The sequence below is a fragment of the Salmo salar genome, chromosome 05, assembly GCF_965601325.2.
Source record: "Salmo salar chromosome 05, fSalSal1, whole genome shotgun sequence".
Classification (NCBI taxonomy): domain Eukaryota; kingdom Metazoa; phylum Chordata; class Actinopteri; order Salmoniformes; family Salmonidae; genus Salmo; species Salmo salar.
The window spans coordinates 80,721,037-80,792,690 of NC_138295.1; the positions used below are offsets into that span (position 1 = coordinate 80,721,037).

General features: G+C 43.1%; 4 protein-coding genes and 1 pseudogene across 10 annotated transcripts in view; 2 read left to right on the plus strand and 3 right to left on the minus strand.

Moving 5' to 3' along the window:
* The first annotated feature begins 14,724 nt into the window (after window positions 1–14,724).
* Window positions 14,725–24,516, plus strand: LOC106606103 (CKLF-like MARVEL transmembrane domain-containing protein 6). Of its 3 annotated transcripts, none has more exons than XR_014392430.1 (6): window positions 14,725–14,914; window positions 15,334–15,463; window positions 22,979–23,155; window positions 23,334–23,432; window positions 23,648–24,083; window positions 24,299–24,516. XR_014392430.1 is itself a non-coding variant. In XM_045719037.2 (5 exons), exons 2-5 carry the CDS (start codon window positions 15,341–15,343, stop codon window positions 23,810–23,812), a joined length of 564 nt encoding a protein of 187 aa, XP_045574993.1. In that variant the 5' UTR covers window positions 14,725–14,914; window positions 15,334–15,340; the 3' UTR covers window positions 23,813–24,380. The 3 variants fall into 3 exon arrangements, 1 of the variants encoding a protein (XP_045574993.1); XR_014392429.1 differs by having other exon boundaries at window positions 24,256–24,482; XM_045719037.2 differs by having other exon boundaries at window positions 23,648–24,380.
* A 6,530-nt stretch (window positions 24,517–31,046) lies between these two features.
* On the minus strand, window positions 31,047–42,940 carry LOC106605965 (CKLF-like MARVEL transmembrane domain-containing protein 7). Of its 2 annotated transcripts, none has more exons than XM_082975638.1 (5): window positions 42,677–42,940; window positions 36,450–36,626; window positions 36,167–36,265; window positions 32,048–32,129; window positions 31,047–31,688 (listed from the first exon to the last, which is right to left on the minus strand). In XM_082975638.1, the coding sequence occupies exons 1-5, from the start codon at window positions 42,806–42,808 to the stop codon at window positions 31,675–31,677; spliced, it is 504 nt and encodes a 167-aa protein (XP_082831764.1). In that variant the 5' UTR covers window positions 42,809–42,940; the 3' UTR covers window positions 31,047–31,674. The 2 variants fall into 2 exon arrangements, with proteins under 2 accessions (XP_082831764.1, XP_082831765.1); XM_082975639.1 differs by lacking the exon at window positions 42,677–42,940 and adding an exon at window positions 41,615–41,987.
* Window positions 42,941–43,318: 378 nt separating this feature from the next.
* Window positions 43,319–46,799, minus strand: LOC145879464 (sialic acid-binding Ig-like lectin 15; annotated as a pseudogene). Its single transcript, XR_014392262.1, has 8 exons — window positions 46,408–46,799; window positions 45,937–46,212; window positions 45,773–45,841; window positions 45,159–45,203; window positions 44,970–45,068; window positions 44,824–44,862; window positions 44,583–44,651; window positions 43,319–43,455 (listed from the first exon to the last, which is right to left on the minus strand). The product of XR_014392262.1 is annotated as a sialic acid-binding Ig-like lectin 15 (transcript).
* Window positions 46,800–51,052: 4,253 nt separating this feature from the next.
* On the plus strand, window positions 51,053–52,719 carry LOC106594689 (sialic acid-binding Ig-like lectin 15). The gene has a single exon (XM_082975640.1). The coding sequence runs from the start codon at window positions 51,087–51,089 to the stop codon at window positions 51,528–51,530; it is 444 nt and encodes a 147-aa protein (XP_082831766.1). The 5' UTR covers window positions 51,053–51,086; the 3' UTR covers window positions 51,531–52,719.
* An 11,204-nt stretch (window positions 52,720–63,923) lies between these two features.
* LOC145879579 (sodium bicarbonate cotransporter 3) overlaps window positions 63,924–71,654 on the minus strand; it is an 85,564-nt gene continuing 77,833 nt past the window's right edge. The window contains exons 19-26 of one of the 3 annotated variants that reach the window (XR_014392431.1): window positions 71,255–71,506; window positions 70,928–70,996; window positions 70,423–70,596; window positions 70,096–70,227; window positions 69,929–70,011; window positions 68,415–68,522; window positions 65,492–67,561; window positions 63,924–65,342 (exon numbers count right to left, since the gene is read on the minus strand). Coding sequence is in view for 2 of the 3 variants with exons in the window: in XM_082975641.1 (XP_082831767.1) it covers window positions 67,480–67,561; window positions 68,415–68,522; window positions 69,929–70,011; window positions 70,096–70,227; window positions 70,423–70,596; window positions 70,928–70,996; window positions 71,255–71,506 (900 nt within the window). In the remaining variant the exon portion in view is untranslated. Of the gene's footprint in view, window positions 65,343–65,422; window positions 67,562–68,414; window positions 68,523–69,928; window positions 70,012–70,095; window positions 70,228–70,422; window positions 70,597–70,927; window positions 70,997–71,254; window positions 71,507–71,654 lie in introns of those variants that run through there. The other 2 variants (XM_082975641.1, XM_082975642.1) reach the window with 2 other exon arrangements.

Sequence of the window (71,654 nt, forward strand, 5' to 3'; positions counted from 1 at the left end):
ATAGTACACTCTGGGGAGGGTTACAGACTGATAGGAGACAGGTAATGTGGTGGGGGATTTTAATGCTCATAGTACACTCTGGGGAGGGTTACAGACTGATAGGAGACAGGTAATGTGGTGGGGGATTTTAATGTTCATAGTACGCTCTGGGGAGGGTTACAGACTGATAGGAGACAGGTAATGTGGTGGGGGATTTTAATGTTCATAGTACACTCTGGGGAGGGTTACAGACTGATAGGAGACAGGTAATGTGGTGGGGGATTTTAATGCTCAGTATGCTCTGGGGAGGGTTACAGACTGATAGGAGACAGGTAATGTGGTGGGGGATTTTAATGCTCAGTACGCTCTGGGGAGGGTTACAGACTGATAGGAGACAGGTAATGTGGTGGGGGGATTTTAATGCTCATAGTACACTCTGGGGAGGGTTACAGACTGATAGGAGACAGGTAATGTGGTGGGGGATTTTAATGTTCATAGTACACTCTGGGGAGGGTTACAGACTGATAGGAGACAGGTAATGTGGTGGGGGATTTTAATGCTCATAGTACACTCTGGGGAGGGTTACAGACTGATAGGAGACAGGTAATGTGGTGGGGGATTTTAATGCTCAGTATGCTCTGGGGAGGGTTACAGACTGATAGGAGACAGGTAATGTGGTGAGGGATTTTAATGCTCATAGTACGCTCTGGGGAGGGTTACAGACTGATAGGAGACAGGTAATGTGGTGGGGGATTTTAATGCTCAGTACACTCTGGGGAGGGTTACAGACTGATAGGAGACAGGTAATGTGGTGGGGGATTTTAATGCTCAGTATGCTCTGGGGAGGGTTACAGACTGATAGGAGACAGGTAATGTGGTGGGGGATTTTAATGCTCAGTACGCTCTGGGGAGGGTTACAGACTGATAGGAGACAGGTAATGTGGTGGGGGGATTTTAATGCTCATAGTACACTCTGGGGAGGGTTACAGACTGATAGGAGACAGGTAATGTGGTGGGGGGATTTTACTGCTCAGTATGCTCTGGGGAGGGTTACAGACTGATAGGAGACAGGTAATGTGGTGGGGGATTTTAATGCTCAGTACGCTCTGGGGAGGGTTACAGACTGATAGGAGACAGGTAATGTGGTGGGGGATTTTAATGTTCATAGTACGCTCTGGGGAGGGTTACAGACTGATAGGAGACAGGTAATGTGGTGGGGGATTTTAATGTTCATAGTACACTCTGGGGAGGGTTACAGACTGATAGGAGACAGGTAATGTGGTGGGGGATTTTAATGCTCAGTACGCTCTGGGGAGGGTTACAGACTGATAGGAGACAGGTAATGTGGTGGGGGATTTTAATGTTCATAGTACACTCTGGGGAGGGTTACAGACTGATAGGAGACAGGTAATGTGGTGGGGGATTTTAATGTTCATAGTACACTCTGGGGAGGGTTACAGACTGATAGGAGACAGGTAATGTGGTGGGGGATTTTAATGCTCATAGTACGCTCTGGGGAGGGTTACAGACTGATAGGAGACAGGTAATGTGGTGGGGGATTTTAATGTTCATAGTACACTCTGGGGAGGGTTACAGACTGATAGGAGACAGGTAATGTGGTGGGGGATTTTAATGCTCAGTATGCTCTGGGGAGGGTTACAGACTGATAGGAGACAGGTAATGTGGTGGGGGATTTTAATGCTCATAGTACACTCTGGGGAGGGTTACAGACTGATAGGAGACACGTAATGTGGTGGGGGATTTTAATGTTCATAGTACACTCTGGGGAGGGTTACAGACTGATAGGAGACAGGTAATGTGGTGGGGGATTTTAATGCTCAGTACGCTCTGGGGAGGGTTACAGACTGATAGGAGACAGGTAATGTGGTGGGGGGATTTTAATGCTCATAGTACACTCTGGGGAGGGTTACAGACTGATAGGAGACAGGTAATGTGGTGGGGGATTTTAATGCTCAGTATGCTCTGGGGAGGGTTACAGACTGATAGGAGACAGGTAATGTGGTGGGGGATTTTAATGCTCATAGTACACTCTGGGGAGGGTTACAGACTGATAGGAGACAGGTAATGTGGTGGGGGGATTTTACTGCTCATAGTACGCTCTGGGGAGGGTTACAGACTGATACGAGACAGGTAATGTGGTGGGGGATTTTAATGCTCAGTATGCTCTGGGGAGGGTTACAGACTGATAGGAGACAGGTAATGTGGTGGGGGATTTTAATGCTCATAGTACACTCTGGGGAGGGTTACAGACTGATAGGAGACAGGTAATGTGGTGGGGGGATTTTAATGCTCAGTACGCTCTGGGGAGGGTTACAGACTGATAGGAGACAGGTAATGTGGTGGGGGATTTGAATGCTCATAGTACACTCTGGGGTGGGTTACAGACTGATAGGAGACAGGTAATGTGGTGGGGGATTTTAATGCTCAGTATGCTCTGGGGAGGGTTACAGACTGATAGGAGACAGGTAATGTGGTGGGGGGATTTTAATGCAGACTGATAGGAGACAGGTAATGTGGTGGGGGATTTTAATGCTCAGTACGCTTTGGGGAGGGTTACAGACTGATAGGAGACAGGTAATGTGGTGGGGGATTTTAATGCTCAGTACGCTTTGGGGAGGGTTACAGACTGATAGGAGACAGGTAATGTGGTGGGGGATTTTAATGCTCAGTACGCTTTGGGGAGGGTTACAGACTGATAGGAGACAGACAAGTGTTGGAGGAACTACTGGATGAGAAAGGCCTTGTGAGTCTTATTGACGGCCGGGGAACCAGGATTGACCCAGTAACTGGAATTGAATCTGCTCTGGATCTTACTTTATTCTCCCGTTGAATGGCAGGTAGATGTAGTTGGGAGGTTTAGGAGGAATCTACAGAGGGTAGTGATCACTGTCCTGTGGACTGTAGGATTGAGGGAGGAAGAATCAGCTATAAACAAGCACAAGCAGTAGTAAGGAGGATCATTAGGACAGCTAAGAGGGAGTATTGGCGCCAGTTGTGTGGAAACAAAGACAGGACGACTCCTGTGGGAGAGGTATGGGGGATGATTAAGAGGATGACTGGGGTCAGAAGAGATTGGGATCTCCCTGTGCTGAAAAGGGGGAGATGTTAGCCCAAGCATTTGTGAAGGTGCACAACTCAAATAATCTGACAGAAGAGGGGCAGGGTGGGAGAGAGGGGGTTAGAGGAGAACATCCGGGGGTCCTGGATCAGAGAGAGATGGTGGGGGATACATTGAATGGCCCTTTTACGTTGGCTGAGATGAAGAGAGCATTAGCTAAAGCTGGGGTAACATCTCCTGGGAAGGATGAGATGTGTTACATCATGATGGCTCATCTCAGTGACACTGCAATGGGGAAAGTATTGGGCCTTTACGATAAGGTGGGGCAGGAAGGGAAACTGCCTGGAAGTTGGAAGCAGGTGGTAGTGGTGCCACTACAGAAACCAGGGAAAGACCCTAGTAGTCCTTCAAGCTATAGGCAGATACCGTTGACATCTCACATATGTAAACTATAGAAAGGCTGACGTACTTTCTGTTGAGGACTAATGTCACCAGATCAAAGTGGGTTCAGGAAGGCAGGGGAACGATGGATCCTGCACTGTGCCTAGAGTCAGTCATATGGAAGGCACAGGGAAATAAGGTGGTGGTAGCTGTTTTCTTTGATGTACAGAAGGCTTATGATGTGGAAGGAAGGCCTACTTATCAAGCTGGATAACATGGGGGTTGGAGGAAGAGTTTTTAACTGGATAAAGGATTTTCTTTTTGGGGCAATAAATACAAGTGAAGGTGGGGAACTCTGTCAGAAAGCTATGAGTTAGATAATGGTACCCCCTCAGGGAAGTGTCATTAGTCCTTTGTTGTTCTCTGTTATGATTGATGATGTATTCTCCCAGGTGAGATCTGATAATGGGAGGTCATTGTTTGCGGATGATGGGGCACTGTGGAAGACAGGGAGAAATATTACCCATACAGCCAGGAGAGTTCAAGAAGTGATTCGTAAAGTAGAGCAGTGGTCCCTCAGGTGGGGCTTCATGTTTTCAGTTGAGAAAACAGACTGTTTTTTTCTAGAAGGAAGGTTGGGGAGGAAATATACTTGAAGCTGTATGGAAGGAATCTGGAGAGGGTGGGAGGGGTTTAGGTTCCTGGGAGTCTGGTTTGACACTCAAATGATATGGGCGGAGCATATTAACTGAGTAGTTGTCAAAGGAAAGAAAATATTGAGTGATGCGTTGCTTGTCAGGAATAGAATGGTGTTGAATGATATATATATAGCGCTGTTAAGGTCATCAGTGGATTATGGAAGTGTAGCATATGGATCAGCAGCTCAGACATCTTTAAAAAAGCTAGATGTTATCCAGGCTCAAGCCCTAAGAATATGTCGTGGAGCCCTTAGGACCTCCCCGGGGGCAGCGATGCAGGTAGATTTGGGAGAGATGCTGTTAAAGTTATGAAAACAACAGTTAGCCATGACATATTGGGTAAATCTACAAGGACATACGGTTACACATCCTACAAAAAAGGTGCTCCTAGAGTGCTGGGAACATGAACAGAAATCTGAATACAACTTTGGTTGGATAGGCAATTGCATGGCAAGAGAGATGGGGTTGTTTGGGAGGGAGTTTACATTTAAATGTTTTTACATTTTAGTCATTTTTTTTGTACTGGCCCCCCGTAGGAATCGAACCCACTATCCTGGCTTTGCAAACACCATGCTCTACCAACTGAGCCACAGGGAAGGCCCCTCTGTTTCTTCCTGCTATCCCACCTTGGTTTCTCCCTCAGTCAGTGATAGATCTAGGGTTGCTTGGGAGGGTAAGAGATGTTGAGGAAGGAGTAGATTCAGTTTTAAGTGAACATTTAAGAACACAATGCTATGCTTTCTTGAATATATTCACAGATGGATCAAAGGACCCTAAAACAGGAAGGAGAGGAGCAGCTTTTAGTGTTCCTGAGTTTAAGGTGGCTGTGACGAAAAGAGCAACGGATGATTTATCTGTTTACACATGGAGTTGTTGGCCATATTATTGCTGCAGAGTGGGTGGAGGAGGTGACATCTGCTCTGACTCCTGTGCAGCACGGGTGAGGTTTTGCAGTGCTTGTATAGGGTGAAACAGATGGGGTATTTGTGATCTTCCTCTGGGTAGCAGCTCACTTGGGATAGAGGGGAATGAGGTGGTGGATGTTATAACAAAGCAGGCTCTTAAACATCCTAATGTTGAGATAAAATTGTCAGTCGGTAAAGCATAAGCCAAGGGGTTAATCAATCAATCAAATGTATTTATAAAGCCCTTTTTTACATCAGCCGATGCCACAAAGTGCTGTACAGAAACCCAGCCTAAAACCCCAAACAATGCAGATGTAGAAGCACAGAAGCACAAAAACTCCCTAGAAAGGCCTGAACCTAGGAATAAACCTAGAGAGAAACCAGGCACTGAGGGGTGGCTGGGTGGAGATTATAACAGAACATGGCCAAGATGTTCAAACGTTCATAGATGACCAGCAAGGTCAAATAATAATAATCACAGTGGTTGTAGAGGGTGCAACAGGTCAGCACCTCAGGAGTAAATGTCAGTTGGCTTTTCACAGCCGATCATTCAGAGTTAGAGACAGTAGGTGCGGTAGGGAGAGAGAGTCGAAAACAGCAGGTCCAGGACAAGGCAGAACAGACGAAACCGGAACAGCAGCACAACCAGGTGGACTGGGGACAGCAAGGAGTCATCAGGCCAGGTCGTCCTGAGGCATGGTCCTAGGGCTCAGGTCCTCCGAGAGAAGGAGAAAGAAAAAGAGAGAGAATTATGGGGAGCATACTTAAATTCACTGAGAGAGAAGGGAGGAAAGTGTAGTCACAAGGCTGAGACTGGGACACACAAGGCTCAATAGTACATTGAAATTGGTGGGGAAGCATCTGACTGGGAGGTGTGATCATTGTCAGGAGGCGATGGAGACAGTGGAACATGTTCTATTTCAGTGAGAGAAAGGGAGCGATTGTTATTAGATTTGAGGAGTAATGGGGCTGAAGAGCCAGGATTACGTGAACTGCTGGGGAAATCTTCAGGGGATGTAGTATTTAATTATGTATTTTGTTTCCTTAGGGAGATGAGATTATTGGGTAGGATTTAGACCTTCACTGTCTCTGGTCCACACTCCAGTCCAGTTGGTGGCAGTAATGCACCTTAAAGTTGGTTGCCAACCACCATATAAAATCCAGACGATGAAGAAGAGTTGTATCCTGAATGCTTTATTTCTGTTCAAGGGATGCAAGGGGGAGCCTTGATACGGAAGGGGAATGAGCTCGTGAGTCTGATGTAGGACAGCAGGAGGAAATGGTGACTGTGCTTGAATTTGAAAGTACGGCAAGTAAAGTGTGTAATAATGAATGGAAAATAGTGACATCAAAGAATCGAACAAAACAAGCAAAAGTTGTAGTAGAAGACTAGGACCGGTCCAATAAGGCATTTCTTATTAGACTGTGTTTTTTGGACAAGGAGATTCATTCTGGAAATACATTTGTAATATCGAGTACTGTGAAGAAAGCAGTGGGAAAGGTGGTTTCAATAAAGGTGACTAGAAGCGGCCTTGTTTTGGTTAATTGTGTTGATGAAGAACAGAAGAAGCGTGCACTGGATCTGGCTAGATGTATTGATCTTGGGAGCAGGGCGCCTGCCAAAGGAGTTATAGCTGGAGTCTCGTTGGATGTAGATAATGAGTACCATAATTTCCGGACTATTAAGCTCACCTGAATATAAGCCGCACCCACTGAATTGAAAAAAATATATTATTTTGAACATAAATAAGCCGCACATGTCTATAAGCCGCAGGTGCCTACCGGTACATTGAAACAAATGAACTTTACACAGGCTTTAACGAAACACGGCTTGTAACAAAAAATAAAAAATGAGCTGTAAGCTTTAGTTGTCTTTTTGTACTGAGTCAATTCCTCACGCTGCTGTTTCCAATGTCTTATCATCGACTCATTAAGACCAAGCTCCCGAGCAGCAGCTCTATTTCCTTTTCCAACAGCCAGATCAATCGCCTTGAACTTGAAAGCTGCATCATATGCATTTCTCCGTGTCTTTGCCATGATGAGGGTGACAAAATGACTACTGTAATCAGAATGATGGGAAGTTTGAGAGCGCTCGATTTAATCTAAACAGTAAACAAAAAAGTTGTTTGACCGTAACCCGTTTGGCAATTTCATTGGTCTAATGAAAGCTTCATGCCGCCAAAAAACTGAGGACGTCACAGAATGTGGGTTTTTTGGCGAAAAAAAAAAGTAAAGCGGGAAAAATCCATATATTAGCCGCGTCATTGTTTAAGCCACGAGGTTCAAAGCCTGGGAAAAAAGTTGTGGGTTATAGTCTGGAATTTACGGTACCTTAGTCAGAAAATCCAAGGAGTGGTCTGTGCACGTCGCCTGACCCGTATGGTAAATGGAAGGAAGGAGAAAAGCCTGTCGATATTACTGTTGTTTGAGGAGACTCTACCTGAATATGTGAAGGTTGGATATGTGAGGTATGCGGTGAGAACATTTGTGTTCAAACCATTACAGTGTGGAAATTGTAAAGGATATGGGCACGTGTCAAATTTTTGCAGACAGAAGAAGTATGATATTGAAGAATCTGTCAATGGAAAATGTTGCAACTGTGGTGGGGATCATACTCTGGACTTCCTTGAGTGCCCTGTTAGGGTGAAGGAGGTCGAGGTGTCAAGGATCAGGGCTGCCAGCGGATCTCCGAGAAGTTTTTGGGGCTCCAAGACTTCACAGCAGAAGCATTACAAGGACTTTTGTCGCTAGGAAATGTCCCGCCCTCACCGGAGGCTTCTGAGGCTGTGTTGGGACCTGATTAGAATTCGTTTTTTACAGAAAAGCATGTTGATTTTGTTTAGTTAATTTCTTTTTTGATAGTTTGTATGATATTTTATTTATTTTTACCCAAATGTTTTCCTTTTTGGGATCCTTATTATCCACCTTCACAGTAGGTGGCGGAATGCACATCTAATTGTTGCGAACATCATTATAGCATAGAAGAAGAAGAAGCCTTTTGACTTGTTTCACAATATTGTTGCGTCACAGTATCCTGTATGAAGACTAGACTGTAGTCTATCTAGGCTAGACTACTCTACTATGGGGGGTGATAAGTGCCAGAATTAAGCCTTGTGAAGCTGCTGATACCTCTCATGAAGTCACTTAACGTCTTCCTAGCACCATAAAATACCGCCATGATTTAACATGGACTGTCAATGGAGACAGTTTTTTTCTAAGATGTCAAATTGCCGACGTGTTCACTTCACGTTCATGTCACGTAGACGTGTCCACCCCTAACACATAAAGTCTTAGAGAGAAGATTACTTCATTCTTACCCGTATCTGTCGTTCAGTATGCAGATTTTCATATTTGTAAGGGTATGACACACAATCTATAATATTGAACTCTGCTTTGGTCAAATAAAGCAACCATTACAAAACAACTTATCAGGGCAAAATTTGTACTGTGACACTTACCGATCATGTGCCATGGTGAAACAACTGATGGGCTTCAACTCTTATGCCAGGCTTCACCCTCTCAAACTTCTGTCAGGCTAGACCTTTAAGCACAAGGTGACAAATTGAAACATTGTGTTCTCTCTGATATGACATTTATTGAAATCATAATAATTTCAGATATAATAGAATTTGATCGATAAACAAAAGGTTATTTTACTTGCCCAGCTGTCCACATCCTTGACAATCCCATGCCAAAAGAAGCATATGTTGATTTTGGCAATCAGGCGCTTCACTCTGAAATGGCCAACATGCATCTCGGTCAGCATAGCCTCCTTCTCCTCAGTGAAAATCCCCCTCCTGTGTGGCTGGCCATCCTTCCCCCATAGGTACATGTGATTGCCTAACAAGTTTAAAGACAAGAGTTGTTGAAATACTCAAGTCCAAGTAATTTTGCACGACTGTCTTTCTTTGTTTCTCTCTCTCCCCCATCTCTCTCTGTCTTTCACTCTCTTCCCACCTCTCACTTTCACTTTCATCCTTTCTTTATCCCCCCCCCCACCAAATCTCTGTCTGTGTGTCTGTCTAGCAAAGACACCTAGTTAAGGGCAGTTGGAATGCCATAATTGGTAAGACCTATCCATTTGATTGATCAGGGTTAACTTGTATGTCTGTCATATTGAGGTATCTAGCTATAACTAAATGTATAACTAGCAACTTCTAGATGAACTACCTAGATGGAAAATGGTTGTTGAAAAATGGTTGTTCATAGCTAAATCCTTCCAGTTATGTAATAGAAGTTAACCGCTTTACGTTACCCTGAATAGTGAATTTCTGCCCCCTACGAATGTTGCGCCTCTTGTCGAGATCAGTGGTGCCTTCATAGTACTTCACCTGGTTGGAAAGATCAAATAACATCTCCTTGAGGGATGCCATTGAAGTGCAAGCTACATGTAAACAGAAAGCTACAAAAACAGTTAGCTAGCTAGTTAACGTTAGCTAAACAAAACTGTCTGGCTAGCTAGCTAGCTGACTAGGGAGGCTGATGTAAGTAAATAAGTAACGTTACAGTAGCTAGCAATTTCAATCCAAAAGCAGCTTAATTTTTTTCTCCCTATTTAACAATATTTTGTTATATAAAGACAAATATATGGTAAAGAAAACATTTGTTAGACTACAGACGGAGTCTTCTTCTTTGATACTATAGCGGTTTACAAACAAATGTCACAGGCGCATGCCGCCATCCACTGCCCTGGCTGTATATCAGCCCAAATACAAGTAAACAAAAACAAAACCCAACATAATCCTTTATTCAGATTCAACTGCCAACACCCATTCCTACAGGCTCTGGGGCCTGAGAAAGAAAAGCATCTTCAGCCAGTATTCTTTGCAATGTTTCGGCAGTGAAGTCCTTGAAACCCAAATACTTTTTTTGCAGGGGAACACTATTTGGCATGACAGGCCCTTTAATTTTTCATTTGTTTTCCATAAATGACTACTGTAGTGGAAGGATGAGATGGTGATAATACTCCTGACTGGCTGGCGTTCCCGTGGAAGTCCTGGGGTCACTGACGCCAGGAGAGGTGTGAAGACATGAAAAGGTGAATCAACAAAATGAATGTAACTGTGTGAATTAAATTGTCATGTTTGGATTGTTCAAGAGTTCAATAAGAGCTATGAATTTTTTTCTATTTTATTGTACTGCAAGTGCTATGGATTTATAGTTACAGGGAAACTGCGGATAGTTCAGAGGGTGCGACACAAGGGTGCGCTCCTATCATTTAAATATAGTTGATTAGATGAGAATCTGGTTGTGTTTTCCTTTCTTTGACTTTTCCCCACGCCATATGTGTACCCAATTAGGCTAAATGTAATCCTATTAATAAGCTTGAAATGTTTTCCTATTAATTTGCATAGGTTAACCATTGTGATTAATGATATTTACTATCTTCTACTTTTTATGAATAAACAGGCATCTGTAAAAACAACAAAAAGTTGACGCTCCGCATAGGCCCTTTGATTTTTAATTTGTTTCCCATGAATGACGACTGTAGTAGAAGAATGAGAGAAGATGATATACTCGCGACTGATTACGAGCTGGCGTGCGAGGCCCAGCATAATGACTCAATCACCATTTATTACATGGCAGATGGCAGACCATCTGTGGGCTATCACAAGTTTCAAACATACCTTATCTGTGGCGATCTCTAAGAAGAGACATTCTCATGGAAGTCCTGGGGTCACTGATGCCAGGAGAGGTGTGAAGACAGATGAAAACGTGAATCAATTAAATTAATGTTACTATTAAATTGTCATGTTTGAATTTTTCAAGAGATCACAAAGAGCTACACATGTGTATATATTTTATTGTACTGTAAGTGCTATGGGATGTATTGTTACAGGGAGTGTTATTTTGTTTGTCGGGCAGCGGATGTTTCAAAGAGGGAGTGACACAAGGATGCACTCCTATCATTTACATTGAGTTGATTAGATTTGAATCGGGCCGTTTTCCTGTCTTTTGTTTTAAGCAGTCAAAAGTGCAAAGAAATGTTAATTCAGCTTTGGTATCCGTTTCTTCTTGAATTTGGTTAAAAGGACAGTGAATTTGTTCATACTTTGAGAACTTGCTACAAAGCTCTTGTGTGTATCAGACACACATTGTGTTGTTTTCTCTTAGAGCCTATTCTGAACTGAAGACGTGCTACCACGTTGTTTTAGCCTATTGGTGATAGTCATATACTTTGTTATTATGTAGCATGTATTTCATGTACACTAATTTTGTGTCAATTATTTCATGCTATTAGTTAAATAGAGTAACTTCATTCCTCGTTTACAGAGTAATTATTTGATTGACTAAATGCTTCTAATTTAGAAGGTCTATTGGTAGTAAATATTATCACTAAACACATATGGTAGCATATTAATGGGTACCACCTTGACATCTCTGATCTGCTTGCCTCAATTCATTAATGCTAGAACATTGGTCGCCAGGATTAGGTTTTTGTATCTAGTCTCTTAATAATTGCATAATGGTGCAAATTAGGCATGTTCATTATAGTCATACTGAGTAGGTGATGCATTCATTCGCTATCTTGCTAGATCCTCCAGAGACGCACAGGGCCTGTTGCATTTATTTTTACAAAAAAACAGAACCACCACTGCAATATAGGTCTACACTCAAAACGGGTTCTCTTGGTGACTGCGAAAGATCCCTGTTGGAACCTCTAAAAGAGTGTACTCAACAAGTTTAGCCTAAGTTTACACAATTTAATTCTGTACTCAAACATCTGCCTGGTATTCGATAACATGCATCATAGCACCACCACCTTTGAAGGTTTTCAGTCGACCTCTGCTCAGACTTAAATTGCAGTGTTCCAAGAACCTCCACCAGGGGTGACTGTAGTATCCTCAAACGGACAAAAAGGAGACACAAGAGGCACCCCACACTCATTTTAGATCTCAAGGGGTCTTTTTTTCCATACTGTATGCTCTCACTCTCATCACTATCTCCTTTGCCATCTTCTCATGTCTTTTCTTGGAACTCCATCCACACACACACACACACACACACACACACACACACACAACTGTAGCATCTTGTTTACAATTTTCACATTTTAGGCATCCAGCTGAGGCCTTGGATGGATCATGTTGCAATGAGATGGCCACAGGGGTATGTACAGTACCAGTCCAAAGTTTGGACACACCTACTCATTCAAGGGTTTTAATTTTTTTTACAATTTTCTACATTGTAGATTAATAGTGAAGTCATCAAAACTATAAAATAACACAGAATCATGTAGTACCAAAAAAAGTGTTAAACAAATCAAAATATGTTTTATATTTTAGATTCTTCAAAGTAGCCACCCTTTGCCTTGATGACAGCTTTGCACACTCTTGGCACACTCAGATCATCCGTTCACCTACTCTGCCTCTCTCACAGAGGGACTCATCAGACCAAAGGACAGATTTCCACCAGTCTAATGTCCATTGCTCGTGTTTCTTGGCCCAATGAAGAATCCTCTTCTTATTGGTGTCCTTTAGGCCAGATTCCCGCAGTCTCCTCTGAACAGTTGATGTGTCTGTTACTTGAACTCCGTGAAGCATTTATTTGGGCTGCATTTTCTGAGGCTGGTAACGCTAATAACCTTATCCTCTGCAGCAGAGCTAAAACTCTGGGACTTCCTTTTCTGTGGTGGTCCTCATGAGAGTCAATTTCATCATAGCGCTTGATGGTTTTTGCGACTGCACTTGAAAAAACTTGAAAAATTCTTAATTTTCCGTATTGACTGACCTTCATGTCTTAAAGTAGTGATGGGCTGCCATTTCTCTTTGCTTATTTGAGCTGTTCTTGCCATAAAAAACACAACTAAGTGACTCAAACACATTAAGAAGGAAAGAAATTCAAAAAATTACTTTTAACAAGGCACACCAGTTAATTGAATTGCATTCATTATGAAGCTGGTTGAGAAAATGCCAAGAGTGTGCAAAGCTTTCATCAAGGCAAAGGGTGGCTACTTTGATGAATCTCAAATATAAAATATATTTTGATTTGTTTAACACTTTTTTTGGTTACTACATGATTCCATGTGTGTTATTTCATAGTTGATGTCTTCACTATTATTCTACAATGTAGAAAATAGTAAAATAAAGAAAAACCCTTGAATTAGTAGGTGTGTCCAAACCTTTGACTGGTACTGTATGTACAGTCCTTTCCAGTGTGGTGGCAAATTAGTTGAACAGGAGAAGAGGATGTGGTTGCTTGTGGAGAGAGAACAGTGTGGCTGGTGGGTAAAACAGCTGCAGTGACGCTGATTGAAGTAGCGTACCCACCCACCCACATTTACAATTTCATTGATCAATTTGATAAATAATACTAGTATATACAGTTACATTATTGTAGAATAGGCTACTCCTGTATCCAGACATTTACATATTACATTTAAGTCATTTAGCAGACGCTCTTATCCAGAGCGACTTACAAATTGGTGCATTCACCTTATGATATCCAGTGGAACAACCACTTTACAATAGTGCATCTAAATCTTTTAAGGGGGGGGGGGGGTTAGAAGGATTACTTTATCCTATCCTAGGTATTCCTTAAAGAGGTGGGGTTTCAGGTGTCTCCGGAAGGTGGTGATTGACTCCGCTGTCCTGGCGTCGTGAGGGAGCTTGTTCCACCATTGGGGTGCCAGAGCAGTGAACAGTTTTGACTGGGCTGAGCGGGAACTGTGCTTCCTCAGAGGTAGGGAGGCGAGCAGGCCAGAGGTGGATGAACGCAGTGCCCTTGTTTGGGTGTAGGGCCTGATCAGAGCCTGAAGGTACGGAGGTGCCGTTCCCCTCACAGCTCCGTAGGCAAGCACCATGGTCTTGTAGCGGATGCGAGCTTCAACTGGAAGCCAGTGGAGAGAGCGGAGGAGCGGGGTGACGTGAGAGAACTTGGTAAGGTTGAACACCGGACGGGCTGCGGCGTTCTGGATGAGTTGTAGGGGTTTAATGGCACAGGCAGGGAGCCCAGCCAACAGCGAGTTGCAGTAATCCAGACGGGAGATGACAAGTGCCTGGATTAGGACCTGCGCCGCTTCCTGTGTGAGGCAGGGTCGTACTCTGCGAATGTTGTAGAGCATGAACCTACAGGATCAGGTCACCGCCTTGATATTAGTGGAGAACGACAGGGTGTTGTCCAGGGTCACGCCGAGGCTCTTAGCACTCTGGGAGGAGGACACAATGGAGTTGTCAACCGTGATGGCGAGATCATGGAACGGGCAGTCCTTCCCCGGGAGGAAGAGCAGCTCCGTCTTGCCGAGGTTCAGCTTGAGGTGGTGATCCGTCATCCACACTGATATGTCTGCCAGACTATATCAGGATACCGTTATGATTTCATTGGTCTTGTCAGGCATGATTTTAGGTCTTTGATCGAAGTTGTATTTTGTACCTCGTTTTTCTTCTTTAGTGAAAAGTACTTATGCATCCCCCATTCAATTCAGTTCGAGTGTGAATGTGTAGGCCTAGTGTCAGTGGAAAAATAAACCCATAGCTCCAGCACAGAATGGCATGTAGGAGTAGTTTATTACAATGTAAAATATGTATATATCCTATAATACAATGGCATGTAGGGGTAGTGTATTACAATGTGAAATACTATATATCCTGACGACATGTTAGTTACATGTAGGCGTCACGTAGACGTTAGACGTTCAATGGTAGGCAACAGCCACACGGTGGTACAGTTGCCTAAGCTTAATTCTGGCACTTATCACCCCCCATACTCTTCTGTTAACGACAGGGGTGTAGACAAGCCGTTCATTTGCGGAAGTGTGGGTCCAGGTTTTAAACAAGAACGCAACAACAAAGGGCATCGCATTGGAAAGTCGTGGAAATACGGCATCTATCGCCAAGCCATACCAATTCAGTTGGTTGCTCCAAACTTGACGCGTGAGTCCATCGTTTATACTTTTTTTGTTGCTTACGCTATAGCCTTTATTAGTTTTTCCTTTCAATTTGATTTCATCTTTATTAGCTGTATGTTCTCACATATGTGAGTGTTTGATGCAGTCTACCCTAGCCAAGATACCCGATGGAGTTGAGTGCGGAGGCGACGAATTTTCGACTACATAGAGTCAGTATCAGTCGATACTTGTAAAATGCCCAGTGACAGGCTACCCTAAATTTAACACAAAGTTATTTCTTCCATCGTGTCTTTTGAAGTTAACAAAATGCCACGCTTTCGCTTTCGCTCTGTAGTTTGTCGCTGGTCTGATAGTGTTAATAAATGATAGGCCTACACTAACATGAAGTACATAGTTGCAGTCTTATTGAAGTTGTACTTTTTTCTTCAAATCTATTCCTTTCAGTCACGCCATGGCAGCTGCGGAACCCGTCTACAGTCCAACAACAGTTTCAGAGACTAAATCCAAAAAGTGGTTAATTGTACCAACAGATAATTTGGATAAAGTCAGATGTTTGATAAAGGTGGTTGAAGTGGTAAGTAATATTCTTATCATAGTTCTTATGATACTGTTAATGTTCCACTGTGCTGGGCAAGTCTTAATCCAAGCATAACATGAAAGTACACTGAACAAAAATATAAACGCAACATGTAAAGTGTTGGTCCCATGTTTCATGAGCTGAAATAAAAGATCAGACATTTTCCTTATGCACAAAAAGCTTATTTCTCTAACATTTTTGGCACAAATTTGTTTACATCCCTGTTAGTGAGCATTTCTCCTTTGCCAAGATAATCGATCCACCTGACAGGTGTGGCATATCAAGAAGCTGGTTAACCTTTCTGGGAAGAGGGTTCCACTAGGGGAACACCTGGCCTACAGCCAGTGAAATTGCAGGGCGCCAAATTCAAACAGAAATCTCATAATTAAAATTCCTCAAACATACAAGTATTATACACCATTTTAAAGATAAACGTCTTGTTAATCCAACCACAGTGTCCGATTTCAAAAAGGCTTTACAGTGAAAGCACACCATGCGATTATGTTAGGTCAGCGCCGAGCCACAAAAAACCATACAGCCATTTTCCAAAGAAGGAGAGGTGTCACAAAAGTCAGAAATAGCATTAAAATTAATCACATACCTTTGATGATTTATCTGATGGCACTCCCAGATCTCCATGTTAGACAATAAATGTTCGATAAAGTTCATCTTTATGTCCAAATACCTCCTTTTTGTTCGCGCATTTAGTCCAGTAATCCAAATGCACAAATTCTAGACGAAAAATCAAAAAAGTTCCATTTGAGTTTGTAGAAACATGTCAAACGATGTTTCTAATCAATCCTTAGGGTGTTTTTATCATAAATATTCAATAATGTTTCAACCGGACAATACTGTTTTCATTAGAAAGGGAACGGAGCGCATGACTAAACTAAAGGCTTTCACCTGGGCCATCTGCTAAGAGTGCTCTTATTCGCCCCCCTTTCACAATAGAAGCCTGAAACAACTTCTAAGGACTGTTGACATCTAGTGGAAGCCTTAGGAAGTGCAATCTGACCCCACAGACACTGGATATTTGATAGGCATTCACTTAAACTACAAACCTCAGAATTCCCACTTCCTGGTTGGATTTTTCTCAGGTTTTCGCCTGCCATATGAGTTCTGTTATACTCAGACATTATTTTAACAGTTTTGAAAACTTTAGAGTGTTTTGTATCCAAATCTACTAATTATATGCGTATTCTAGCTTCTGGGCCTGAGTAGCAGGCAGTTTACTCTGGGCACACTTTTCATTCAAACTTTCCAATGCTGCCCCCTATCCCTAAAGAGTTAAATGACATGGTCATTACACAGGTGCACATTGTGCTGGGGACAATAAAAGGCCACTCTAAAATGTGCAGTTTTGTAACACAACACAATCGCACAGATGTCTCAAGTTCTGAGGGAGTGTGCAATTGGCATGCTGACTGACTGGTGGACATTCCTGACTGCAGGAATGTCCACCAGAGCTGTTGCTAGAGAATTGAATGTTCAACATGGTTTTAGAGAATTTGGCAGTACGTCCAACCGGCCTCACAACCACAGACCATGTATATGGCGTTGTCTGGGCGAGCGGTTTGTCAACGTTGTGAACAGAGTCACAACGTGGTGGGGGGGTTATGGTATGGGCAGGCATAAGCTGCGGACCATGAACACAATTGCACTTTATCTAAGGCAATTTGAATGCACAGAGACACCGTGACGAGATCTGGAGGCCCATTGTCGTGCCATTCATCCGTCGCCATCACCTCATGTTTTAGTATGATAACGCACGGCCCCATGTCGCAAGGATCTGTACATCATTCCTGCAAGCTGAAAATGTCCCAGTTATTCCATCGCCAGACGTCACCCATTGAGCACGTTTGGGATGCTCTGGATCGACATGTACGACACCGTGTTCATGTTACTGCCAATATCCAGCAACTTCGCACAGCTATTGAAGAGCAGTGGGACAATATTCCGCCGGCCACAATCAACAGCCTGGCCAACTCGATGTGAAGGAGATGTCACACTGCATGAGGCAAATGGTGGTCACACCAGATACAGACTGGTTTTCTGATCCACACCCCTACCTTTAAAAGTATCTGTGACCAACAGCTGCATATCTGTATTCCCAGTCAAGTGAAATCCATAGATTAGACCCTAATGCATTTATTTCAATTGACTGATTCCCTTGTATGAACTGTAACTCAGTAACATCTTTGAAATGGTTGCATGTTGCTTTTTATATTTTTGCTCAGTGTATTTCAGAGGGGAGACCAGAAGGTTGTCTTCCTATCTGTTCTGATGGCACCAAGTAGTAAAACAGGGTTAGATCAACTCTGGTGACAATATGACTTTTATCTAGTGGTGTCATCACATGTTTACTTTGTGCTCCAGATATAAGACCAGATGAACAAGTTTGTATGTAAAATGTCTAAGTATAAACACCTATCTCCTTGCCAGTTATGATACCATGTTCCTTGTAAGTGGATAGTCTGCGTGTAATAAATAGAATATGCAGATTTTCAAATGCTACCATTTCATTGTTTTGTATGTAACTGGCTGCCAGAAACTGTGGGCTGTTTATCCCACAATTAACAGGCAAGTTTATAAATCTTTGTAGCTTTCTTAGGGTGTGACCATTGTCAGCTGTTTTTCTTGACTATTCCTTGAAATGTGAAAGTCAGACCAATCTACAGAACAGTTGCAACAGTGATGATGCACCCATCAGACCACTCCCAGTCCTCCCACATCCCCTTCATGATGGCCTGGGGTATTTGTCAGCAGAGAGATGAACCTCAGGAACCTTTAACTGATCGTCAGGCCTAAGACGGCAAAGTGGTTTTTCAGATTTCAGAGTCCAAATCTGTCACTATGGAGCTGCTGAAATCAGATCCTGTATCTTTAGCTCTATATAGCCTGTCTAGAACAGCACTCATTTTTTACATTTACATTTTAGTCATTTAGCAGACGCTCTTATCCAGAGCGACCTACAGTAGTGAATGCATACATTTCATTTCATACATTTATTTTCTTTTTTTCTGTGCTGGCCCCCCGTGGGAATCGAACCCACAACCCTGGCGTTGCAAACACCATGCTCTGCCAACTGAGCTACAGGGGGCTACAGGGAGCCCTGTCCACTCCAATTGGACAGTTGGACATATCACCTAGCTCACATATTAAAGAGGAGACTGGGTCGGAAACCATTTTAGACTATTTAAATGCCTCGTTTGCCTATATGAAAGAGCAGCTGTGCTTAAGTCAGCGTGTGTGTGGCGCGCATATGTTCTGGCTGGGGGCGTCTTTAAATATCAATTCTGTTGAATTGGATGAGGATACTACAGCTTGGAATTCTGTTGAATTGGATGAGGATACTACAGCTTGGAATTCTGTTGAATTGGATGAGGATACTACAGCTTGGAATTCTGTTGAATTGGATGAGGATACTACAGCTTGGAATTCTGTTGAATTGGATGAGGATACTACAGCTTGGAATTCTGTTGAATTGGATGAGGATACTACAGCTTGGAATTCTGTTGACTCATGTTTGACCCCTTTCTGTGTCCCGCTGGTCATCACAAGTGGCAGAGCTGTGAAATGTCTACATTTGAACTGGATATCATCAATGGCTTACTCTTATTTCTAGACCCCCAATGTCAAGGCTTCAACTATTTCACTGCCTTCCTAACTGCAGTGAAATGTCATCTTCAATTGAATTCAAATCACATGCTTTATGGCTGCTATCTTGTATTTCTCCCCAGTTAACAAGATCTTGAAACAAACTCTTTCCGGGCAGAGGGAGGGCTTATTTGGGTGAGGGCACGTCTTGTAGTTTTAGGTTGGCCTGTGAGTAAGCAGGTTAGAGGTGGAGGTTTACTAGTTGCCATAGTTTGTGATTGAGCTCTTAGTCCAGGCAATTTTTTTGGTGTTTTGCATCTCCTTCTGAAGCAGTCAGAGTTGATTCAGAGTTTGTCACTTGTGGAAGCGCAGTCTGGAGACAGACAGTGATGACACAGCTCTGTCTTCCTCAGATCACTGGGTCCTTAGTCAAGCTAATCAGAGTCAGGTGTTAGCAATACCATCTAGCGATGCACTGCAAATGAAATTAGCAGCCAGATGCAAAATGTCATTACCAGGGTTATTTTAAGCCTTGCTGTTTGACCTTAGGTGTGTGTGTGTGGTGTGTGAGAAACAATGGATTCCTCCAAATATGATCAAAATTGCAAGAATGCGTGGCAAGCTCATTGCACATAAATATCTGTGGATTTAAATGTAATTTAAAGCATTTCCTGCTTAAAGCCACAAAGAACCCTGGATTCTAATGCTTTTTAACTCTGCTCTTTCTCTTGCAACACAACACTTTGCTAGAGTTGTGTGTTCATAGAACATTGTGGAGAACACACACGCACACACAGTCTTGCACAGCTAACCTTGTGGGAACACAATTCAGTGCTATTCAAAATCCCATTTTCCCTAACCCGTACTCATACCCTAACCTTATCCCAAAAACCTAACCCGTACTCATACCCTAACCTTATCCCAAAAACCTAACCCGTACTCATACTACTCATACCCTAACCTTATCCCAAAAACCTAACCCGTACTCATACCCTAACCTTATCCCAAAAACCTAACCCGTACTCATACCCTAACCTTATCCCAAAAACCTAACCCGTACTCATACCCTAACCTTATCCCAAAAACCTAACCCGTACTCATACCCTAACCTTATCCCAAAAACCTAACCCGTACTCATACCCTAACCTTATCCCAAAAACCTAACCCGTACTCATACCCTAACCGTATCCCAAAAACCTAACCCTAGCTCCTAACCCTTAACGTAATTCTAACCCTAACACTTATTCTAACCTTAACCCTAAACCCCCTAGAAATAGCATTTGACCTTGTGGGGACAAACAAAATGTCCCCAGTTGGTCAAAATGGTTGTTTATTTACTCTTCTTGTGGGTACTTAAAAAAAATACTAAATTGGTTTAATCTTTATTTAACTGGTCCCCACAAGAATAGTTAAACACACACAACAGACCGTAAAGAAAGTGTTAAAGGTGCTGCAGAAGATGTTGTCTTGAGTAGGAGGCCCAGTCAATTATTACAGTGTTGCCGTCAGACTGTCTGTCTGGTCATGTAATGAAGCTGCAGATATAGAGCTGTGGCTTCAGTAACACCAGGGCTGGGGAGACAGACCATGGTGCATTTTACCTTGTAATATGGAACAAAGGCCTACATACTGTACAGTTTAAGCTACTGTTTTTATAGATACACATATGGCACATTATGCTCAGCACCGTATTACAGAGAACATGTTTGCTGTCTATCGTTTAGTTTTAGGTACCCATTTAGCACTGTCTAGCTGAATAGTGTGAGGACAGATCCTCAGCGCAGTATGCTATCTGGCGTGGGGACAGATCCTCAGCGCAGTATGCCATCTGGCGTGGGGACAGATCCTCAGCGCAGTATGCCATCTGGCGTGGGGACAGATCCTCAGCGCAGTATGCCATCTGGCGTGGGGACAGATCCTCAGCGCAGTATGCCATCTGGCGTGGGGACAGATCCTCAGCGCAGTATGCCATCTGGCGTGGGGACAGATCCTCAGCGCAGTATGCCATCTGGCGTGGGGACAGATCCTCAGCGCAGTATGCCATCTGGCGTGGGGACAGATCCTCAGCGCAGTATGCCATCTGGCGTGGGGACAGATCCTCAGCGCAGTATGCCATCTGGCGTGGGGACAGATCCTCAGCGCAGTATGCCATCTGGCGTGGGGACAGATCCTCAGCGCAGTATGCCATCTGGCGTGGGGACAGATCCTCAGCGCAGTATGCCATCTGGCGTGGGGACAGATCCTCAGCGCAGTATGCCATCTGGCGTGGGGACAGATCCTCAGCGCAGTATGCCATCTGGCGTGGGGACAGATCCTCAGCGCAGTATGCCATCTGGCGTGGGGACAGATCCTCAGCGCAGTATGCCATCTGGCGTGGGGACAGATCCTCAGCGCAGTATGCCATCTGGCGTGGGGACAGATCCTCAGCGCAGTATGCCATCTGGCGTGGGGACAGATCCTCAGCGCAGTATGCCATCTGGCGTGGGGACAGATCCTCAGCGCAGTATGCCATCTGGCGTGGGGACAGATCCTCAGCGCAGTATGCCATCTGGCGTGGGGACAGATCCTCAGCGCAGTATGCCATCTGGCGTGGGGACAGATCCTCAGCGCAGTATGCCATCTGGCGTGGGGACAGATCCTCAGCGCAGTATGCCATCTGGCGTGGGGACAGATCCTCAGCGCAGTATGCCATCTGGCGTGGGGACAGATCCTCAGCGCAGTATGCCATCTGGCGTGGGGACAGATCCTCAGCGCAGTATGCCATCTGGCGTGGGGACAGATCCTCAGCGCAGTATGCCATCTGGCGTGGGGACAGATCCTCAGCGCAGTATGCCATCTGGCGTGGGGACAGATCCTCAGCGCAGTATGCCATCTGGCGTGGGGACAGATCCTCAGCGCAGTATGCCATCTGGCGTGGGGACAGATCCTCAGCGCAGTATGCCATCTGGCGTGGGGACAGATCCTCAGCGCAGTATGCCATCTGGCGTGGGGACAGATCCTCAGCGCAGTATGCCATCTGGCGTGGGGACAGATCCTCAGCGCAGTATGCCATCTGGCGTGGGGACAGATCCTCAGCGCAGTATGCCATCTGGCGTGGGGACAGATCCTCAGCGCAGTATGCCATCTGGCGTGGGGACAGATCCTCAGCGCAGTATGCCATCTGGCGTGGGGACAGATCCTCAGCGCAGTATGCCATCTGGCGTGGGGACAGATCCTCAGCGCAGTATGCCATCTGGCCTGTTCCTTCCAAACAATCGATAAGGAAACGAAAACAAAGTCAGGAACCGTGTGAGTCAGTTAAAGTGTGGTTTTGCTGGCCTTGTGGCCTTTCTTAGGAATCTTTATTAATAGTGACTATTGAGAAATCAAAATGGGGTCTGTGGCTGTTGTAAAGGGGTGGATCCTTTAGCTGGTCACCGTTATAATGGCAACATGAAAAAGCTATTTTGTGTGGTGCGATTATGAATAGAGCCAGTATGTGGTGCTTCCATCACGCTGTGATGAGCTTTAAGAGTACTGTGATGATCACACCAGAAGAATCCTCTCATTGTGAAGATTACATTAAAGAGTTGTCCCTTCCTCCAAGCCCAACTCTGAACTTCGCATGAAATATTTAGACATTTTCATATACCCTCATTTACATAGGGCTATGATAGTCACTCAATTCTTGAGTCAACTCTACTGATGTCACTATATTGGCACAACATATAAATATAGCGTCAGAAGACGTAATACTGAGTTCATCAGTACTCAAGCAATACATAAGCATGTTTGACGACACTAAATGACCTCTAACCTGTTCTATATCTGAGACAAAAAACACAACTTCCCATTTAGCTCTGGTAGTACTACAGTGCCATCTGTTGTTGAGACTGGGGTAGTACATGATCAGTTAGTTTTGACTTGTGTCCTCAGCTCCTGTCGTTTGTGGCCTTCATTCTTGAAGAGGTAGTGACGAACTGTATGAGCTGCTCTCCGCTGTACTTCTTTGAGTTTGTCAGCTGCACAGCCTTCCTCTTCACAACTCTCCTCCTCATCCTCCTCGCTACCACCCTGCACAAGAGAGTGGGCATCAGCTGCTGGCCCTCCCTGGTGAGTACTCAGTGTGTATGAATATACACATTTTGTGCACATATGTTAATAAATGAGGCCCACTGACCTGCCTAACGTGTATGTTTATCATTCATAAGAGTGTGTGTGTGTGTGTGTGTGTGTGTGTGTGTGTGTGTGAGAGGATACGTGTATAACCATGCTGACTTGTCTCTTGCAGGACTTTGTGTACACAGCTTTGATGGCTGCATTCTTCCTCATCGCCTCCATTGTGTTTGCCTCAGATAATAGTGGAACTGACCTGGAGAATGCTGCTGTGGTAAATGAACATCTTTACTCAGACTGTCCTCATACCTCAGGATCCTGGTTACTGTTTTTTTCAAATGAAGACAAAATGTCAGCCCAAACCAAGCTGGGTTTAGATTGAAAGGAGAACTATTTTGTCAAACTGTTTAGTGTCGTTTTTTTCTGTTTGTTACAAGATGTTTTACTAATGTTAACACTTGGTAATAACTTATTACTATTTATATTCAGGCATTTGGCTTCCTGGCCACTGTGGCATTCCTGGTGGATGCTGGCTGGTTTGTGAAGACCAGGGGTTTTCCTTTTAAAAAGACCAACCAGCAAGCAGCAAGCAACGGCGGGGCCCCCGTGGCAGAGGCCGAGAAACTCAACAGGGAACAGAACGAAGCAGACTAGGCCCAAGGATACCTAAACGAGTAACACTGGTATCTCTTTGTCCCACATTTACACACGCAAACAAGCAACACACTAAGACTATCAGAGGGCCACCTTATATCTGCTTAAAGGAAGGAAAGAAATCTCCAGTAGTTTTAACATCTTATTCAGAGGCCTGTGCTGTATACATTCTGTTTCCTTGGACCATGGACCTGCTTGGAATGGGACCACTCATTGATAAAAATAGACCAAGGCTCTCCAACCCTGTTCCTGGAGATCTATCCTCCTGTAGGTTATCACTCCAACCCTGTTCCTGGAGATCTATCCTCCTGTAGGTTATCACTCCAACCCTGTTCCTGGAGATCTATCCTCCTGTAGGTTATCACTCCAACCCTGTTCCTGGAGATCTATCCTCCTGTAGGTTTTCACTCCAACCCTGTTCCTGGAGATCTATCCTCCTGTAGGTTATCACTCCAACCCTGTTCCTGGAGATCTATCCTCCTGTAGGTTTTCACTCCAACCCCAGTTGTAACTAACCTGATTCAGCTTATAACCAAGTAATTATTAGAATGAGGTGTGTTAGATTAGGGTTGGAGTGAAAACCTACAGGACTGTATCTCTCCAGGAACAGGGCTGGAGTTTAAACCTACAGGACTGTATCTCTCTAGGAACAGGGCTGGAGTTTAAACCTACAGGAGGGTATCTCTCCAGGAACAGGGCTGGAGAGTCCTGGAATAGATTTATGAGATTTTAAGATCACTGTATTGCCTTACCACTGACTGTCATTACTGCATTTCTCAGTGTTACTGGGATGACCACCTATCTGTACTTGCAATTGAGTCTAATATTTTTCTTAATCTTATCAAGATGCCTCCAGCTATGGAAAATGCTGTATCTAATCTCTCTCTAAAAAATGGGTTAGGAGTTAAAAAAATAATATTTATCCAGTTATTTACAGTCAAACCCAACACATTCATATCCATTTTGGAAAGTACAGTTACATTATTTAACTGGAAGAAATCGTTTTAAGTCGACATCATTTATTAGCCAGTTTTAAGGAATGACAATATGATTAAATTCAAACTCTTTAGTAAGGAAAGGGAACAGTAATGCCAGAAACATTTTTACAGAAATACATATTTTTTAATTAATGGGCCCCTGTCATTTTATTTTAGACCTATTTCTCACAAGTATCGCCAAGTCATTGATTTCTATGGTTTTAAAATTTCAGTCCATGCAAGCAAGTATTTCTATGAGTCCAACTCCACGTTCCTTATTGGTGTTCATACCATATAGATACAGTTTCAATGATAGCAATCAATGAAACTGTAACTGACCATATCTAATGTTTTTAAATGCCTTTTCAACCACAGTTTGTATTTTAATTGTATGTGTTTTTCTTTATTTCAGAAGTAAACTTGGAGGGAGGGAGGGAAGGAGGGAGGGAGGGAGGGAGGGGTCAGGGAGGGAGGGAGGGGTCAGGGATGATTGAACTATTTATTGTCCTGGATGGATTTTCTTCTTTCAGTTATTCTTCTGTTCAGTCATGTGACCTTGTGTGTAATGAATTAAGTTACTTTCAGGTTAGAATGAGACCTCAATGTTCATATTTTAGTCAACAGCTAAGGTAACGTTAGCGATATGACGTAGATGCACAAAGTGAACAGCATAGTGGGTTGGCGTGAGTCTAAACTTCTCAGCTGTTTTGTTCCCGTGGCTACCACATTGTAAGAGGTTTAAGTGAACCTGGGCAGATACTGTGTGTGACTATGTGAGAGTGAAGTCTTGCATCGTTCTCGTTGAAATATCTGTAGTGTTGCTTGTGCAACGTAATTTCGCTGACTCTACCTTAAACTCCCAGGTTGTAGATGAATAGTTTTGAAACGTTCGTTTCAGAGAATATCCTGGGATTGTACTGATGGACACCTCTTTTCCCCCAAAAAGTTCATACACATTTGATTGGCCAATGAATTACTTACTTGATAAGTAGCATGTGATTTTGGATAGGGTCAGAAATCCAGATTTCTTTCAAAAAAATGCAATCAGTCAATCAACAGATATGCTGGATTCATCCAGCAGCTGATCTGAAATGTCTTAGGTAATAGTAGAAAGTAATAGGGTAGACATCTATAATACGCCTTTTTTCTAGTATTGGAATAAGACATTAGTATTGAAGCTGTTATAATCAGTGACTCCTGACTGACAATTCCCTTACAGGCAAGACATTCCCATCCAAGTACAGTACAATAAGATTTCTCAGGACAAATACTGTAAAAGGTTAATGTTGTTCATGTGGTGTTGTCGATGAAAGAAATGTGATACTAGTGCCCTATTCCTAAACCTATCAGATACACAGTACATTAAATAACTAGGTGTAAGGGTTGAATGTTTGACTTGGAATTGGGCATATACATAGCCCTTATCTAAACCTGTGCCTTAACACTGACTAGTAATATTCATAGATAGCCATATATACTCAATGTTTTGCGCCAATGTTTTATGCCTTCATTTTTGTAATTTAAAAACAGTGTCAATAATTCATCATGCAATAAATGCCATCACTTTTCTGAAGTATTTAGTTTCATGTGATTACTGGTTAAGAGCTTATATCTGTACATATCCTCTGTGCAATATGTCTATAGATGTATCTGTTGTTATTTAGCCCTTGTAATAATTCTAGTGTATCAGAGATCGTAGTGTTGTACAGGTCCAACCCCTCAACCTGCATGTGAATTCAGTTAGTCCACAAGGGGGCACATGTTACTCACGAGACAACCATCAGTAGCTCAACAGGAATTGCTTTTAGGGAATGCGAACCGTAATATAAACCGTTTTTAAGGAGTGGTCCACCACAAAGATATTCATAATATGATCATCCCTGAGGTCATTTTTGCTATTCTAAATCCAAAGCCTATCATCTTAATGCAGTTTTCATTTTTGTATAAAAAAAAGTCAATATCTCCTTTTTACTTAATTTTTTCATTTTAGTAATTTAGCAGACGCTCTTACCCAGAACGACTTACAGGAGAAATTAGGGTTAAGTGCCTTGCTCAAGGGCACATTGACAGATGTTTCACTACAGAGATTCTGTATTATATGGGTGGGTTGAAACCAGTCGTGCCATGGATTTTATCCCCAGCTCATGCTTATGTAAATTACCTCCACTAATGAAACTTTGAATAAGATGAATTTATTTCCTCAGCTTATATTGTGAGGCGGGAGCATAGAGCTCATAGAACAGCATGTCAGAATAAATGCAGTTGGTGAACATGAAGCTGCTACTTTGGGCTGCTGAAAGTAAACAAATGGGGCCCCAGGGAGAGCAGGGCTGCTGGAGCCAGCACAGTGTGAGTCATGTTCTCCCTACTAGCCTCCCATCTCAAACCCAAACAACGTTTCCACAGACATCTCACTTCCACTGCTCCCTCCCTCCCATCCGCCTTTCCTTCTCCCTTCTTAGACTGGACTAGGCTGCCTTCTCCTGACGTGTATGTAGCTGAAACCAAACAGAGCTTTCATGGAGGGTTTGATCAACAGGCCAACAATGGACACCATATTGCATGGGGGTAGTGGTACTGATGTCTCTGATTCTCACACATAATGTCTCTGCTGGCATATTCCTGGCAGGTTTCTCTGCACCAGGCCTCTCTGTGCCAATAGAGTAGGTTGATATCAGACCAGAAAAGTTTGGGCAGCAGCAGTTTAAAATATCAAGAATATCTCCACCATTTACATGAACACATAAGCCTGAAACTCAGGAAGACATGATTTTGTCAACAACATAACTGTAATAATACCATCCATCCTCTTTTAAAAAAAGAGTGTACAACCCTTTCCACAGAGGGTTCTACATGTAACCCAAAAGAGTTCTACCTGGAACCAAAAGGGGTTCTCCTATGGGGACAGCTGCATAACCTTTTTTCTAAGAGTGTGTACTTTAAAGTGAATTCCCTTGCCTCCACCGGGAACAGTGAGGAGGTGGTACTAATCAGTATTTCCCTGTGTTTAGGCCATGTCCCACCCGGCAACACAGGAATGTCTTGGACCTTTCCCAGGTCATTAATGGAAGTGTATGGACATTTTCAGCTGGGAATTTTGTACACTTGAATAGGGGAAGGGGGCTGTTCAACATTTGGGGTCACTTAGAAATGTCCTTGTTTTTTTAAAGAAAAACCCTTTTTTTGTCCATTAAAATCACATCACATTGATCAGAAATACAGTGCAGACATTGTTAATGTTGTAAATGACTATTGTAGCTGGAAACAACAGATTTTTTATGGAATATAGGCGTACACAGGCCCATTATCAGCAACCATCACTTTGTGTTCCAATGGCACATTGTGTTAGCTAATCCAAGGTTATCATTTTAAAAGGCTAATTGATCATTAGAAAACCCTTTTGAAATTATGTTAGTAGAGCTGAAAACTGTTGTTCTCAATAAAGAAGCAATAAAACTGGCCTTTACATCAGTTGAGTATCTGGAGAATCAGCATTTGTGGGTTCGATTATAGGCTCAAAATGTCCAGAAACAAAGACCTTTCTTCTGAAACTCGTCAGTCTATTCTTGTTCTGGGAAATGAAGGCTATTCCATGGGAGAAATTGCCAAGAAACTAAAGATCTTGTACAACGTTGTCTACTACTCCTTCACAGAACAGCGCAAACTGGCTCTAACCAGAATAGAAGGAGTGGGAGGCCCCGATGCATAACTGAGCAAGAGGACAAGTACATTAGATTGTCTAGTTTGAGAAACAGACGCCTCACAAGTCCTCAACTGGCAGCTTCATTAAATAGTACCTGCAAAACACCAGTCTCAACATCAACAGTGAAGAGGCGACTCCGGGATGCTGGCCTTCTAGGCAGAGTTGCAAAGAAAAAGCCATAACTCTGTCCAGTGTCCGTGTTCTTTTTCCCATCTTAATCTTTTATTGGCCAGTCTGAGATATGGCTTTTTCTTTGCAAACTTTTGAACGCTAGTGTATATACACACACAGTATACTATAAGAAACAGTAATGCGCATGTAGGTCAAGGATCCGGTTCTACTATTTGTATCTACCACTCTGAGAGAAAACGCTTTATGTTCAACAACTTCTCAACCAGTGGCGGTCGGTGCCGTTTAAGATGAAGGAGGATGCAATTGTTTTTTATGAGCATGGCCTTTTTTCTATTACAGCATATTGGATGACTGTCATTCATTTTCCATTCACCCTGCTCAATGTAACATCGATAGGTTTAGGCTACTACGTGATACTCTAATGTTCCCTATACCAATCATGAGGCTGCTACATCCTAGCCTAAGAATGGAAGTTTACAAAGTACTGTAGGTGCACAGGTCGAGAGAAATTTGAGTAATCAAGGTGACAGACATTGTGCAAGGCGGTATTGAATGTGACAATCTTGCCTGCATCTAGCTGATCTGAGGTGTAATCATTAGTCCAACAGTTGCAAACAAGAGTTTATATTGGACAACAAAAATTCACAGAATAAATACACCCCTGTTAACACACAAACACAGTTCACTTTCATAGCAGCCACATATAAACCCCATGAGCCCTGTGATCGTTGGATAATTCCTTCTCGCATCTACGCTCTCACCTTTTTTCTTCGCTTTTTAAAAAAACTTCTGTGCACAACATAACAGCTTTCTATGACCAGGCGAAAAAACCTTTCCAAGCCAAACCTTCATATCATAACCACTACACACAGCCTACATCGTTGTCACCATATTAGCCAACGTCAAGTCAACATAGCTACTAGAACTCAGTGGTGGAGAAAGTACCCAATTCTCATACTTGAGTAAAAGTAAAGATACTAATTAAGTAAAAGTCAAAGTATTTGGTTTTAAATATACTTAGTTATCAAAAGTAAATGAAATTGCAAAAATATACTTAAGTATCAAAAGTAAAAGTATACATTTTTTCAAATTCCTTATAAAGCAAACCAGACTGCATAATTTTTCATGTTTTTTAAATTTACTGATAACCAGGGGCATGCTCTAACACTCAGACATCATTTATAAACGAGGCATGTGTTGAGTCAAGTCTGCCAGATCAGAGGCAGTAGGGATGACCAGGGATGTTCTCTTGCTAAGTGTGTGAATTGGACAGTTTTCCTGTCCTGCTAAGCATTCAAAATGTAATGAGTACTTTTGGGTGTCAGGGAAAATGTATGGAGTAAAAAGTACATAATTGTCTTTAGTTATGTAGTGAAGTAAAAGTTGTCAAAAAATAGAAATATTAAAGCACAGATACCCCCAAAAAACACTTATTAGTATTTTTACTTAAGTACTTTACACAACTGCTAGAACTAACACATTAGTAAACCTGCTACAATCATGCAGAACAGTGTACAGTTAGCAAACAGTTTAGCAGTTACACCTGCGGGCCCCAGTGGCAATAAATTAATAAAACCAAAAGCTTACCTTGACTTGGAAGAGTTCCAGTGTTGGATAGCCAGCTAGGTAACGTAGCACCTCTCTCTGTTTGAGCCGGGTGTTTGAGTAGGCTAAACTAGCTAGCTGCATTCGCTAGCTAAGTAAGTAAAAAAAAAAGAAATATAGCTAGCTCACTCTTGCGTCTCCTTTATTTAAGAATTGAATTTTTCAAAACTGCTCAACTATTGTCTTTCTCTTTGAGTCAACTACTCACAGCAGTGCTAGCTAGCTGTAGTTTATGCTTGCAGTACTAGATTCATACTCTTATCCTTTGATTGGGTGGACAACATGTCAGTTCATGCTGCAAGAGCTCTGATAGGTTGGAGGTCTTTCTCCAGAAGTTGAAATAATTACTAATGTAAGTCTATGGAAGGGGGTGAGAACCACAAGCCTGCTATGTTTTGTATTAAAGTCAATGTACCCAGAGGAGGATGGAAACTAGCTGTCCTCCAGCTATACCATGGTGCTACCCTACAGAGTGCTGTTGACGCTACTGTTGACCTTCATTGCAAAACAGTGTGTTTTAATCAATTTTTGGGGTGACATGAAGATATTTATAGTTTTTATCTAAAAAGGATAACTTAATGTTTCACTATTTTTATGAAATTCACTGAGGATGGTCCTCCCCTTCCTCCTCTAAGGAGCCTCCACTGGTCTCAATGTCTTATTTTCAACAAACAAGGATTCAGAGACATGGATGCTGTTGAGTTTCCCTTTTGCTTCAGTCAAACAAAAGCATGTTTGAAATCTAAACCCATATACAAACTCAAACACATCAGATAAAGAAGAGATGTTTAAATACACGTGATAGTGTGAGGCTGTATAAAGGTTGACATTTTTATTGTTATATTCTTCTCATAAGCAGCCTATAATACTGTGACAGACATACAATAGTAAGCGTGAACATAAAAGCACAACATTTTATCATCATAAAAATTTGCTCTCAAATAAATAATGTAAACAGGGGTGGCATTGACATATCTAACTCTAAAAAGCTTCTGGGTAACACTGAAAAACAGCTTATGTCCTCTTGATTTCAAAGCATTCAAATAGCGACCATTCAAGATGGAGGGGTGGTTTGGTCTGGCTCTCAGCCTAGCCCTTAGTTTAAACACTATGGAGGCACTTATATGAAACAACAGCTGCCTGCTCTTCAAAGCACACACAGGTGACTTCTTATGCCTAACAACTGACCAGTCATCAGGATGGTGTATCTCAAAGAAAGAGAAATTACTTTAAGCTTTCTTTGTAAATTGTACAAAATAGAGTGTTTAACAAAGTTAACTGGCTAACTTGTAACTATCCTGAAGTGAAACCAGTCTCGGGCTAAACTGAAGTTCTGATTGTTTAATGGGCCCCGGGCCAGTTGTTGGGGTAAGAAGTTACTGTCGCACAGCACACTGACAATGAAGTCATCTTGGTACTTCAGGGGAAGAAATGATAGATCCGTTTTACACAGAAGCACCTACAGTTAGAGTTAGAGGAAGAGTGATGGGGAAAGAGGAAACACTAGTTAACCAAAGTTGAGGCAACTAACAACAAAAAGCCCTTCCTAGCCCTTGTAACAGCACTACGTAATAGCCGGCAGCACAGGAAATGGAACGGAATTAACTCCTGATCTGCGTTGCAAAAGAAAGCTCCACTGTAGCAAATATGCAAAGTGATATCATTCACCAGTGTAAAAAGAGGAACTATTTAATGATATGATTACAGGTTAAAATTGAATTCCTTTTCAGTTGAGCGTCTGTCTTTCAAAGGCTCGGTACATGTTGCTAGGCAACTGAGGGAAAACCCAATAAGGATTTAAAAGAATTTCAGACTTACTGGTTGGCTGGGAACCACATGTGACCTTATAGGATGTCCATATGCTGACAGCCAGTAGGAATGTGGCGATGAAGCCAAATGCCTGTAAAGGTCAACAAGAAAGATGCCTCATTATCCTCCTATAAAAACCCTACACGTTGGTCATCTGTCAAGCATTGAGGGGACAGCTGTAAGTCCCCAAGCTGGTTACTGGGTACAAGTGTAAGAGGAAAAAAACATTTTAGGAGAATGATTAACTGACTTTTTAGATCTCAAAACTGTACTTGACAGGATGGGGTGAACTCCTTAAAGGTGAATGGAAACACTTTAGGAAGTAAAGTTAAGAGATGTATTCCATCCACTAATACTAAACATGTGCATTTAACATAGAAACAGCTCAATTGGGATTTTGATATTGAACAACGTTTATTCGAGTAGCGCCATCTTGAATTGCTATAGTAACGACTGACGCCAATGCTGACACCAGGAGACGCCTTGTCTCCACTGGACCTGAAAAGTTTCTCACAACTTTGATAGCTTTGTCATTGATACCAGGACAAAAATATTAACCTGTTTGGGATAGGGGGCAGTATTTTCACGGCCGGATAAAAAAACGTACCCAATTTAATCTGGTTACTACTCCTGCCCAGAAACTAGAATATGCATATAATTAGTAGATTTGGATAGAAAACACTCTAAAGTTTCTACAACTGTTTGAATGCTGTCTGTGAGTATAACAGAACTCATATGGCAGGCCAAAACCTGAGAAGATTCCATACAAGAAGTGCCCTGTCTGACAATTTGTTGTCCTTCTGTTGCATCTCTATCGACATTACAGCATCTGTGCTGTAACGTGACACTTTCTAAGGCTTCCATTGGCTCTCAGAAGGCGCCAGAAAGTGGAATGACGTCTCTGCAGTCTCTGGGCGAAAAACAGCAGGAGTTTTTGTGAGTGGTCAGGCAGGGAACAATGACCTGGAGTGCGCGTCCACGAGATGACTCCATGTTTTTCTTTCAGTCTTTGAATGAATATAACGTCGCCCGGTTGGAATATTATCGCTATTTTACGAGAATATAGCATAAAAATTTATTTTAAACAGCGTTTGACATACTTCGAAGTACGGTAATGGAATATTTTGAATTTTTTTGTCACGAAATGCGCCCGCGTGTCACCCTTCGGATAGTGACCTCAACGCACGAATAAAACGGAGCTATTTCAATATAACTATGGATTATTTCGAACCAAAACAACATTTGTTGTTGAAGTAGAAGTCCTGGGAGTGCATTCTGACGAAGAACAGCAAAGGTAATCCAATTTTTCTTATAGTAATTCTGAGTTTAGTGAGCACCAAACTTGGTGGGTGTCAAATTAGCTAGCCTGTGATGGCCGAGCTATCTACTCAGAATATTGCAAAATGTGCTTTCGCCGAAAAGCTATTTAAATATCTGACACCGCGATTGCATAAAGGAGTTCTGTATCTAAAATTCTTAAAATAATTGTTATGTTTTTTTTGTAAATGTTTATCATGAGTAATTTAGTAAATTCACCGGAAGTTTGCGGTGGGTATGCTAGTTCTGAACATCACATGCTAATGTAAAAAGCTGTTTTTTTTATATAAATATGAACTTGATTGAACAAAACATGCATGTATTGTATAACATAATGTCCTAGGAGTGTCATCTGATGAAGATCATCAAAGGTTAGTGCTGCATTTAGCTGTGGTTTTGGTTTTTGTGACATATATGCTTGCTTTGAAAATGGCTGTGTGATTATTTTTGGCAGGGTACTCTCCTGACATAATCTAATGTTTTGCTTTCGCTGTAAAGCCTTTTTGAAATCGGACAATGTGGTTAGATTAATGAGAGTCTTGTCTTTAAAATGGTGTAAAATAGTCATATGTTTGAGAAATTGAAGTTATAGCATTTTTAAGGTATTTGTATTTCGCGCCACGCTCTACCATTGGATATTGGTGAGGCGTTCCGCTAGCGGAACGTCTGTCCCTAACAGGTTTTTAAGGCAAGAAACTGTATAGAATGCATTTTTATGTTGGTAATTATAAAATTTACATTTTAGAGTATTTTTTTTGATTGATAAGATGAGTCTGTGAAATTAAATTAATTTGATAAGAAGCCGAGTAGACAGTCAGCCAAGCTGAGGTAACTAGCTAGCTATTTTGAGGATTTAGCTAGCTCTTCTCTTGTCCTTTTCCATGTTAATGTTGTGTTCACTAACTGTAAAAAATGAAATGCTCATACTGGCAATTTGAAGAGCATTTGTCATTGGCATTAGCTAAGAGCTAAAATCAACTGGCTAGTGTCTGATTCAATTTGCAGCTAGCTAGCTAGACAGAGTCAAGGAAGATAGGGGCTGTAGAGACTGGACAACATGCTGCTTAGGCTGCAGACAGGGCCAAGGAAGATAGGGGCTGTAGAGACTGGACAACATGCTGCTTAGGCTGCAGACAGGGCCAAGGAAGACAGGGGCTGTAGAGACTGGACAACATGCTGCTTAGGCTGCAGACAGGGCCAAGGAAGACAGGGGCTGTAGAGACTGGACAACATGCTGCTTAGGCTGCAGACAGGGCCAAGGAAGACAGGGGCTGTAGAGACTGGACAACATGCTGCTTAGGCTGCAGACAGGGCCAAGGAAGACAGGGGCTGTAGAGACTGGACAACATGCTGCTTAGGCTGCAGACAGGGCCAAGGAAGACAGGGCTGTAGAGACTGGACAACATGCTGCTTAGGCTGCAGACAGGGCCAAGGAAGACAGGGGCTGTAGAGACTGGACAACATGCTGCTTAGGCTGCAGACAGGGCCAAGGAAGACAGCGGCTGTAGAGACTGGACAACATGCTGCTTAGGCTGCAGACAGGGCCAAGGGACAACCACACCCTCACAGCCTAGATGAACTTCATTGTACTGGAGGACAACTCTAGAAATTGTTGGATTTGTTACAGGAAAGATAGAAAGGAGATTATGACGTGGTTTGTTTGTGTTGCACCAGAATGCAAGGGCAAGTAGTTATGCATTGTAGGGGGATCAATTATTTTAGGTTGTGGTACTCCAGTGAGTGTGACTCATTGCAGACATAGGCACTAACTAGTAAAGGGACTCCTAGTCTTCAGTGACAATCTGAACTACTGGCTGGTCAGTTCTCTTGCATGCTTTTAATTTGTTCCCATTCTGACTCTTCCTGTATAAGGCTATAAGCCTAGTGGAATGTATGTGCAGAAGAAATTGAAGTTGTCAAAGCCAATTATTGTTATAATGTTCCTTATTCTTATCATATTTTGTAATTCCAATTTTCGATGTGACTTGCACTTTGTTTTCAGGATTGAGTGAGACGATGTATTCCCCTCAGTTTTTTCAATAAGGTTCTTGATTTATTCATATTATATTACTTGTGTATGTCTTTCCTTATCATATGTAAGACTAAATGCCATTTGTAATATGTTTTGGTTCACATTTATGTTTAATATACAATCCATATAAGAAAGTGTTTGATAACAGAACATTCCATAGAATTCTAGTAAAATACCACCGTTCACTAAAACGTCTGGAACTCATTCATAGTAGAACATATTACTATTCTGATTGGCAGTTGTTTGGGGGAAAAAACATAGATTTTCCTATCAGATTTTTCTTAACTGATTACCATTTGATTGATGTGGTGCTATTGTATGTAATATAATTTGTAAGGGCTGTTTCTCAGCTTTCAAAATATGTATAACATTTTCGGATGTGGTTTGAAACCAGCAGATTTTGCTCATTAATGCACGCAGAGTTCATGGTCTTTCAGACAGTTTTCAGATTCAGTCTTTTTTGGGAAATCCTGCCAGTGATGCAGCAATGCCAATATGGTGATTTACAGTTCCAGTTTACTGGTGTTCTAAAGCCTAGTGTTTCCACTCCCCTTTAATAACCATTTGGCCTGCTTTAAAGTGAATTCCCACACACTCACCACACAACAAACAGAAATAAACTATGGAGAGCTTAGATATAAGGTTCCATTTTTGCAAACAGGGCCTCTAAATTATCTTCAGCTAAATACTGAGATACTAGGATAGATAAAATGAATGAACATTCTTCAGCTCTGGAATGGAGCACCAGAAAACAGGAAAGCATCTGCTATGTTACTCACCGAACCAGCTTCTAGTTCAGACACACCTCCACTCTTAACAGCTGCAACAATAGAGGCAATGAAGACCAGGATGGTCCCAACGCCATAATGCAGTAACTCCTGAAACAATGAATGGTATAGATAAGTGTTGGAACGCGTGTCTGTGGAAAAAGTACAAAAAAAGTTTTAAAAGATTATGCACACTACTGTAAGTCTCTCTGGATAAGAGTCTGCTAAATAACTCAAATGTAAAAAATGTAAATGTGTGTGTGTGTATAGGCGTGTCATTTGCCGGGACACTCACCGTCATTGTCCAGTTGATACAGGGGATCTTACTCTGCAGTCTGAACACGTACATGAGGTAGAAGATGAGGAAGGCTATGAGGAACCATAGCGTCACCACCTCAAAGTACCGAAAGGCTGAGAAATCAGTCGAACCTCGTGCACAGTGTACACACAGGAACGCAATGAGGAGGGCTACCTGCAAACACACAGACAAATAGCAATTTGTTTCCATGTCCCAGTATGTTTCCAACCGTGGAGCATTTTGGCACCATATCAACACTGCAACTCCTGTGTTAAAAATTTATCTTAGTCTGCAATAGCGAACTGCAATAGCATCGAATAGTCCCCGCGATATGCAACTGTTCAGGGAAGTCAGGAACCAATACACGCAGTCAGTCAGGAAAGCAAAGGCTAGCTTTTTCAAACATAAATTTGCATCCTGTAGCTCTAACTCCAAAAACTTTTGGGACACTGTAAAGTCCATGGAGAACAAGAGCACCTCCTCCCAGCTGCCCACTGCACTGAGGCCAGGTAAATCCATGGTAATCGAAAATTTCAATAAGCAGTTCTCTACAGCTGGCCATGCTTTCCTCCTGGCTACCCCGGCCAACAGCTCCCCCCCCCCCCCCCGACTAGCATCACCACCCTGGACGGTTCTGACCTAGAATATGTGGACAACTACAAATACCTAGGTGTCTACAAATACCTAACTCTCCTTCCAGACTCATATTAAACATCTCCAATCCTAAATCAAATCTAGAATCGGCTTTCTATTTCGCAACAAAGCCTCCTTCACTCACACCGTCAAACTTACTCTAGTAAAACTGACTATCCTACCGATCCTCGACTTCGGCGATGTCATCTACAAAATAGCTTCCAATACTCTACTCAGCAAACTGGATGCAATCTATCACAGTGCCATCCGTTTTGTTACCAAAGCCCCTTACACCACCCACCACTGCGAGCTGTATGTTCTAGTCAGCTGGCCCTCGCTACATATTCGTCGCCAGACCCACTGGCTCCAGGTCATCTATAAGTCTATGCTAGGTAAAGCTCTGCCTTATCTCAGCTCACTGGTCACCATAACACCACCCACCCGCAGCACGCGCTCCAGCAGGTATATCTCACTGGTCACCATAACACCACCCACCCGCAGCACGCGCTCCAGCAGGTATATCTCACTGGTCACCATAACACCACCCACCCGTAGCACGCGCTCCAGCAGGTATATCTCACTGGTCACCATAACACCACCCACCCGCAGCACGCGCTCCAGCAGGTATATCTCACTGGTCACCATAACACCACCCACCCGCAGCACGCGCTCCAGCAGGTATATCTCACTGGTCACCATAACACCACCCACCCGTAGCACGCGCTCCAGCAGGTATATCTCACTGGTCACCATAACACCACCCACCCGCAGCACGCGCTCCAGCAGGTATATCTCACTGGTCACCATAACACCACCCACCCGCAGCACGCGCTCCAGCAGGTATATCTCACTGGTCACCATAACACCACCCACCCGCAGCACGCGCTCCAGCAGGTACATCTCACTGGTCACCATAGCAACACCCACCCGTAGCACGCACTCCAGCAGGTATATCTCACTGGTCACCATAGCAACACCCACCCGCAGCACGCGCTCCAGCAGGTATATCTCACTGGTCACCATAACAACACCCACCCGCAGCACGCGCTCCAGCAGGTATATCTCACTGGTCACCATAACACCACCCACCCGCAGCACGCGCTCCAGCAGGTATATCTCACTGGTCACCATAACACCACCCACCCGCAGCACGCGCTCCAGCAGGTATATCTCACTGGTCACCATAACACCACCCACCCGCAGCACGCGCTCCAGCAGGTATATCTCACTGGTCACCATAACACCACCCACCCGCAGCACGCGCTCCAGCAGGTATATCTCACTGGTCACCATAACACCACCCACCCGCAGCACGCACTCCAGCAGGTATATCTCACTGGTCACCATAACACCACCCACCCGCAGCACGCGCTCCAGCAGGTATATCTCACTGGTCACCATAACACCACCCACCCGCAGCACGCGCTCCAGCAGGTATATCTCACTGGTCACCATAACAACACCCACCCGCAGCACGCGCTCCAGCAGGTATATCTCACTGGTCACCATAACACCACCCACCCGTAGCACGCGCTCCAGCAGGTATATCTCACTGGTCACCATAACAACACCCACCCGTAGCACGCGCTCCAGCAGGTATATCTCACTGGTCACCATAACAACACCCACCCGCAGCACGCGCTCCAGCAGGTATATCTCACTGGTCACCATAACACCACCCACCCGTAGCACGTGTTCCAGCAGGTATATCTCACTGGTCACCATAACACCACCCACCCGCAGCACGCGCTCCAGCAGGTATATCTCACTGGTCACCATAACACCACCCACCCGCAGCACGCGCTCCAGCAGGTATATATCACTGGTCACCATAACACCACCCACCCGTAGCACGTGTTCCAGCAGGTATATCTCACTGGTCATCCCCAAAGCCAACACCTCCTTTGGCCGCCGTTCCTTCCAGTTCTCTGCTGCCAGTGACTGGAACGAATTGCAAAAATCACTGAAGCTGGAGACTTATATTTCCCTCCCTAACTTTAAACATCAGCTATCTGAGCAGCTAACTGATCGCTGCAGCTGTACATAGTCCATCTGTAAATAGCCCACCCTATCTACCTACCTCATCCCCATATTGTTTCTATTTACTTTTCTGCTCTTTTGCACACCAGTATCTCTACTTGCACATCATCATCTGCTCATCTATCACTCCAGTGTTAATCTGCTAAATTGTAATTACTTTGCTACTATGGCCTATTTATTGCCTTACCTCCTCACGCTATTTGCACACACTGTATATAGACTTTTTTTCTATTGTGTTATTGACTGTACATTTGTTTATTCCATGTGTAACTCTGTGTTGTTGTTTGTGTTGCACTGCTTTGCTTTATCTTGGCCAGGTCGCAGTTGTAAATGAGAACATGTTCTCAACTGGCCTACCTGGTTAAATAAAGGTGAAATAAAAAAAATTCTGGTAACAGTAGGTTGGTCCAGATCCAGAATCTAGTTTTCAACACAACCCAGCTGTCACGATTGTCGTAATAGATGGACCAAGGCGCAGCGGGTACGTGACCGTGTGGCTCAGTTGGTAGAGCATGGTGTTTGCAACGCCAGGGTTGTGGGTTCGATTCCCACGGGGGACCAGTACGGAGAAAAAAAATGTATGAAATGTATGCATTCACTACTGTAAGTCGTTCTGGATAAGAGCGTCTGCTAAATGACTAAAATGTAAAATGTAATGCTCATTTTTATTAAACCAAAACAAACACGAAAAACGATAAACTGACGACAAACAGTCTTGTAGGCTCACACAGCAATACAAAGAACAATCTCCCACAAAACCAAAACAAACAGACTCCTAAATATAGGACCTTCAATCAGAGGCAACGATAGACAATCCCCATTACCTAAACCTAGAAATACAATACCCTAGCACAGACATAGAACTAACAACATAGAACTAACCAAAAAACCCCGGACTAATAAATCAAATACCCCTCTACATGAACACATACTCAAACACACCCTGAACCACATAAAACAAATACCCCCTGCCACGTCCTGACCAAACTATAAGAACAAATAACCCCTTCACTGGTCAGGACGTGACACCAGCTCTCACATGGCTAATGTTCAAGGTTCACAATTTTCCCGTTCACATGCTGTTAAACATGCTTTATTGCTTCATATTGTAGGGCAGTTGCAGGGTATATGGAACATCATTGACATTATTAAACCACAAGGGATAGGCTGAACGCCATTAGCAACTAAACACTTCTGTAAACAGGAAATAACACCCATAACCAGCTTCCTCCATTTTTCCTCTGAAACACCACCATCATTCCTGTGATGACTATAAATAAGCAAGCCTGTAACAGAAAAGTAGTGAAGATTAAGATGCAAACCACTGTATTCTACTGTGCAAACACAGACATAAAGAGGGGAGAACAGACAACGTTCGTTCTCCCCTGATTTCACAACCGTTGTTATGAAGGTGTGATTTCCCTGATTTCACAACCTTTGTTATGAAGGTGTAATAAAGTGACATTAATTACGAAATTCTGACATTCTGAAGATAATGATAAGCATTCATTTATTTGAAGGTAGACAGCAATATGACATCACCATACACAGTGGGACAAGTTCCTGCATTACAGAAATCAACAACAACAAAACTCTAATCTGCCTAGACTTCCAATATATCAAACAATTACTGTACATCTCAATCAAAACTGGATGTTGATCTGACTGTGGCCGGTATCACCTGCGCACTTGCCTCATGGAGAGTTAATGCACAGCTCAATATTTGGAGGGGGGGGGGCTCCACTAAACTTGTAGTTTTTATATAGGCTATTGGTTTCCACTGGTATAGGCCTAATTCAGGTTATAAAGGCTATTGGTTTCCACTGGTATAGGCCTAATTCAGGTTATAAAGGCTATTGGTTTCCACTGGTATAGGCCTAATTCAGGTTATAAAGGCTATTGGTTTCCACTGGTATAGGCCTAATTCAGGTCATAAAGGCTATTGGTTTCCACTGATATAGGCCTAATTCAGGTTATAAAGGCTATTGGTTTCCACTGGTATAGGCCTAATTCAGGTTATAAAGGCTATTGGTTTCCACTGGAATTGGCCTAATTCATGTTTGCATGTTAATGTTTTGTGTAGTAGCCTAACCGTCAGAGAAAGCCACCTAGTAGACACTGGTGTAAGGTACTTAAGTAAAAATACTTTTAGCCTTGACTCAAATAATATATTACTGGGTGAATTTCACTTTTACTTGAGTCATTTTCTATTAAGGCATCTTTACTTTTACAACAATTGGGTACTTTTTCCACTTCTGCTAGTAGCATACGAATGAATCAGAGTTTCTGTTACGCACCTCGCTCCCCTTTATCCTCAGCTTTTGAGTGCATTCTCCACGTTTTGGATTAAAGATCACGAAGACAGCAGACAGCAGACAGTAAGCAATATAAAATACAACCCAACCCCAACATAAAAAATAATAACGTACAAAAAAATTGTATAATTCTGTGCAGAACATCAGTATAAATATCTGATCAAAAGCTCTTACCACTTGGGCGATTTTCAGTAATCCTTGTACAGAGCGAGTATAGCCCAAGTTCAAGAACCCTTCGCCTGAAGACGATGTCGTCGTGGTGGTGGTAGTAACAACAGTATGAGACATTTTGATATGTATAAATAAAATACAGTGTAAATAGTCTAGACTACAGTTTATCGTGGCCCAGGAAACACAGGCAGCTGCTACTACTGTGCTCCGTCTACTTCATGGTCGTTACTAGTTACCACAGCCACAAAGTCATAAACCCCGCCTGTTTCTACAAATCTTCTTAAAATGTGATTTTAAACCTAATCCTAACCCCACTGCTAACCGTATGCCTAACCGTAACCTTAAATTAAGACCAAAAAGCACAATTGCAGGTTAGTTTACGATACATTTTTACGATAGGCAATTTAGACTTTGCGGCTGTGGTAACTCGTGGAAACCCTATTTCATTGAGGGTGAGATTCAGTTGGCGTGGGGTTTCCAGTAAACAGTAGCATTTTTCAACTTCAACAGCTACAATGTTGCTTTTACTCAATGGGCCAGTTCGTTTTGCATGGCCCCAGGTGAGTGGTGAATGTATTTAAGGACCAATGGAATGGACTAAAATGTGTAAAGTCCCCGCACCCGAGACACCGGGTAAAGAAAAACGAACTCGCCCATGGACATAAAATGACTGACTGGAAGAGAAAGTGCTATCAAAACACGTATTGTCCGAAAATCACTCACGCACGATTGGGTCTAATTTCTAGCAGCATGCTACTGGCAGCGTCACCGCGTGTGTTATGGATGTAAATAATGAAGCAGTTTGTCACGCCCTGACCTGAGAGAGCCGTTTTTCTCTGTTTAGTTAGGTCAGGGTGTGATATGGGGTGGGCATTCTATGTATTGTATTTCTTTGTTTTGGCCGAGTATGGTTCCTAATCAGAGGCAGCTGTCTATTGTTGTCTCTGATTAGGAAGGAATCATACTTAGGCAGCCTTTTCCCACCTGTGTTTGTGGGTAGTTGTTTTCTGTTACATGACAGAACTGTTGTTGTTTTCTCAGTATTAAATAATCATGAACACTTACCACGCTGCGCTTTGATCCCCTTCTTCTAACGACAGCCTTAACACAGTTCCAGTCTCCACCTAAATAGTGTTCACATGATGGTTGAAGTTGATTAAGCACGTGCCTATCAATCTGAATATGTTTTAAGTTCATCAAACTTATTCCTACTATTGTTAATGACACTTTAGGCCCTATATTATTGTAGCCTGCACCATAGACCCATACCTATTCGACCTCCGTACTATATCGACAGCTGAATTGTATTTGTCCCAGGTTAATTGAAACATTTTTCCGCCCACATTGCAAAATCAAGCAAGATGCTCACATTACTTTAAGGTCAGACCTAATGTAGGTTTTGCGGTTGAATTGGTAACCATGTGGGGTCAACAGGTGTTAAACTATAGGCCATCCATCCTATCCCGAGGGGACTGCACTAATGGGACTACCCCATGCCATGCTAAAATAGATTCAGTGTAGTGTAGTATTTACATCTTCATGGTTTAAACATCATCATTATGTCGTTCTGCCCCTGAACAAGCCAGTTAACCCACTGTTCCTAGGCACCCACAGACACTTACAAAAAATAACCAACTAAGCACAGATGTTAGGCCCATGTCAATCAAGCTACATAACAAAATGGATAGCGATGAAGTAAGACTGAACCCCATCAGGAAGGAGTTTTTCATATTTCAATGCTTTACAGCACTAGGGTTTTGTTTCTGGCACCCCCCATCCATAAACAGCAGTTTCCATGGAGATGAGGGCAGGATGCTCTTCTCTGTCACCACGTCCCGCGACGGCTACAGAGCAGAATGGGAAAGAGTGCTTAGAAAACCTTACCACATAAAGGCGCACACACACACACACACACACACACACACACACACACACACACACACACACACACACACACACACTCTGGCTGTGCATACCAGTAGGCCTAGTCTCCATATGAGCAAGTGAAGCCAGATATGGGAACCAAACCACACCCTAAAAGGACATTACCATGGCGAGCCAAACAGTCTTATGCATCAGCTGTACAATCTGAAGAACCTGAATGAGTTACTCTGCATGTGGTCCAGAGGAGCTACATCCTCCATGACACTTTGAGAGCATCACAAACACTGCAGCCAAAGGAAACCAATACATTTACATGTACAAATGCACCACACTCTTTCTGCTTCATGGTTCTGCAGGGACGTTTAGTTTCGTTTAGTGATACACCACATGGTAAGAACATGGACATGGACCCAAGCAACTTTGCGTCCTTGAAAAATGCTATATAAATACTATGTATTATTCTGAATATTATGATGATTATTATTCTACACCAATATGAGAAAACCCTTCAGTAGTTTGAGTCCAGAGTTCCTTGCAGAGCTGGTGGTTGACCACACAACTACAGCTACACTCAGGTTTTGTCCAGATAGCATCAGCTGGTTCTGTGGTGGTTGAGGCGAATGTTCTCCCTGTGGCTCAGATGGTAGAGCATGGTGTTTGCAAAGCCAGCATGGTGTGTGCAACGCCAGGGTTGTGGGTTCGATTCCCACGGGGGGCCAGTACAAAAAATAAAAAAAATAAAAAATAAAATGTATGCATTCACTACTGTAAGTCGCTCCGATAAGAGCGTCTGCTAAATGACTAAAATGTAAATGTGACGTGTGTTTGACAGGAAACCCAGAAGTGTAATGGCGCTCCAGAACAATAACAATTGTTATTGAATAACATTTTTGACAATAACACTTGTAGGGCAATTATGTAATTGCACCTCCATAAGAATAACAATATAAAAACGGAATCTACCAAGTTGTCCCAATGTTGTGAACAATGGCAATAAGATTGACTGCCAAACTCTTGTTGATTACTTTTGAAGGTGTCTTGGGAAATGTCTGTCAGAATGAGGGAGGTCAGTTTCATTATGACATACCTCTAGAGTTACATTCTCTCTGTTGTGCCTCGGCAGTTCACCCTAGCTTCACAATAGCATAGTGGACACCTGAAATGACAATGGACAGCATAATCAGAATAATGGAATGATAATGAAGAGTGAAGGGTTGGCGTTATATCATGTTATGTCATGTCATGTTAAGGACAGTGCTGTCTCAGCTGTATTATGCAATCTTAGACTTTCTTGTGTCACTTCAAGAAAAGCACAAAAAATAATTCACCTTCATCTGGTATGGGGACACGAGAGCTTCTTTGGGGTGCTTAAAAGAAAAGAGGGCAATTTCACAAGCTTATCTGAGCTGGTTCTGGTACTTAGTGGTATACCTATGGAATTCATGGCCAAAAATTGCAATAATTGAATACTTACATTGAGTGGTGGTGTTCAGTTGAACGTCTGAGTATAACAGATTTAGCGCCATGTCGCCATCTTCTGGTGAATCATGTTTATACAACGACTGTGGGCTTTCTGATTGTGCAGAGAACGGACAGTAAGAAACTATGTGACACATTACAGATCTGAACCATCAGCAAATCCTTTACGGTCTTGTCCACTCACCCATTTCTGAGACATTGGCGTAGATAGAGGTTTCACTGACCACAGCTTTAGAAACAGGGAAGTAAAATGTACAAATGTAAACTGCTGTGGCGCACAAAGTTTATGACTGAATGAGAGGACATGAAGAGCTATGCTCAGACTCGACACTGAACCCAATCTTTTTGCCCACTTCTACAGAGGTGTAGTTGGGACAGCAGGCAGGGATTGAAGGATACGGGAGAAGAGGGTGTAGAATACACAGACAATGAGTGGGCCGTAGACAAGTAAAGCTGATGGAGTGGTACATAGGGAAGCATATGTGTGGAGATAGTGAATAACAGGGCAGCAGGTAGTCTAGCGGGTTAAGAGTGTTGGGCCAGTTCGAATCCCTGAGCAAACTAGGTGAAACATCTGCCAATGTGCCCTTGAGCAAGGCACTTAACCCTAATTGCTCATGTAAGTCACTCTGGATAGAGCGTCTGCTAAATGACAAAAATGTAAAAATGTACTGAATATCCTACCACTTAAACTGGCTTTCAACTCAAACTCTGCCCTTTCATATGAGGAAAAATGATTACTGATCAGAAATACTATTCAAAGACTCAGATTGTCTAGAAAAGAGTAAGACCCCTTACCTATAGCAGGATCTGTGCACAACTCAGATTGCTGCTTAATCTTTTCTGAATTGCAGAATCTCAGGTATCCTTTTGGAAAAGACCAGAGATAGTATATGAATCTGTAAATACGCCAAAAATATCATATCTAAACTAGTATTTATTTTCTTACAGAGATCACCCACCTCTTTTTCCCAGGTAAAATAAAGCCATGCCAAGGAGCAGCAGGAGAAGCAGGACCCCACACACAGAGAGGGCTACGGTCAGCGCAGTGGGTCCAGGGGGGAACCGTCTCTCTGCCCTCCCCAGGCTGTTCTCTGCCCTGCAGGTGTACACTTCCTGGGTGAAGAAGGGGATTGAACTGGTCCACTGAAATGGGTGGGTTCCTATGGTGCTGACACCTGGGTCTATGTTGCCCTTAGAGGAGGAGAACCAGGTGATGGTGGATGGGGGTTCCCCTCAACTACACACCTGAGGCTCCCGTTGCCTGGTCCGAGGGACGCCTCTACCCAAGACAGGCTGAGAATCTGGGCCTTAGCTAGGGACAAAGCACAAACCTTGCATGAGTATCATTGTGATAAAAAGTTTCATATTCCTAGACCACCAGACCCTCAATAAAAAATATTTTATTGCTGACAACGTAGTGAGACCGTTACCAATGATATTGAGCCGTGTGCCGCTGGCAGTCTGCCACTTCCCATCACCCCAGTAATAGTCCAGCTCCACTCTGCAGAAGTATACTCCATTGTCTGTGACCGCCAGATCTCTGATGAGGAGAGAGAGATCCCTCTGCTTAGGGTCTCCTTTGACTGAGAAGCGTTGGTATGACTCTGGAACTTAGCATTCATTCATTCCACCTGTAGTAACATTTGTCACCTTGCATTGGAAGAAGGGCTTATCATGGAATTGTCTGGTGATCCACTGAACTGTGATGTCTTTGGGGTAGTCTTGTTGCTTGGGGTGGGTGAAGGAGCAGGGTAGGACCACATCTCCTCCTATGGTGCTATTCACTACAGGGGGAACTGTCATGCACCACGGCTGTGAGAAGGTGCCTAGTGGGAGGAATATTAGTTCACAATTAGAGAAATTAGAGAAATCAACCATATTAAGGATATTTCATGTTTGTTTTTTCTGATGGTCTCAAGTGTTTTTTTAAAACTTGTATTCTAATTGGTTCAACTGGCAATATATTGTATTCTAATTGGTTCAACTGGCAATATATTGTATTCTAATTCGTTCAACTGGCAATATATTGTATTCTAATTGGTTCAACTGGCAGTCTATTGCTCCTTGTTGATATTCTGTTGTACTTTATTTAAACACACACGTCACTACCCAAAGGATCAACAAATCATCTCTTATGATACTGTATAAACATAAACTCATCAATATTACAACATTAAAGAGGGATAATTACCTTAATTCCTTTATTCCCAAATTATTCAAGAATGCTAAAGCTTAAATAGGAATGTTTCACCAAAATGAAAAACAATCTGAATAGAAATAGCTAAACCTGGAGTTTGGCCTACCTGTAATGACAGAGAAGAGAGAGAAGAGTTGAGCCTGCAACATCCTAAAGGTAGTCAAATATATACGTATCCCACTAGCACTGGAGAGAAAGAAAGTCAAGTCACAGAGAGGAATTTCTACCAACACAATGCCTCAAATCAGGAAACATAGTTGTGAAATGTACAACATGAGAATAGCCATTTCCTGTTTAGCTCCAAAAGTGCTTACTGTGAAACAAGTATGAGGGCTTGGCTGAGCCTAAGTGCATTAAAAATGGAAGTGTATCATTTCTTTAGGCCTATTATGTGAATTTAAAATATGTTTCCTGAGCCTCTTTACTTGGTATCTATTATAGAAAGCATTAAGACTGGAACAATAGAGGACTTCCGTTTAGTGTAGTGAGAATTTAGCAATATAATAGCCCTACAGCACCTTCAGAAAGTATTCACACCATTTTACTTGTTCCACATTTTGATGTGTTACAGCCTGAATTTAAAATTGATTAAATTGAATACACCATACTCCATGATGTCAAAGTGGAAGTATGTTTTTAGAATTTTTTACAAATGACACTGAATAACAATATAAAACACTGTATATAAAGTGCTGGTCCCATGTTTCATGAGCCGCAATCAAAGATCCCAGAAATGTTCCATACGCACAAATTTGTTTACATCCCTGTTAGTGAACAGAGTGCCCCATGGTGGCGGTGGGGTTATGGTATGGGCAGACATAAGCTATGGACGGAGAATACAATTGCATTTTATTGATGACAATTTGAATGCACAGAGATACCGTGATGAGATCCTGAAGCCCATTGTGGTGCCATTCATCCTCCGCCATCACCTCATGTTTCAGCATAATGCACGGCCCCATGTTGCAAGGATCTGAACACAATTCCTGGAAGCTGAACATTTCCCATAGTTCTTCCATGGCCTGCATACTCACCTGACATGTCATCCATTGACCATGTTTGGGATGCTCTGGATCAACGTGTACGATAGCATGTTCCAGTTCCCGCCAATATCCAGTAACTTCGCACAGCCGTGGAAGAGGAGTGGGGCATCATTCCACAGTCCACAATCAACAGCCTGATCAACTCTATGTAAAGGAGATGTCGTGCTGCATGAGGCAAATGGTGGTCACACCAGATACTGACTGGTTTTCTGATCCACGCCCCTAGTTTTTATTGAAGGTATCTGTGACCAACAGATGCATACAGTATCTGTATTCCCAGTCATGTGAAATCCATAGATTAGGGCTTAATGAATTTATTTCAATTGACCAATTCCCTTACATGAACTGTAATTCTGTAAAATCTTTGAAATTGTGGCATGTTGCGTTTATATTTTTGTTCAGTATAAAAAATAAAAAAATGAAAATCGGAAATATCTTGAGTCAATCCCTTTGTTATGACAAACCTAAATAAATTCAGGAGTAAAAATGTGCTGAACAAGTCACATAATAAGTTGCATTCTGTGTGCAATAATAGTGTTGAACATGATTTCTGAATGACTACCTCATCTCTGTACCCCACACATACAATTATCTGTAAGGTCACTCAGTCGAGCAGTGCATTTCAAACACAGATTCAACCACAAAGACCAGGGAGGTTTTCCAATGCCTCGCAAAGGCACCCATTGGTAGATGGGTATAAATAAAATTAAAAAAACAGACATTGAATATCCCTTTGAGCATGGTGAAGTTATTACACTTTGGATGGGGTATCAATACACCCAGTCACTACAAAGATACAGATGTCCTTCCTAACTCGCCAGAGAGGAAGGAAACCGCTCATGGATTTCACCATGAGGTCAACGGTGATTTTAAAACAGTTAGTTTACATCAAATCAAATTGTATTGGTCACATACACATATTTAGCCCATGTTATTGTGGGTGTAGCGAAATGCTTGTGTTCCTAGCTCCAACAGTGCAGTAGTAGCTAAGAATTCACAACAATATACAGAAATTGTTTTATTTCACCAGGTAGGCCAGTTGAGAACAAGTTCTCATTTACAACTACAAATCTAAAAGTAAAAGAATGGAATTAAGAAATATATAAATATTAAGACGAGCAATGTCAGAGTGGCATAGACTAAAATACAGTAGAATAGAATACAGTATATACATGTGAAATGAGTAAAGCAGTATGTATACATTATTAAAGAGACTAGTGTTCCATTATTAAAGTGGCCCGTAATTGGGAGTCCCATAGGGCGGCACACAATTGTCCCAGCATCGTCCAGGTTTGGCCGGTGTAGGCCGTCATTGTAAATAAAATAAAAATCTTAACTGACTTGCCTAGTTAAATAAAGGTAAACAAATAGATAATAATAAAATAGGAGAAAACTATTTGATAGGAGAAAACTGAGGATGGATCAACAACATTGTAGTTACTCCTCAATACTAACCTAATTGACAGAGTGAAAAGGAAGCCTGTACAGATTAAAAATATTTCAAAACATGCATCCTGTTTGCAATAAGGCACTAAAGTAAAACAGCAAAAAAATGTTGCAAAGAAATTGACTTTGTCCTGAATACAAAGTATTATGTTTGGGGAAAATCCAACACAACACATTACTGAGTCCCACTCCTCATATTTTCAATCATGGTGGTGGCTGCATCATGTTATCAGGACAAGGAAGTTTTTATGAGGAAAAAAGGCAAAATCCTTTCTACCGGACACTGGGAGACAAATTCACCTTTCAGCAGGACAATAACCTAAAACACAAGACAAAATATACACTGGAGTTGCTTACCAAGACGACATTGAATGTTCCTGAGTGGCCTTGTTTCAGTTTTGACTGAAATCGGCATGAAAATGTATGGCGACTTGGAAATGGCTGTCTAGCAATGATCAACAACCAACTTGACAGAACTTAAAGATTTAAAAAAATAATGAATGTGCACATATTGTTCAATCCAGGGGTGCAAAGCTCTTAGAAAGACTCAAACCCAGAAAAACTCACTGCTGTAATCGCTGCCAAAGGTGATTCTAACATGTATTAACTCAGAGGCTTGAATACTTATCAAATTAGATATATTAGTGTTTATTTTTATGAATACATTTTTTCATAATTATTCTTCCACTTTGACATAGAGTATTTTGTGTAGATCGTTGACCTACAATGAAATCCATTTTAATCCCACTTTGTAACACCACAAAACGTGGAAAAAGTCAAGGGGTGTGAATAATTTTTGTGTATAGGACAGTGTGTTAGATGAGGGAAATACGCTTTAGAATCTCATATGATCTGTACTGGAATGACTGGCAGCCACGGGACAGTGTCTGAGAAACAGTGAGTCAGGTGATGAGACAAACATAGAATCCTCGCTGCATATGCTATCCTTAACACAGCAGTCTCAAGCATGGACACCCGGTCACTCTGCAGAATGGTGAATCTCCTATTGTGTTTCATGGAAGGTAAGTAGGCTACAGATGGACTCGCGACTACAGCATATGTGGATCAAATATTTGTCAGACAATCTGTGGGGTCACACTATTCAGAGATGTCATTTTGCACTGTTTTTTCAGAAGGAAATGGAAAACAGAAAGCAAAGTTAGATCAAAGTGAACTTTTTTCTTTAAGTCTGTTAATCCTTCCTCATTTTCAAAGCATGACCGATTTGGACACCACTATCAGATTTACATTTTGCTTACAGGAATACGGAACGCTTCCAGTATGTGTTTTTAAACCATAGTTAGAGTTTGATTAAACATACTTTAAATTGCACAGTAATACAAAGTTTGTATCACTGTGCAATTTAAAGTATCATATATCAGCTCCAGCTCTCCATCTGTCCTGAGCATTAATAACATGTATTATGACACATCCAGCCCTGAGCGCTGCTTCGAACGATGACGGCTGGTCCATGAAGGTTCAGGCGGAGGTGCGTACCATGGAGGGCTACCCGGTGGTGCTGCCTTGCTCCTTCACCCACCCCCACCACACGCTGCACTCCTCCCTGCAGGTGGTGTGGCGGCTGGGCTACGGCCAGGGCTCTACGGTGCTGTACCACTGCTCCTCTCCCAACGGGGCCAGGACCTGCCAGCCAGGCCCCCAGCAGGACCAACGTTATCGCCTGGAGGGGAACCCCCGAGAGCACGACCTCTCCCTGCGCATCAACAGCGCCGCCCTGCAGGACAACGGACGCTACTACTGCCGTGTGGAGGTCCCCGGACACACACACGCCAGCTACGAGGATAAGATGGGCACACGGCTTAGAGTGGAGGGTAGAGGGATTCTGTATATGATGAGTACACTGTAGAATGTAGTACTACACAGTTTGTTTTAGACCTTGAAAGTGATCTAATATGTCAACTCTGTATGGGTTTGTTTGTTTGTCTAATTGTAGATGGATTTATGCGTATTTCATGGATATGATTGTAATGATTTGGGGTGTCTGTTTGCCATGGCTTTCATGGTTAGCTGCCCCACGAATCCTGGGACTGTCAGTGGAGGGCAGTGAGGAAGCTGGCTACAGGGCTCAGTGTCGTGTCCAGGGCTCTCCCCTACCTGACGTCCAGTGGCTGGGACCTGACGAGCTCATGGAAGGCTCCGACATCTCTCCCCTCTCCCAGGAGTCCCTCGAGCAACATCACACCACCAGCCAGCTCCGGGACGTCCTCCCTGGGCAGCAGTACACATGTAGTGCCTCCAACCCCCTGGGGAAGGACCAGGCCACCCTGTACATGCTGCCCCCCAGGCAGGTGCAGGTCTCTGGGGAGGCCCCTCCGCTGCTGCTCCTGCTCTCCCTCTCCCTGGGGTTCAAGGTGCTCCTGCTGCTGGGGATGGTAGTCTGGCTGCTGCAGGGAGGAGGCCCAGCCTGGCTCAGATGCTGGTTCAAATGATACACTGTTTGCATACGCACATACACACAAATCCAAATGTTTTAACTTCTCATACATTTTTCCGTTTGCCTTCAATAAACAATACATTATGGACCTATTTGCATGTAATTAGATCCCACCTCATTCCCTACCAAGGGTTTATATGTAATGAATAGAGTGTAAATCATTAGTTTATTGTTTATGAATCTAACTCATTGGTTGAAATGTTGTGATCATCTAACTATTTGTCAAGCCTCAAAATGGAGGCAACACACAAAAGCGCTGTACATTTAAAGGGGAGGATGGTGTTTTAATGGTGGTTATGGTGGTTTAAAGAATACAGCACAAGCATAGCTTCTTATACAAATATGCCACATCTAATGTCATTTAAGGTAATATAACAAGCTGCCATGTGGGGAATAGTACTTTAGGTGTCTCATTTGAGTAAGTTTTTATCTTGTTCTTGATACCATGTCTTGTTGAGGCGTTTTGACTGATTTCACATCTATGCTAATATGGCTAAAATTAGCTATCTAGCTAACCAATAACTGTAACAATGTATTTGAGAGACAAGTGCTCATTGTGCAAATGTATTTGTTTTTTATAAACATTTGGAGATGAAATATAGTTTACATGTTGTCAATAGTCTAAGTCAACCACGTGTTCCGCCCCATAATTGCGCACGTGTCGGTTTTGCTGCTAAACAACCAACCAGTCTATAACATGTGCAAAAGGAAAACATTTATCTAGTTAACTCCTCAGTATTTCAATTCACATGTTTCACCTTTTCAAATACTTTACACAAGACTACAGTAGATAAAAAAAGACGCTATATTTCATAGATTTGATACAATCAGGTTTGGACCTGTAATATGAATAACAAGTAAAAACAGTCTTATTTGTCAAGAAGTTCTAGATCAGAGACATCAGAATGACTTTATCCAGATATATGCCTCAACTCCAAATATAGAAAAACACCAGACAGTCAGTTTCAATCATTCTGGATTGAGACATACAGTATAGCTGTTTAGAGAATATATATCTTAGGAAATGCCCTTCACAAAGGAGCTTGAATCTAGTGAGTATAATGTATGAAGGGTCCTACGGAAAGGGACGTGGTCAAGTATAGAGCTCTACTGAAGGGGGAAGTGTAGTGGCTCTCTGTAGCAGACAGCTGGGAGAGCTTCACAGCAGCTCTGGTCGCTCCAGGTATAGTTTCCCTGGGGGTCCAGTGTCATCATGGCACACTGGCCCTGTATGGGGGTCCCTGGCTCGTCCTGGGCCCAGTGGCTGAAGGACACAGCAGCCTTGCTCAGCCAGTACCACTGTCCTGTCAATGAGCTCCGACGGAGGCCTATCCACACCTGACCCTGCGTCTGTCCCTGAATCTGGGTCTCAGACTCCCTCAGTTTATTGGTCACTTGAAGTAGAAACTCTTCTGTGTTCAGGCTGACCAGACTGTAGCCCTGATCTTGGCAGTACTTCAGAGACTCGGGCCAGCCACCCTGCTCGTCCCCAAGTGTCACAACCTCTGGCCTCAGCAAACAGCCCTTAGAATCTGTCACACACACACACACACACACACACACACACGAGAGCAATCAATATATTCCTATAAAAAAAAAAAAAAGGCCTACAACAGACATGAATGATATACATAATTCACAGCAATACAACTCTATGAAACCTCTACAGCACCATACCTGGATCTGTGCTGACGCTGGCAGCCGGATTCCCAAAAACCATGCCGTTTGTCTCTCCCAAGTAGTAAGCAGCCATTTTGGAGGAACTATGCCAGATGACATGCTTCCTGTATTCTGTCCCAAAGTCAACGAGTGCCCAGGAGTACTCGGTCCCCATCATGGGAGTCCATGTGACATCCAGGGCTGTGTTCCCCTGTTGCACCCCCTCTGTCTGGGCTGTGGGGGCTACTAACAGGGCCTGGTTCTTCATGGCGTTGAGGGAGTGGAGGAGGTAGCAGGAGGAGAAGCTATGCGTTGGGATGAGGCTGAGTAGTAGGCCTGGCCTGTGGAGGGTCAGGGAGACAAGACTGGAGGTCTTGACCAGGGAGGAGCCACCAGGGAGGAAGGGATAGAAGGGCAGCTCGTGGGAAGACTGCAGTTGGAGGGGCTCTGTGGGGGGTCCGCTGAGTAAACTCACACTTTGGTTGGTCGTCAGCAGAAAGGTAGTTTCATTCAAAGCTCCATTCTCCAAAGAGGGGTGCACGAGGTATTCTGACCCCCACGCTGTGACGGGGTACAGAGGGCTGAACAGAAAACTACAGGTGCAGTTAGTTGTGGCAGCGCATGGGTGGCTGTACAGAACCGCCACGGGGTGGTCGGCCAACACGTGTGGCTCTGGCAGCGATCTATTCAGCCAGAGTTGAACCAGTTGGAACGGCTGGAGTGAGACAGTCTCGTTCTCACCTGCTGGCCCTGAGATGGTGACCTCGTTAGTTTCTTTATTGTTTATGATGATGAGCCTAAACAAATGGTTCCCTGGGTCTATTTGAGGCTGAGGATGCATCATCTCAGGTATAGGGGGGACATGGTACTCTGTACCCAAGCTCTCCACCGGTGGGACTACCGTGGTCTGGATGCTTTCACCTCTTTGGCTGATGGCAAGGACAATGATGTCGTTGTTGCTGGTCACATGGATTGTGTTGTTAGAGAACTTTGACCTCTTGAGTTCTGCACTTCCCGGAATCACAACTTCCTGTGCTACATTCAGGTTCCTGGTATCTGTGGAACCCAGTTCCTTCATTTTCACAATTACCGTGGTGTCACTGTGTAGTGCTGTGATTACAATTCTGTTGTAAGGCTGAGTGGGATGGTAAAAGGCGATGTTCTCCGGGAATGCAGTGATGAACTCTTTGCCAAAGCTATTAGGAAAAGAGAGTGCTGTGGACACTAAAGAGGGGTAGAAACTGCTAAAACATCAATTTTCATATGCAAACAAAACAATTCTGCTCCAGGATAAGATTATTTAATCAACAAAAATCCCCAAACATATCGACAGAGTTAAGAGTCTGTGTTCCATACTGTTTAACTAATAAAGGAAATTGTATTTTAGGTGACTATGTGCTGTTGATGACAGAGGTGGACAACGCTCCAATACTACTAGTGTCACACCAGCAGAGGGGGACATACTACAGGCCTGATCAGCCTGTTTTCCTTTCATTCAACACAACAGGCTCATCTCAATAGTGTAAAGTGGCTTCCTTTCCTATATCTCCAGAAATCTGAAAGGACAGGATAGGTGAAAGCTACAGTACCAGTCAAAGGTTTGGACACACCTACTGTACTCATTCAAGGGTTTATTTTCTAATAGTGAAGACATCAAAACTATGAAATAACACATATGGAATCATGTAGTAACCAAAAAAAGTATTAAACAAATCAAAATATATTTAATATTATTTGAGATTCTTCAAAGCACCCTTTGCCTTGATGACAGCTTTGCACACTCTTGGCATTCTCTCAACCAGCTTCATGAGGCAGTCACCTGGAATGCATTTCAATTAACAGGTGTGCTTCATGGAATTTCCTTCTTAATGTGTTTGAGCCAATCGTTGTGTTGTGACAAGGTAGGGGTGGTATACAGAAGATAGCCCTATTTGGTAAAAGACCAAGTCCATATTATGGCAAGAACAGCTCAAATAAGCAAAGCGAGACGACAGTCCATCATTACTTTCAGACATGAAGGTCAGTCAATACGGAAAATGTCAATAACTTTGATAGTTTCCTCAAGTGCAGTCGCAAAAACCATCAAGCGCTATGATGAAACTGGCTTTCATGAGGACCGCCACAGGAATGGAAGACCCAGAGTTACCTCTGCTGCAGAGGATAAGTTCATTAGAGTTACCAGCCTCAGAAATTGCAGCCCAAATAAACACTTCACAGAGTTCAAGTAACAGACATCTCAATATCAACCGTTCAGAGGAGACCGCGTGAATCAGGCCTTCATGATCGAATTGCTGCAAAGAAACCACTACTAAAGGACACCAATAATAAGAAGGGACTTGCTTGGGCCAAGAAACACGAGCAATGGACATTAGACCGGTGGAAAATAAAACTTTATTTTGTCATATGCGCTGAATACAACAGGAACCGTGAAATGCTTACTTACAATCCCTTAACCAACAATGCAGTTCAAGAAAGAGTTAAGAAAATATTTACCAAATAAACTAAAGTAAAAAATAATAAAAAGTAACACAAAGAAATAACAATAATGAGGCTATATACAGGGGGTACCGGTACCAAGGGGAGTGTCAATGTAAATAGTCCGGGTGGCCATTTGATTAATTGTTCAGCAGTCCTATGGCTTGAGGAGTAGAAGCTGTTAAGGAGCCTTTTGGTCCTAGACTTGGCGCTCCGGTACCGCTTGCCGTACGGTAGCCGAGAGAACAATCTATGTGACTGGGTGACTGGAGTCTGACATTTTTTGGGGCTTTACTCTGACACCGCCGAGTATATAGGTCCTGGATGGAAGGAAGCTTGGCCCCAGTGATGTACTGGGCCGTACGCAATACCCTCTGTAGCGCATTATGGTCAGATGCCGAGCAGTTGCCATACCAGGCGGTGATGCAACTGGTCAGGATGCTCTCGATGGTGCAGCTGTAGAACGTTTTGAGGATCTGGGGACCCATGGCAAATATTTTCAGTCTCCTGAGGTGGAAAAGGTGTTGTCGTGCCCTCTTCACAACTGTCTTGGTGTGTTTGGACCATGATAGTTTGATGGTGATGTGGACACCAAGTAACTTAACTCTCGACCCGCTCCACTTCAGCCCCATCAATATTAATTGGGGCCTGTTCGGCCCGCCTATTCCTGTAGTCCACGACCAGCTCATTTGTCTTGCTCACATTGAGTGAGAGGTTGTTGTCCTGGCACCACACTGCCACGTCTCTGACCTCCTCCCTATAGGCAGTCTCATTCTGTCGGTGATCAGGCCTACCACTGTCGTGTCGTCAGCAAACGTAATGATGGTGTTGGAGTCGTGTTTGGCCATGCAGTTCTGGGCGAACAGGGAGTACAGGAGGGGACTAAGCGCACACCCCTGAGGGGCTCCAGTGTTGAGGATCAGTGTGGCAGACGTGTTGTTGCTTACCCTTACCACCTGGGGGCGGCCCATCAGGATGTCCAGGATCCAGTTGCATAGGGAGATGTTTAGTCCCAGGGTCCTTTGGTCTGATGAGTCCAAATTGTGAGATTTGTGGTTCCAACCGCCGTGTCTTTGTGAGATGCAGAGTAGGTGAACAGATCTCTGCATGTGTAGTTCCCCCCGTGAAGCATTGAGGAGGAGGTGTGATGGTGCTTCGCTGCTGACACTGTCAGTGATTTATTTAGAATTCAAGGCACACTTAACGAGCATGGCTACCACAGCATTCTGCAGTGATATGCCATCCCATCTGGTTTGCGCTTAGAGGGACTATCATTTGTTTTTCAACAGAACAATGACCCAACACACCTTCAGGCTATTTGACCAAGAAGCAGTGATGGAGTGCTGCATCAGATGACCTGGCCTCCACAATCACCCAACCTCAACCCAATTGAGATGGTTTGGGATGAGTTGGACCACAGAGTGAAGGAAAAGCAGCCAACAAGTGCTCAGCATATGTGGGAACTCCTTCAAGACTGTTGGAAAAGCATTCCAAGTGAAGCTAATTGAGAGAATGCCAAGAGTGTGCAAAGCTGTCATCAAGGCAAAGGGTTGCTACTTTGAAGAATCTCAAATATAAAATATATTTTGATTTGTTTAACACCTTTTTGGTTACTACATGATTCCATGTGTTATTTAATAGTTTTAATGTCTTCGCTATTATTCTACAATGTAGAAAATAGTAAAAATAAAGAAAAACCCTTGAATGAGTAGGTGTGTCTAAACTTTGGACTGGTACTGTATATTGACAGGATAGGTGAAAGCTATATGGTGGGTGAATTTGCTTCCATCCTGTTCAGCCAGTTTTTCAAAGGAGATGATGAGATGTATTTATTGAGATGAACCCAGTTTGTATTTTCTTCAGCATTTACAGCATCTCTAATGACAGAGTAACTTTGTAAAAGGTCATAAAACAGGTCACAGTCGTGTAGAGAGAGATACTGTATGGGATTGGTTCACCTGAGTCAAAGGCTGCCAGTACCAGGAGAATGACTGGCACCACTCCCATGGTTGTGACGAGGGCCATGGCCGCTAAAGCCAGATGGGAGCAGGGATGGTGTCAGATGGGTCGTGGAGGTTGGCAGGTAACTGGGCTGTGAAGGCAAATATTTATTTAATTTGTTAGAATTTCAGAAACATAGCAAAACAGTCCTGTCATCTAATATTTATGTGGCCGTTGGTTGTGGTTGTTTAGGTACTGTATGTTTAGGTAGCAGCTTTGGTTAGGCACACTGTGGGTTGTTTACATATCAACCAATTTCCCTTAGCCCAAATTTGACCATATGCTTTGGCAAAGACAACATTGGAAATAGGAGGCCTACAGGCCAACTCCTGTTGTTGCCATGGCAGGTCTATGAGGACAGGAAGTCATTTGCATCTCTGACAGGTCCTGTCATTTGAGAAAGGTGTGTAGCCAAAGTTGATGGATAAGGCTAGTTTCAACATAAATAGGCAATAGCATAAATACTTTGAGTGAAAACGATTGAGCCTAAATCTGTGACAAGTGAATTCCAGCCTTACTCCTCAGACTATTATACAGATTTTTACTAAAGTTAATACAGTAAATACACTGAGTGTACAAAACATTAGGAACACCGTCCTTATATTGAATTGCACCCCTTTTGCCCTCAGAACAGCCTCAATTTGACGGGCATGGACTCTACAAGACGTCGAAAGCGTTCCACAGGGATGCTGGACTATGTTGATTACAACAGTTGTGTCAATTTGGCTGGATGCCCTAATACTAGTACACTGTGTATATTTGGGTATCTCCAATCGAACAAAATAGTTTTAGTGGCCCCCCTTTTGATGGCGGAGAGAAACATGTACGCTTTAAAGTACATTTACTGCAATTCTACACATTTTGCCATGGGGATGAGAGACATTTTGTAGTTTTAAAGCACATTTTCTGCAATTCTTCCCATTTTACCTTAGGGTGGAGATTTTAAAAAATGCAGCTTTAAAGCTAATTTCATGCAATTCTAAACATTTTTCCATGACTTATGCCATGTTAATGATATCTGAGTGAGAGTGACTAATAAAATCAATGGGGCCCCCTGGTGGTCAGGACCCCTGAGAATGTGCCCTGCGTGCCCGGTTGGTATTCGGCCATGATTACAAGTTTATATAACTGGCTAGACCAACTTTCCAATCTAAAATTGTTACCTGACATGGCTAATTGAGTGACTGTCAGTGAATGACAAAACAAGTGAAAAACTGATAATGCACAACCAAATTTCAAGTTTGCACCTTGTGTATTCTACTATTCTAACTCTCAACATTAAGTTGAGACCCCGACAGTTCGGGGCCCCTAAGCGCCCGCTTATGTTGCTTATGCCTAGAGCTGGCCCTGGGGATCTCTTCAGAAATACATTTTTCATAAACACCACTATTGTTCATTACTTTCCATGTATTACCTTTAATTGTTGTTTTTTTTATTTAAGCATTATTACAGATTTATACAGAATAGTTATTTAATAAGATTGAGTTATTTAAAAAAGCTATCAAACATTGGTATGCTACATTTGTAGAAGCTTAAAGACAGTCCGTATCCTCTTACCTTGGGGCAGAAACACTCTTCACCTTCCCTCAGTTAACTGACTCTAGTTAGACTCTGTCTTGCTTTTTCCTCCTTGGAAACACTGACACATTTGACAGTCAAACTCTTGACAACTTCTTTGCATGGAAGCAGACAGAGGCCTGGAAGACTGGGATGTGAGGGTGAAAGGTGACAAAGGAAAGGTTAAGTAAATGGTCATAGCACCTGCACTATGACACATCCAATTCCATTTAATAGCTTGTTGCCACTACTACATGTCGGCACTCTGATGTTGAATTGAATATCTTTAAAAGTAATGTTGAAATTCAGTTTTAAATGATTTTAAATGACTGAAAATGAAACGGAGTGCCTGGATACAGCCCTTTGCCGTGGTATATTGGATATATACCACAAACCCCCGAGGTGCCTTATTGCTATTATGAACTGGCTACCAACGTAATTAGATGTAAAAATCAAAGTTGTCATACCTGTGGTATACCACGGCTTTCAGACAAATCAGCATTCAGGGCTCGAACCACCCCGTTTATAATATAGTATAACATGGGGGTGATTGGGCTTTATTTTAAAGGGGTTTCTTATCAACACCAAACGTGTGTGTGTCTGTCTACAGTGTACCAAAAACAGTCACTTTGAATAGTAAATGAGCTTTCAAATCATTGTGCACACAATTTCCATAGAAGAAGCACAAACCAAACTGAATAGTCATCTGAAATATCTGAACACTTAAATCTGAGTCTGTGCAGAGAAGCCTATTTGGTATTGATAAGGGGACCAGATGTAGTCACTAGAATAGAGGGACTCAACACCGACTGCTGCTTCATTTTAAAGTGGCAATCTGCAGCTCCAACAATAACAAAGCGGACACCTGCCACTGAGGGGTGGGGCTGGATAAATGTTACCACTCAAATTCATGGAGAGAGCAATGATACCAGTACTGACCATCCATGACATCAAAATAATAGTTTTACCATGTTTTGAGGCTATAACATGGTTACATTTATATTGTTTACTAAGGAATAAAACAAGCTTTCGGGTTCTGATGGGGAACATCAACTGAACTAAGCTCAAAGTATTTATACGTTATATTCTTCAAGACTCAATGGATATATTTAAAAGTAAAACATTTAAAATAATAAAATGATGAATGCCACATTCAAAACAACAGGGAACTCTGGGAAAGAATGAGCTCCGACGGGGAAATATCGATTTGAAAGGTCATCCAACTCGGAATTCCAACTCGGGAACTAGGGCCTCTTTCTAGCGCGCCAACTTTCTGACGTCATGGTTTGACCTCGTATTGTTCTGAGGCATTTATAAGTTAGAGTGCATTCAGATCCCTGAACTTTTTCACATTTTGTTAGACTTATTCTAAAATTGATTCAATGTTTTAATCCATAATGACAAAGCGATAACAGTTTTCTAGACATTTTTGCAAATGTATTAAAAATAAAAAACAAATACCTTATTTACGTAAGTATTTAGACACTTTGCTATGAGACTCAAATTTGAGCTCAGGTGCATCCTGTTTCCATGAATCATCCTTTAGATGTTTCTACAACTTGGAATCCACCTGTGGTACTGTAAATTCAATGAATTGGACATGATTTGGAAAGGCACACACACACGTCTATATAAATGTCCCACAGTTGACAGTGCATGTCAGAGCAAAAACCAAGCCATGAGGTCGAAGGAATTGTGAGCTTTGAGACAGGATTGTGTCGATGCACAGATCTGGCGAAGGGTACCAAAGCATTTCTGCAGCATTGCAGGTCCCCAAGAACACAGTGGCCTCCATCATTCTTAAATGGAAGAAGTTTGGAACCACCAATACTCTTCCTAGAGCTGGCCGCCAGACCAAACTGAGCAATCAGGGGAGAAGGGCCTTGTTCAGGGAGGTGACCAAGAACCCGATGGTGACTCTGATAGAGCTCCTCTGTGGAGATGGGAGAACCTTCCAGAAGGACAACCATTTCTGCAGCACTCCACAAATCAGGCGTTTAAGGTAGAGTGGCCAGACAGAAGACACTCCTCAGTAAAAGGCATGACAGTCCGCTTGGAGTTTGCCAAAAGACAACTAAAGGAGTCCGACTATGAGAAACAAGATTCTCTGGTCTAATGAAGTGTCACGTCTGGAGGAAACCAGGCACCGCTCATCACCTGGCCAATACCAATCCTTACAGTGAAGCATGGTGGTGGCAGCATCATGCTGTGGGGATGCTTTTCAGCAGGAGGGACTGAGAGACTAGTCACAATTGAGGGAAAGATGAACAGACCAAAGTACAGAGAAATCCTTGATGAAAACCTGCTCCAGAGCGCTCAGGACCTCAGACTGGGGTGAAGGTTCACCTTCCAACAGGACAACGACCCTTGGCACACAGCCAAGACAACGCAAATCAAATCAAAGTTTATTTGTCACGTGCACCGAATACAACAGGTGTAGACCTTACAGTGAAATGCTTACTTACAGGCTCTAACCAATAGTGCAAAAAAGGTATTAGGTGAACAATAGGTAAGTAAAGAAATAAAACAACAGTAAATAGACAGGCTATATACAGTGGCAAGGCTATAAAAGTAGCGAGGCTTCATACAGACACCGGTTAGTCAGGCTGATTGAGGTAGTATGTACATGTAGATATGGTTAAAGTGACTATGCATATATGATGAAGAGAGAGTAGCAGTAGTGTAAAAGAGGGGTTGGCAGGTGGCGGGACACAATGCAGACAGCCCGGTTAGCCAATGTGCGGGAGCACTGGTTGGTCGGCCCAATTGAGGTAGTATGTACATGAATGTATAGTTAAAGTGACTATGCATATATGATAAACAGAGAGTAGCAGCAGCGTAAAGAGGGGTTGGGGGGGGCACACAATGCAAATAGTCCGGGTAGTCATTTGATTACCTGCTCAGGAGTCTTATGGCTTGGGGGTAAAAACTGTTGAGAAGCCTTTTTGTCCTAGACTTGGCACTCCGGTACCGCTTACCATGCGGTAATAGAGAGAACAGTCTATGACTGGGGTGGCTGGGGTCTTTGACATTTTTTAGGGCCTTCCTCTGACACTGCCTGGTGTAGAGGTCCTGGATGGCAGGCAGCTTAGCCCCAGTGATGTACTGGGCCGTACACACTACCCTCTGAATTGCCTTACAGTCAGAGGCCGAGCAATTGACGTACCAGGCAGTGATGCAACCAGTCAGGATGCTCTCGATGTTGCAGCTGTAGAAGGACCCATGCCAAATCTTTTTAGTTTCCTGAGGGGGAATAGGCTTTGTCGTGCCCTCTTCACGACTGTCTTGGTGTGTTTGGACCATTCTAGTTTGTTGTTGATGTGGACACCAAGGAACTTGAAGCTCTCAACCTGCTCCACTACAGCCCCGTCGATGAGAATGGGGGCGTGCTCGGTCCTCCTTTTCCTGTAGTGAACTGGCTTCGGGACAAGAGTGGTTTTGGGACAAGTCTCAAGGTCCTTGAGTGGCCCAGCCAGAGTCTGGATTTGAACCCGATCGAACATCTCTGGAGACCTGAAAATAGCTGTGCAGCAATGCTCCTCATCCAACTTGACAGAGCTTGAGAAGAATGGGAGAAACTCCCCAAATACAGGTGTGCCAAGCTTGTAGCATCATAGCCAAGAAGACTCGAGGCTGTAATCGCTGCCAAAGGTGCTTCAACAAAGTACTGAGTCAAGGGTCTGGATACTTTTGTAAAATGTGATTTATTTTAATTTTTATTGGTAATACATTTGCAAACATTTCTAAACCTGTTTTTTGCATTGTCATTATGGGGCATTGTGTGTAGATTGATGAGGGAAAAAACTATTTAATCAATTTTAGAATAAGGCTGTAATGTTACAAAATGTGGAAAAAGGCAAGGGGTCTGAATACTTTCTGAATGCACTGTATATTCGTCAAGACTCAATGGATATTATTTTAAATAGTCTAAAAATGTATAAAGCAATGGCAGATTGCCCCTTTAAATCAAAATAGTGACTGTCTGTAGTGTGAGCTGTATGTTTTGTATGCATTTTAGTGTACTAGCAGATCAGTGATACAATACTACTTCTGTTCATCACCAAGCAATGTTGCTACAACAACTTGTCAAAGATTGAGGCCAACCAATACAGCTACAATGTAGTAACCTTTATTGCTTTCCTTCAACAACTTCATTTCCATTACAAAAAAATTCAAATCGTTCATTTACGTTATCCCTCGGTTCCCGCCATACCAACCTCATAAGAATAGTACAGATACCATTCATTGTACAGTTTAAGAACAATTCATTAAAAACTTCACTGATATCAAACCTAATGGCAACATTTCAGGCCCCCACTTTATAGGGGACTGAAATGTCTAGTCACACGGTGCTGAAAGATCGCCTGTCCTCAGTGATCGTCACTGGTTTCGGAGTTTCACATAGCAGTACTATGACAATTTATTCTGTGTTCTATTGTTGAACAGCGTAGGGAAGATACTGAGAAAAAGGCACCTTGGACTGCTCTTAACAAGCTCCCCAGTAGACCACGTTTCCTAGTCCCAGCCTGCTTAAGTACTCAACTACCAAGAGATAATGCACACCAAGGCAGCGCCAGTGATGGGAAAAAGTACCCAAATGTCATACTTGAGTAAAAGTAAAGTTACCTTAATAGAAAATGACTCAAGTAAAAGTCACCCAGTAAAATACTACTTGAGTAAGTAAAAATTTTGGTTTTAAAATGTACTTAAGTATCAAAAGTAAATGTAATTGCTAAAATATACTTACGTATCAAAGCAAAAGTAAGACTAATTTAAAATTCCTTATATTAAGCAAACCAGACGGTACAATTCTTGTTTTTTAAATTTACGGATAGCCAGGGCACACTCCAACACTCAGACATCATTTACAAATTAAGAATGTGTTTAGTGAGTCTGCCAGATCAGAGGCAGTAGGGATGTTCTCTTGATAAGTGTATGAATTTAACCCTTTTCTGTCCTGCTAAGCATTCAAAATGTAACAAGTACTTTTGGGTGTCAGGGAAAATGTATGGAGTGAAAAGTACCTTATTTTCTTTAGGAATGTAGTGAAGTAAAAGTTGTAAAAAATATAACTAGGAAAGAAAAGTACAGATACCCCAAAAAATGACTTAAGTAATATTTAAAAGTATTTTTACTTCAGTACTTTACACCACTGGTAAGCACAAAGTCAGAAGGAACAAGAACGTACGTCAATTTCCAACATTCATACATATGGGGCCCATAATTGACCCAGAGGGCAAAACAGCTGTTAAAACAGATGCACTTTTTCTTGAAATGACTTTGTTTTCATCAAGGTGTTCAGATGGAAGCGGTCAGTCAGTTATTGAACTTGAGGAGTCTCCTCTTTATTGAAGTCAAAACAAATTCTTGCCCCCCGTACGACTTACACCCAATGTTTCATAACCTTCATTCCATATTTGTATAATACTATAGATTTAAATAAAACTAACTCAATCACATAATTCAAACTGATGAATTCAACTCAATCACAGAGCCATGAACAGCAGACTGATGCCTTTCCCAGTAGGACTCCTGTAACAGTAAACATATTGGATAATCAACCAAAAGTATTACTATTCATTAACACTAAATCCACGGGACAAAATGACCTATTTTTATTTTTTTTTACAAAACAGCCTACAACAGAATAGCCAATAAAAGAAGAGCACAGAGAAACCCACCTATCACAGTGTTGTCCAGTGTCAAATAGGAAAAAGGGGTTTACAGCTGAAAGGGAGGGGCAGAGAAACACACAGCAACATCTTCTAGCAACACTAGTGGATTGACAATGAGAGAGTCAGGATTGACAGTGAGCGAGAGAGCAACAGAGTGAAAGTGAGAGATAACAGAGAGAGAAAGGGAGAGAGAGACAACACAGAGGGAGAGGCCGAGAAAGAGACAACAGATACAGAAAGAGAGTGCCAGGGAGAAAGAGAGAGACTGACAGAGAGAGGGAGAGAGAGAGAGACAACAGACACAACAGACACAGAAAGAGAGTGCCAGGGAGAAAGAGAGAGACTGACAGAGAGAAGGTGAGAGAGACTGACAGAGAGAAGGTGAGAGAGAGACAAGGGCCTCATTGAGCCCATTGGTTCCTGAGACTGATCTAAATAGATACATGTATATAAAAAGGTACATATAGCCTGCCCACCCCTCTCGTTGTGCGGCAGGCGTATCTAAAGTGCACAGATATAAAGAACAATTACCGGCCAGCAACAAACAATGACCCTGCCCCTCCTCCTGCCCCCTCCCAAACTCTGCAATGTTGACCAATTCAAAATAAATTAAGTGCATTACATTTTGTAACGATATAGATAATAACAAATAATTGTTATTATCTATATCTATATAGACAATCTAAAATATATACCCCATAACAGAAAATATTCCATTGGATGTAAAGCGTTTAAATGGATAAAAGTGGGTTTCCCCTCGTCATCATAACCAAGGGGAGGCTACAGCTCTGGTAAGGCTTCCACTACACTAGATTAAACCCAGGCTACCACAGCCATGTACAGTCACACTATTGAACAGCTTTAAACCTGCCCTGAAGAAGGCATCACTTTTAGAAACCTCTATAGACTTACTCTATACATATTTTCTTCCTTTCAAGTCCACCATTATGTATGTATGGACATGGACACGGCAGGCAGGCAATACCCTCACCATTACTCCAAAATAATAAGACCGCTCAATCGAGAACATTTTGTTTTTGAAACTTCATCTTATTATAGTCCGTTTCCAATTTGGGATTGTTTAAGATTAGTAAGAGATGTTTGCCAATTAATTAAAGAAATATTCTGCAAACTATGGGCTATGCTGTGGTCTGTCATGTTCACTTTGACAGAACATCTTCAGCCTTTCAACCTTCTGTGACTGATAATCTGAATCAACAGCACATCGTACACATGACTCTGATATTGTGAAAAGCCATCTTAAGCTGCTCTTATGTTCCTTACACTTGTGTACACCACACACACACACACACACACACACACACACACACACACACACACACACACACACACTAAATGTATTTGGACCTTTTGTTGAGCATCCCCTGCTTTCTCAAGCAGAAAGTGTCTATTGTTCAGAGTGAGCCAGATAGCGTGCTGTGAGTAGTAGCTGTTGTTGTGGTCAAGCCACCCGGGTTGCTTAGACTGCTGTTAGGCCTACTGCTTCCTATGAACCACCTGGGGACAGTCTTGACAAGTTTGAAATGCTTACAGCAACTCTTCTAATATAATGCACTAAGGGCGATAGAGGCCACTACATGCATCCATAATGCATTGCCCTTGAAGTAAGTGTTACGAGGACAGACTGTACACCATATCACAGAGACTATGGATATGTTGGTAAAAAGCCTGATTAAAGTCATTCCAAGAAGACCAAGTGGTTCCTTAAAAAAGGCACACCTGAATCTAAAGCCAATGTTTTTTCACCTTAAAACGATGATAAAATTAAAATACCAATTTCCCAATTAGAACTAAAGAAACATGGGTAAGTAGCGCTGGTTGTGTCTGTGTGCCCCTTGGCATTGGTATGGTAGCAGCTGTTAGGTCAATGGACAGGGCCATGAAGGACACTGCCCCCTGCTGTGTGGGAGGACAACGCCACCTGGTGGGCTAGGGGCTGACGTGGCACTCTCCCTGCTCCTCCCGTCCCTCCTTCATAAGGAGGTCTCAGCATCCCCATACTTCTCCCCCTGGTCATTCTCCAAGTTTATCTTCACACAGGACACCTTCGCCTGGCTGGGAACAGAGAATAACACCATCATCACCACCGAACGTCAGTTCATTCATTGAAAAATGATAACTATATCTAAATATAGCTGTTTACAATTAATGAATTAAACTTGAATTTCAGTAAGATAAATCCTCCAAACTCATTCAACAAATGACAACCCAATACAGTGAGTATGAACCCACTCACCACCCCTTTCACACAACGTGCAATGTTGCAAAATGCAACATTGGAAGGCTGAACATACCCCAGGTGGACCCAAATGCTCTTATCTTTGGTTTCTTTGAAAATATTGGCAGTTCTAAGATATTTGTCATACATCCAGTACTATTGATTTGCAAGTTGGTGCTTCATAGTATCTCTATTGTGGGTGGGAGTGTTATAATTAGCCTTTACACTCTTAGTTCATTGAAAGGTTATTCAAAGTCATATACTGTCAAGCACAAAAAGGTATGGGTTCAACTTCTGGACTATATAAGACAATAGGGTGGAGGCATAGAACACGAGGCTGGATTCCAAAAGGGAACACTTGCTGCCTTCTCTGGCCCTCAATCTTGAGAGTAAGCAATAATAGCCTTATACAAGGATTCATCAATATTCCCCCACACTTAAAAGCATGTGATTGAGACACATATTGACATGCATGAAATTAATGTACATTTTTAAATAGTTTCAAAATTCATTTTCAAAATATTTAAATAGAAAAGTTTTTTTATTTTTATTTAAATATTTAGTCAAAATGATTATCAGGGTGTGATTTTCTGAGAGGGATGGGAGCATGTTTCTGGGTTTGGCCCCAGCAGCCAGACAGGAAGAGGAAGGATGAACACCTGAATCATACTGAGGAGGAGTTATAGCTACCTGCCACTATGTTTCAGAGCTTTGGCACTGTCAGAGTTCATGGAGACAGACTTCCAATTGGTGGTTTTGGCCATTTCATCAGAAATGTTTACCATAGAGGGGTCCAAACTGCAGGGGAACAAACACACACCACAACACACTCAGCTGGCGTACACAAACACACACCACAACACACTCAGCTGGCGTACACAAACACACACCACAACCCACTCAGCTGGCGTACACAAACACACACCACAACCCACTCAGCTGGCGTACACAAACACACACACCACAACCCACTCAGCTGGCGTACACAAACACACACCACAACCCACTCAGCTGGCGTACACAAACACACACCACAACACACTCAGCTGGCGTACACAAACACACACCACAACACACTCAGCTGGCGTACACAAACACACACCACAACACACTCAGCTGGCGTACACAAACACACACCACAACACACTCAGCTGGCGTACACAAACACACACCACAACACACTCAGCTGGCGTACACAAACACACACCACAACACACTCAGCTGGCGTACACAAACACACACCACAACACACTCAGCTGGCGTACACAAACACACACCACAACACACTCAGCTGGCGTACACAAACACACACCACAACACACTCAGCTGGCGTACACAAACACACCCCACAACACACTCAGCTGGCGTACACAAACACACCCCACAACACACTCAGCTGGCGTACACAAACACACACCACAACACACTCAGCTGGCGTACACAAACACACACCACAACACACTCAGCTGGCGTACACAAACACACATTTTCAAGGTCTCATTTCTGAAACAAACTCAAATGATCTTTGATTGGCAGCAGTCAACATACAGTATTACAGAGGACCCTTAGAAAACTATCATAGTCAGTCATTCTAAATTGCAATACTAAGGGAAATGAGCTATTTAGTATTACTTCAAATATAATAGTTGGATGAAATAGTCGCTTGATTGCAAGGACAGTCTGTGATTGGTTGTTTTTCTGGTTGTTATGGGGCTGAGGGTCGGGGGGGGGGGGGTCATGTTCAACAACAAATCAAACACGAGGGCTGTATTTCATTCCACAAGGCTGTCCACTTCCATAGGCCCTTCAGAGGGGAGGAAACAGCGGTGTGGAATGAAACCGGTCCGAGGAGGTCAGGGCAGCTAATCAACCAGGTGGGAGAGCAGCTGTATGAGGGGTGCATGGTGAGACTAGAGCAGGCCTGAGACTGAGAGACCAACCCCTGCTCTCTCCTCTGCATCGTGTGGCATGTCCAACTCAACACTGCTGTCACACCTGCTTTGGGAGAGACGGGTCAGTGCTTCAAAAGGGGTTACTCTTCCCTGTAACATGAATATACTAGTCCATAGTTCTCCAAAGTACTTCACAATGCATTACAGAACCCGCGAGGAACAGCACTGATGGGCTATGGTGAATGGGCCGTGACTTCCTCCAAGTATAATGGACATTGATATACTGCATCAAAATTGTCCCCAACCACTAACCTGACTTTGAGGGTCTTGAGGATGCCCGGCCCGTCGTAGGGGTGTGCTATGCCCTCTTCCACTTCCAGCATGCGCTGGGCCTCCTGTAACCATGGAAACAGAGGGAAAGTGTCAGTGGGACTGTCACAGCTCTCTGCAGTAGTCTGTGAGAACAGTTGGACGCGCACCTCCTTGGCTTTCTTCTTCTTGTCGTCCTCCTTCTTCTTCTTGCTCTCAGGCATCAGGTCGTCCAGCCAGCTCAGCTCCCTGTTGGTGAAACATAGGTCCAGCAGCTTCCGTATGAACACCAGGGCCAACACCTAGAGACACCAAAACAAAATCACTGACTTGTACTTTTAGCTCTTCATTAAAATGGCATCATCCTGACAATCCAATTCTGTGCCATCTCTTTGCTTGACGTATTCTCTGTCTTCAGTTCATACTTCTGTTTCTGTAAGAAATTGCCTGTGAAGTGTATTTCTAGCGCCATACTAACAGCATATCCGTATTCTTACCATCATGGGGAAGACGACGGCGGCGGCGGATGCCTTGATGACCCACAGCAGCACCAGGCAGGTGAGCTGCACCAGGGTGAACACATGGACCTTCCACAGGGGAACGTAGCGCAGGTAGATCAGGTCCGGCTGGTGCTTGGCTGGCATGCAGAACAGCTTGATACGGTCAAAGAACTACAGGAGAGGACAACCACAACACAACCATGTTCAGACCACAGGAGGCTGCTGAGGGGAGAACGGCTCATAATAACGTCTGAAACTGAGCAAATGGAATTGCATGAAACACCTGGAAAACATGTGTTTGATACCATTCCACTTATTCCGCTCCAGCCATTACCACTAGTCTGTTCTCTTTAATTAGGTGCCACAAACCTCCTGTGGTTCAGATGTACCGTTGAGCGTGTGTGTGTGTGTGTGTGTGTGTGGGGGGGGGGGGGGGGGGGGCAACACTGCAGTGTAAACCTACCTCACTGATCACATGACATAACACACCACACAGACTGACCTGGATGCCTTTGAGTGAGGACACACCCATGTAGAGAAACACCCCGTAGAGGACTGGCATAGGGATGAACTAGAATAACAACACAGGGGACAGAAGGTACTTTAGTCATTTAATCATCGTCCTCACCCTTTTCTCATTTCTTTACCCACAAACCACTGGGGTGTTCCCTTTCCTCATCACTCTGGTATCAAAAAGAAGTGATGTTCCAAAACAGTGAAAGGATGTTGAGGATCTGATCAAGAAATTGGGCACCAGCCTGCGATCCTATAAGAGCGTCTCTTGTTGATTTGGAACATCCTACCAGTCTATAACAGAGTCTCATCTCACCTTGAGCACCGAGGTCATGAAGACAGAGCAGCCCATGAGGATGAAGATCATGAAGCTGGTGACCCTCTGCTCTCTGATCCCCAGGAACTTGGGCTGTTCCCCGGGGGCCGAGCACTCTGACTCCAGCTTCAGACTGTTGACGTGGGAGATGGAGAGCACGGTGGCTGCTACGAACCAGGGCAGGCCCATGATGGAGCACACCCCCAGCATCACAGACACCACCAGAAGATCCAGGTGGTAGCCACAGCCTTTCTGATGGGGGGGGTGAGACAGTCCGTCAGGAGAGAGGCCAACCAGGGAGGGGGTGAGAGTCAGTCAGGAGAGAGGCCAACCAGGGAGGGGGTGAGAGTCAGGAGAGAGGCCAACCAGGGAGGGGGTGAGAGTCAGGAGAGAGGCCAAC

Coding starts and splice junctions, on each gene's coding strand:
- LOC106606103 (XM_045719037.2), top strand. CDS start 15,341: ATGGCAGCTGCGGAACCCGTCTACAGTCCAACAACAGTTTCAGAGACT. Junction 15,464..22,978: donor TGATAAAGGTGGTTGAAGTG/GTAAGTAATATT, acceptor TTGTGTCCTCAG/CTCCTGTCGTTTGTGGCCTT. Junction 23,433..23,647: donor ACCTGGAGAATGCTGCTGTG/GTAAATGAACAT, acceptor ATTTATATTCAG/GCATTTGGCTTCCTGGCCAC.
- LOC106605965 (XM_082975638.1), bottom strand. CDS start 42,808: ATGAACTTAAAACATATTCAGATTGATAGGCACGTGCTTAATCAACTT. Junction 36,627..42,676: donor GGGGATCAAAGCGCAGCGTG/GTAAGTGTTCAT, acceptor GTGTGTTTGCAG/GTAGCCCTCCTCATTGCGTT. Junction 32,130..36,166: donor CTGAACTAGAAGCTGGTTCG/GTGAGTAACATA, acceptor TGACCTTTACAG/GCATTTGGCTTCATCGCCAC.
- LOC106594689 (XM_082975640.1), top strand. CDS start 51,087: ATGACACATCCAGCCCTGAGCGCTGCTTCGAACGATGACGGCTGGTCC.